The following is a 68,610-nucleotide window of genomic DNA, read 5'->3' as shown; positions in this document are numbered from 1 at the left end:
TAATCTATACATGTAAGTGTGAATTAAGAAACCGCCTACCTTTGGAATAGGTCTCTCCTCAACCTCTTCATCAGTCTTTAGGCCTACGGTAACAGCACCAGGCTGAGGTTTCCTTACAGTAATGGGTAATCTATACAAGTGTGAATCAAGAAACTGCCTACCTTTGGAATAGGTCTCTCCTCAACCTCTTCATCAGTCTTTAGGCCTACGGTAACAGCACCAGGCTGAGGTTTCCTTACAGTAATGGGTAATCTATACATGTAAGTGTGAATCAAGAAACTGCCTACCTTTGGAATAGGTCTCTCCTCAACCTCTTCATCAGTCTTTGGGCCTACGGTAACAGCACCAGGCTGAGGTTTCCTTACAGTAATGGGTAATCTATACATGTAAGTGTGAATCAAGAAACCGTTTACCTTTGGAATAGGTCTCTCCTCAACCTCTTCATCAGTCTTTGGGCCTATGGTAACAGCACCAGGCTGAGGTTTCCTTACAGTAATGAGTAATCTATACATGTAAGTGTGAATCAAGAAACCGCCTACCTTTGGAATAGGTCTCTCCTCAACCTCTTCATCAGTCTTTGGGCCTACAGTAACAGCACCAGACTGAGGTTTCCTGACTGTGATGGGTAATCTATACATGTAAGTGTGAATCAAGAAACCACCTACCTTTGGAATAGGTCTCTCCTCAACCTCTTCATCAGTCTTTGGGCCTACGGTAACAGCACCAGGCTGAGGTTTCCTTACAGTAATGAGTAATCTATACATGTAAGTGTGAATCAAGAAACCACCTACCTTTGGAATAGGTCTCTCCTCAACCTCTTCATCAGTCTTTGGGCCTACGGTAACAGCACCAGGCTGAGGCTTCCTTACATTAATGGGTAATCTATACATGTAAGTGTGAATCAAGAAACCGCCTACCTTTGGAATAGGTCTCTCCTCAACCTCTTCATCAGTCTTTGGGCCTACGGTAACAGCACCAGGCTGAGGCTTCCTTACATTAATGGGGACTCCCCCAACCAACACCTTCTTCGGCAACACCTACTTGAATCAATGGACTTGTTACATGTTAAATATCCGGACATTAGTTTCGCCATTTTAGGTGATTTCAATAGAATGAACATTAATCTGATAACAAGATCTTACAATCTAAAACAAATTGTAAATTTTCCTACTCGTGAACAAGCTATACTGGACTTGATTATGACTGACTTTAGTAAATTTTATTCAGATCCATTACCTATGTCACCTGTGGGTAAGAGTGACCACATATGCATTGTTTGGAAACCCAATCCTTCCACCACTCGCAAGCATAAAAATGCTGTTAGAGTTGTCCGCACCTTTAAAGATTCCCAAATCAGGGAGTTCGCACTTGGATTCAAGATCAAAACTGGTCTAATGTGTTTGAAGCCAACAATACTCAGGAAAAGGTGGATGCTTTTTATGAACATCTTAACAGTGCAATGGAGTCATTCTTCCCACATGTCAAAGTAAAGAACCATGACAATGATAAAAGTGGATTACCCCCGAATTAAAAAAATTGATTCGAACGCCAGGCAGCCTTTCTGGCTGAAGACAAAACTCAGTGGCGCTAACTTCGCAATAAAGTTCAACGTGAAATTGCTAAAGCTAAAATTAATTATCATGCCAACTCTGTCCGAATTTACAACATAAGGACCCACGTAAATGGCACCAACAAATTAAAGTCATGACTAATGACACAAAGGCTGAGCACAACATACATGTCCCTGGTATTCAGAATTCTGATCATGTCAGTATTGCTAACAGCATCAATGAGCTATTTGTGAATGTGTCTTCCAACATCAATCCTCTGGATAACACAAAGCTTCCATCTTATTTACCAGCTTACAAATCACCACCTCAATTATATCCTTGGGACGTGTATGCTGAGCTCAGCAAGGTAAATCGAGGTAAAGCATGTGGGCCTGATGGCATCCCTCCAAGGTTAGTTAAAGAATTTGCCTATGAACTGAGTGTTTCCTTAACAGAGGTTTTGAACACCTCCCTCATTGAGGGAGTAGTCCCTTCTCAATGGAAGAAGGCCATCGTAGTCCCAATACCAAAAACAAACCCACCAAGCATTGAGAAGCTACGTCCTGTCTCACTTACTGACTGCTTTGCAAAAATCGGGAGGGTTTTATATCCAAGTGGGTTTTAGAAGATGTAAGTCATAAAATTGACCACCAACAGTTTGGTAATGTCAAAGGTGTGTCAACGCACATTATTTAATTAGCATGCTTCACTTTCTTCATCAAGGCGCTGACAAGGCTGGCAACGTTGGCACAGTGGTACTCACGGATTTCTCAAAAGCATTTGACTTGATCGACCATACTCTGCTTATGGAGAAATTTATCCATATGGGAGTCTGTGAGTCTATTGTGCCATGGTTGTCTGACTTTGTCAGCAATAGACAACAGTGTGTTCGTTATAAACATGTTCTTTCTGACTACAAAACTGTAAATGGAGGTCTCCCACAAGGTACAAAACTAGGCCCAATAGGCTTTCAGATTATAATCAATGATGCTGTTTCAAGTAGTGTGCCTAAAACAAAATGTTGGAAGTATGTCGACGATCTGACAATTGTTGAGAACTGCATCCACCCCAATTCAAGATGTTTTGGATGAATTCAGTGAATGGTCTGCCAATAATAATCTGAAACTTAATCCTTTGAAATGTCAAGCCCTACAGGTCTGCTTTAAGAGGAATCCACCCAATAATGTTATCAAAATCAATGACATTCCTCTCAACTTTGTTTCTGAGGCAAAAATTTTGGGTATTTGGATGCAGGACAACCTCAAATGGGATAGAAACATTGCTGAAATTGTGTCCAAAACCAATCGTCGGTTGTATATGCTTAGGATTTTAAAAGGTTTGGTTTTAATACCCAGGAATTATGTTCAGTTTATAAAGGATATGTTAGACCATTACTTGAATACGCCGATGTAGTTTGGCATTCCTCACTCACCACAACTCAAGATTATACTTTGGAGCAGCTGCAAAAAGAGCTTGCAAAATAGTTCTGGGCAAATTGTATGATGGTTATGACAACGCTCTTAATCTGTGCCAGCTAGACTCTCTAGCTGATAGGAGGGAGGACCATTGTCGTAAGTTGGGCGAAGGGCTTTCTACTTCTATCCGAACAAAAGATCTCATCCCTCCTACCAGACTGGAGAGTCATGGCAGGGTCCTTCGCAATGCAAATCATATCTCTCAACTTTATGCAAGGACCGATCGTTTCAAAAACATCGCTATTCCATACTTGATCAATTTATTGAATAACTAAGTGCCCTGAACTGTTTTGCATATTCTGACCTTTTTAAAATATGTAATATTGAGCCAATTTTAGCCTTTTAATGGTGTGTATTTATAATGTTGTTGAATGATGTCTTGAATAAGTGCAATATTTTATTTTCTATCAACAGCAGTTGCTGTATTTTTCCTTGTTAATATTTATATACTGTATCTTTTAATGTTTAATTGTTTTTAATATTGTAAACCACTTGTAATTTGGCCTGAGGGCCACGATTTGTGTGTGAATAAAATATACTATACTATACTATACTATACATGTAAGTGTGAATCAAGAAACCGCCTACCTTTGGAATAGGTCTCTCCTCAACCTCTTCATCAGTCTTTGGGCCTACAGTAACAGCACCAGGCTGAGGTTTCATTACAGTAATGGGTAATCTATACATGGAAGTGTGAATCAAGAAACCGACTACCTTTGGAATAGGTCTCTCCTCAACCTCTTCATCAGTCTTTGGGCCTACGGTAACAGCACCAAACTGAGGTTTCCTGACTGTGATGGGTAATCTATACATGTAAGTGTGAATCAAGAAACCGCCTACCTTTGGAATAGGTCTCTCCTCAACCTCTTCATCAGTCTTTGGGCCTACAGTAACAGCACCCGGCTGAGGTTTCCTGACTGTGATGGGTAATCTGTACATGTAAGTGCTCCTTTTGGCTCTGATTACACCCTTGCCATAAACCCCAACCATCACTGTAATAATAACGACAATATTGGTCAAAGAAATAAGCAAAACGTTAGGACCAAACAACAATAACTAACTGTTGAAGCGTTGTTTTTTTTTGCACACAATTTCTACACTGAAGTTGATTCCATTTGTGTCATTTTGTTGATTGGTCATTTTCAGTGCTTGTCAACCACACTACGGACCACAATAACCTCATTCCAGTTGCATAGTTCAAAAATAAACAATCATAGCGCAAAATTGGACCTCGAGTTGCAGGGTATGAGTTTTTGTATCCAAATTTTCAAAGGTCATTCTATTATTGTGCAAATGTATTGAGGTTAAAGAACTGTGCCCTGATAGATGAGCATGTTGTGGTTCCTAGTGCAAGTAACTTAATCTTTGATGTCAAATATGACATTTGATTCATCAGAGTATCAAACTTCAAAAGTAAAGTACAAGCGGCATGATGAAGCGTCACGCTGCTCAGCAGCAAACAGCAGAAAGTATGAAACCAGCATTACTTACCCTTTCTTAACCTGAAGTCTAGCATCTGATACTGTTTTCCAACGGGTGATTTCCTTGGATCATATCCTAGTTGACACCATATAGCCCTCCATGGCCCAGTAGTGAAATAGCATGCCACTAACGGCAGAAGTACTTTGAAATGATGATCACTTAAGTCTATGTTACACTTCAGGGCATTTTTGGACCACAATTGTCTTTTGACAAAAAGCTGTGGAACAACAGATTAGAATTCTTAAAAATTCTTGCTCATCTTCATTTTGTAACTATTGTCCAACTATAAATTTGTACAATAAAACAGGGTTGTAAAACGGTGGCTTAAAACGGGAATAAGCAAACTATGATGAAATTTTATCAGTTTCGCCATCGAGCCATGATTAAAGGAGGAAATAGGAAAAGTGATCCCGCCGGGGATTGAACCCAGGACCTCTGGTTTACGACACCAGCACCCATTTGGCCACGGGAGCTTCATGATTAGTAGGCAGACTGGGGATTCAAGAATTATAGTTCACATTTGCCCAATGGGATACAAAATCACAGGTTTTACATCCCTATGATGAAATTTTATCAGTTTCGTGAAACTGATAAAATTTCATCATAGGGATGTAAAACCTGTGATTTGGTAGCCCATTGGGCAAAGTTGAACTATAATCCTGCAACTTGAAAGTGGATTCTGCAGTTTTATTGACATTTTGGTGACTTTGGAGATGTAGCAAAACAAAATTAATTCTAGTTCATTTTCAGTGAATTTTGCTACAATAACAACAAACCATGATATATCCGAGGATGAGAGAAAAATACAATTAGACCAATTTGTCTTGCTTGTCTAGCCAGGAGACTCGGTAATCACTTTTCTGTATGTATGTACGTGTGAAACAGGGATTTTATGCGTTTATACTATACTATACATATTTTGAATATTTTGACCCAAAATAAGACCATGTAGTCAAATTTCAAACAAGAGCACCAATGGCGCTGTGGCTCTACGCTTTTTTGTGGGAAAGCAATTGCTCTTGGAGTCGAATGCGCAACAGGTTGGTAGTTTTATGGAAAGGTTGGGTAGGTCGGTCAATTTTTTAAACCTTCAGTTTGAAAAAAATCCCCACAAATATTCAATACGGTCCTTGAAACTTCGATCAAGCGGGGTCAATCTTCCTCCGCCGCATTATTATTTTTTGCCGCATTAGAGTTTCATTATTGTGGAAATTACTACTGAACCAGCAAGAATAATTTGTTCTGCAAAATTTTAAAATCCCCTTTTTTTAGTGTTTGAAGCTTTCAACAACTATAGGAAGCCTTGACAACTATTAGAATTCATCTAAATTGACCTCAGACGACCCTGAAATGACCTCCTAAAATTTGGCTCTAAATGGTGATCTCAGATGACCCCGAAATGACCTTCCAAAAATTTGGCTTCAAATGTTGACTGTACCAACCAAGTTTCAGGCACATACAACAGCTTTTAGTAACTTGACCTCAAATGACCCATGAGTGACATTGGATGACCCCAAAATGACCTACCGAAAATTTGGCTCCAAATGTTGACTGTACCCACCAAGTTTCATGCCGATACGGCAGTTTGAATTTGACCTCAGATGACCCCCTGGGTGACCCTGGATAACTCCAGAATGCCTTTCCAACAAATATTTGGCTCCAAATGTTGACTGTTCCGACCTTGTTTCATGCCCATACAACAGTTTGAATTTATTTGACCTCAGATGACCCATGGGTGACCCCGTGAGCCCAAAATGCCTTTCCAAAAATTTGGCTCCAAATGTTGACTGTACCCACCAAGTTTCATGCACATATGAGTTTTTAGTAATTTGACCTCAGATGACCCCTGGATGACCCCAAAATGACCTTCCAAAAATTTGGTTCTAAATGTTGACTGTACCCACCAAGTTTCATGCCCATACAACAGTTTTTGCTAATTTGACTTCAGATGACCCCTGGATGACCTCTGGTGACCGTGACCCACTAACCAATACAAACTTGTTCTGTGCGACCCCACAAAATTAGGCTCCAAATGTTGGCCGTACCCACCAATGCCCATACAACATTTTTAGCAATTTTACCTCAGATGACCCCTGGGTGACACCGGTTGACCCTGAAATGACCTTCCAAAAATTTGACTCCAGATGTTGACTGTACCCACCAAGTTTCATGCCCATATGACAGTTTTTGCTAATTTGACCTCAGATGACCCTGGATGACCTCAGGTGACCTTGGCCCACTAACCAATACAAAGTTGGTCTCCCTGGGGTCAAGATGCACCCACCAAGTTCAAGGAACATGCGACCCACAAAATTTGGCTCCAAATGTTGACTGTATCCAGTTTCATGTCCATACAACAGTTTTTAGTAATCTGACCTCAGATGACCCCTGGGTGACCCCAAAATGACCGTCCCAAAATTTGATTCCAAATGTTGACTGTACCCACCAAGTTTCATGTCCATACAACAGTTTTAAGTAATTTGACCTCAGATGACCCCTGATGACCCCAAAATGACCTTCCCAAAATTTTTACTCCAAATGTTGACTGTACCCACCAAGTTTCATGCCCATACAACAGTTTTAGTAATTTGACCTCAGACGACCTCTAGGTGACCCCGGATGACCTCAAAATGACCTTCCCAAAATTTGACTCCAAATGTTGACTGTACCCACCAAGTTTCATGCCCATACAACAGTTTTAGTAATTTGACCTCAGATGACCTCTAGGTGACCCCGGATGACCTCAAAATGACCTTCCCAAAATTTGACTTCAAAGGTTGACTGTACCCACCAAGTTTCATGCCCATACGACAATTTTTAGTACATTCCCACAATTTGACTTTAAATGTTGACTGTACCCACCAAGTTTCATGCTCATACGAGTTTTTAGTAATTTGACCTCAGATGACCCCTGGGTGCCCCCGGATGACCTTCCTAAAATTTGACTCCAAATGTTGACTGTATACCCACCAAGTTTCATGCCCCTACAACAGTTTTTGCAAATTTGACCTCAGATGACCCCTGGATGACCTCAGGTGACCTTGACCCACTAACCAATACAAACTTATGCTGGGGTCAAGATGCACCTAGTACAGGGATTTTGGGTGGATCACCGCATCAGTAGGCATTTTACACATAAAATACACGTAACCCACACACAATGCAATTGAATAACAGGCCGGTACTGCACAGTGCCGCTGGTTACCAGTTGTTCTGCATTTATGTAATCAGCAATTGGAGCCTACAAAATGTGGTGCATTTATAGTGTACGGTACTAATATGTGATATCGGGAATTGACACAAATTTTACGGTAACAAAATCAGTCATACCCAGAAAGGATAAAATTCGAATTGAGAAAATAATGTATGTGTGACTTGTACTAAAAATGCATCCACCCACCAAGTTTGAGGAACATGCTTCCCCTACTATGCTAGTCAGTGGTGCTCTGACGATATTAACACTCGATCGCCATGCAATCTCGTTTAGTAGGCCAGTGGGACAACATAATCACTACTTGAACGAGCTACTACTACACTAGTCTCTGAGAAAAGAGGCAGACACAGACAAACATATTCTAGTGAATAAAATAGTATGATGATCAGTTGTAGCAACTACAAATTTCGAACGTTTGTCAGGGGGTCAAACCCCCACCATTTATATTTCCCCACCCCCACACTTTTTAGACAGACACCCTTTTGATCAAAAATTGAACCCCCACACTTATGCAGTGTTTGTGACCAAAGCTTTATACAGCATTACTTTATCAAATTCGGAAGACTGAACATCGGTAGCGACCGCCGTTCATACAGTCACTTCGGGTCCATTTTATCCACTACATGTATCTGCGCCATCAATCCATTTCAGAATCCGAATTGATGCAGAATTTATCCTCATCTATGAAACACTCATGATTTTCTTATTCATCTGAAACATTTGCGACATAATATTGGCAAAACTGCATCACTGCAATCATCTTTTCGAAAAGATCCGACTTTAGATTGTTTATCATAAACACATGGGCATTTGGCAAAGGGCTGAGATCCTGATCTCTACTCTCTACACAGCCGCTGTGGTTCAGATCGCTCCACTTCTAGTGTGAGCGAGCGGCCAAAGCGGCTGGTGTAGAGACTGAAAATTATATTCATTCATAAAACTCCCGGCGCGTCGATTCTACTACGGGTGACGCTGCATTTAATTGAAAACATCAGCAAATTAATTTTTGACATTTTCTTTCCAGATTTATAAAGAAAATATGAATGTTTTTCAACAGATCATCAAATTACTTTATTATATTTTTTTTTTTTTTTTTACACGCTTTATATATTGCTCCCACGCTTTGTAGAAACCCACCCTTTATTCCGCAAAATTTATTTCCCACCTTTTTACAGATTTTCAGAATTCCCAACCCACACTGTAGAAAGCGTGCCAGACAAACAATGATAATGAATAGCCATGTGACCTTCGCTGTCGAGACGTTGTTTTCAGGGTTGTCAAACCCGCGATTTGGTAACCCAATTAGGCGACTTTTGAAGATTTTCCCCGGGACAATTTCCTGCCCCATAGAATACAAAGGGTAAAGAAAAAAATTGGGCGACTTTTCGATTATTTGACCTGCGATTCGGGCTGAATTTTTTTGGCAACCCTGGTTATTTAACTAAATTACTACGCCGCTGGTCTCTAAATATTTGAAGTGTTGTCCCATGGTAACAAAACTCCCGAGAACTCAATAAACAATCTGGACAAAGGAATCATCCAATCACGTTTCTATCCATGTGAGATCACCGCAAAAATTCATGATAAAAGGTCACTTTCCCAAAGAAAAATAGTGCAATCCGTCAATTCCGCCATGATCTCACAACATAAATTACTCAGACCAAAATAATCTCTAGCGCATACAGGGAACCAAGCAAAACGATAGAAATGACTTGTTTCTCAAGACGACTTTTGACTTTTCTCACTTCAAAATAGTACTTTCCCCACCCCAAATTCACTTCTAAAGGAGTGCAATCGATTGCTAAATAACTAAGCAAACCTTGGAACGTAAATTCAAAGCCAAATATCATAAACAAAAGAAACCTTAGCATAAAAAGCAAGAACACAAGTGGCCAAAATATGTAGCAAAAATTTAGTTCTCACTGAGTGCAATGAGTAAGGCTCACCTAGCTACGCTAAGAGCCAAAAACAAACAAAACGCAAACGTGTTTTTTTCAGGTTTTGGGGTCCGTTGATGAGGGCAAGTCAACTTGATTTCTCTCTAGTCTGAAGGGTCGCTAGTCCGAATATAGAAAGGGTTAGGGTTTAGGGTCAGTGTTAGGATTTAGGGTTAGGATTAGCGAGCCTTATTCTATATTCGGACAAGAGAACCTTATTTATTATTCAAACTAGCCAACCCTTGGACTAGAGAACCCGATATTCGGACTAGCTAACCTTTTTCATAATTTGGACTAGAGAATGGTAAATTACGTGTTCGGACAAGTGAACCTTCGGACTAAGGTGCCTATGGACTAGGGAACCTTAGGACTGTAGAGTTGTCTCCGAAAAAAACAGTGTTATACTTCAACAGTACATCTCTTACCGCTCTAAGTTCTGCCAATTTCTCGTCAATATTCTTGTATCTCTCTGCCACTTTCAATGCATTAGGGTGAGGCTCTGTCGGCACGCTTTGTTTGATCATAAGCCACAATGTACGTAGTGAGGGCGCCTTGCCCTACTGCGTCCAATCAAATTACTTTCTAATGTGTCGGCAACAAGTGCAGGATAGTTTGGCCGGTGCTGAATTTGGTCTGGCTTGTAATGGTAATCTGTTGGTATGTCTGTTCTTGAGAAAGACGGTGGTTGCAAGTGAATTGGAATTTTCTGCTCAAGGTACTTGTGGTTGTCCTCTATGTTTGAAGGAATAATTTTTTCAATGAGAGATTCCATGTTTCCATCGTTATTTTTGAAGATCGGTAAATACTGGAAGTCACACATTCCTGCGGAAAAACAAATTTCAACAGCTCAGTGGCAGAAGTGGGTAAGTGCAGTAGCTGCCCTGTGAACATTTGGTACCGGGGGGCACTCAACTTTAGAAGTCACGGTATGTGCCTGTCAATAAGGCCCCCTCTTTTGAAGTGGACTATACCCGATGACCCCCCTTTTTTTTAAACGTCATACCCGATGACCCCCCTTTTTTTTTAGGTGCGGCTACCCAATGACCCCTTTTTAGTTGCTGCTACCCAATGACCCCCTTTTTTTGGAATGGTATCATCAAAATGCCACAAAATAATGCAGAAACTTTCAAATTCTCTTATTTCAGCAAATTAGTACTGGAAATTTGGAAAATTTGGAATAAGAAATAGAATTTTGCTCCATTTTTTCAAAATTTTCTGCCCAATGACCCTTTTTAGAAATCTTATACCCAATGGCTCCCCTTTTCCCCAATATAATACCTAAGGACCCCTTTTTCATTTTGTTTGTACCCAATGACCCCCTTTTTTTTAAACAATGTTTTGTACCATCACCTCCCACTGCACAAACATACAAACCTACCTGTAAACCTATAGGTGTTTTCTACTACACAAGAACTTCAGATTTATACTGCACATCTGTCAACACATCACATGCTGTATCTCCTGATGAAGCCTCAGCTCCCTGCATCCTCTCTCCTCCTCCCTCTGTGTGTGTTGCCTTTGGTCCTGATGAAGCCTCAGCTCCCTGCATTCTCTCTCCTCCTTCTCCACCAGTTGTCTTTGGTCTTCTGTATCTTCTTTTGACCCTGACAAGCAGATTATTTGTTGGGTACAGATTTCCACACACTGGTTTGCAGTAGGGGTCATCTGGCCTAAAACGCAACTCAATTCTTTTGTTGGTTTCAGATATGGTCTGCAAACAAACAAACACACATACAAACAAAAAGATAACATAATTTGCTTTATCAGTTTGACGTGCAGCTGACACAGAAGTATTATTAACTAATTCAGCCGGGGAGACACTCCAATATGACAGTGTAACAGGACTCAGCCGGGATGGTACCCTGGTTCCTGCATTATAGGGGTCCAGAGTCTAACCACTGCACTGCCTGAGTTCACATTCGGTACTCGGGCAATCTCAACTGAAGTCCATTTAATAACTCTCATTGTGTTTCAGTGGCCAATATTTAATTTAATAAAGGCGACGGCCTATTTGCTTCACCATAGCAGGGCGTAAGACAATGCGAGACACAAATTAATTCATACATGTACATGTATGTCAGTTTGCTCGAGCCCCAAACATGTCATAAATCATAATTTCTCGGGCTTGCATCGTTTATTTCCGATCCTTGCGCGTCTCTCATTGTCTTACACCCTGCTAGGGTGAAGCTTATATGCCACCTCCTTCATCATTGTTTTTATTAAAAAAATACAATTCTTTTTCTTATGGAAATGTTACAATATCATTTATCAATTATCATGGCTTACACTTGGTTTGAGAGAAAAACGGCAGTCCCTTGCTCAAATTGACACAAGTCGCAAGCGTCCTGTTAATGAGTGACATACGCAGAGCTTTGTTTGCGCAAACCAACGTTTTGACGCGTATCAGATTAACGCGTAGACCTGTTGTTATGATTGTCAGACGATTGAATCAGCCAATCAGAACCCCACTTCCGTGTTTACGCTGTGCACGCTCTCAAAATGTAAACAAGTGCCGTTCTTCTTTGGCAGAATTTGAGAAACTGTATTAAATAGTTATAGTTATGGTCTTGATGGTTATACATGTAATTATAATGTCATGTATATGTATACTGCACCAAAAAGTATCTTTACACTTGAAAATATATTCACAATTACAAAACTGAACCATATTGGAATAAATTTGTTTTTCTAATACATGTATGCATATATAAATCATCTTTATTCAACATAAAGAAAAACACATATAAAGCCCAGATCTACTGCAACCCATTCCGTTTGCAGGCAAGGCAGGACAAAAATACAAACATTTAAATAAATAAACAAAGATGGAAATACTCATGGCGGGAAGAAAAAGTTAAATAATTTCATTTACATTCCAAGATGTTTCATAAATGGAATAAGATGACATTAGCGCCGATTTAATCAACTGGGTCTTGAGATCAGAATACTTTGTGGGAAGATTGAGATCTTTTGACAGACGAGTCAGACTATTCTTGTTGTCGGCGTCAATGAAGCCTCTTGAGCCTACTTCAACAGCAACAAGTGAGCAACAGTACCCGGCGTTAGTGATGTCGGCAACCAGGGAAGAATAGCGATCAAGTTTGGTGTAATGAGCTTTACTGATGTTTGGTTCAAATGGTACCGACAACTCAAAGAGAATGACTCGCTTGTCAGAAGGCCAGTATAACACAATGTCCGGTTTTTGAGACGTGGAAATGATATTGGGTGGTATGGTCCCCCCTCCTGCACATTATGACACCCCATTGAATCCAATGTGACCTCAATAAGCAAAGTTACAAGCAAATGAATAGACGAAGGTCCAGTTTTAAAAGTGACAAACTGGCCTATACAAGGCGCAAAAAGATTCCAACAAACGCAACAAAGAGACAACACACTTTCTTCAATGAAGCTTTATTTAGATTTTTAAAGCAGTTTTTATTTCAGGTTTTACTTCTCTGTACTTTTCATAACTCTCATTTTATTTGTCAGTTCTTTTGTTTCAGTTTTCTTTCGTTCTTTTTGTTTTAAATTAAAGGTACACATAAATTAGCCATTCACCACTCTCAAACCAGATGTCTAGTCCATGGAGTTTTGAATAGGCCAGTTTGTCACTTTTAAAACTGGACCTTGCTCTTTTAGCTCTAATCAAATCCTTGTAACTTTGGTTCTTGAAGTCACATTGGATTCAATGGGGTGTCATAATGTGCCAGATTGCATCTATTTAAACAAATAAATCTGGGGCACTATAGTGTCAAGAGGGGGTATCAGGCGTGTCCGAGGATTAACGGCCAGCATTAATTATCATACTGGATTTAGTGGTAAACCCAACCAAAATCCTGAAACTCATTGATTTATATTTTAAGAAAGCCAAAATAGTTCCAAATTATTCAATCGTTGTGTTTGTAAATACCCGGTAAAATTTCACACATGTCAAAAAGTTCATTGACACAGCTTGTTTACAAACCTAGAAGTTTGTGGTTCCTTTGTTGCTCCTTTAGACCATGTCACGATCAACCAAATTTTCTGGGCTGGAAGCCACCAAGACTATGAATATTAATGAGTTTAAAGAGGTTCGGCCAATCGGAAATCCTCTTATATTTTTCCTCATAATTTATTGACTCCACAGTTAAGAAAAAGCATGCTGATTGGTTGTATATTCTGAACAAGTTGTGACCTCGTCCGGGGACCTTGTGTTTAGTATGCCAGCTGGGCCAGTATAGGGATCTGTCATCTCTGACACAGTCTCTGACAGCTAAAAGATGGCTTTTAACTGCTTTTGGGGTGTAGGAAGAAGACACTTTCCTTTCACTTTTCATGAATGAAGGAGAAAGCACAAAATCCCAAACTTGGCAAAACTACCTTAAGTACGTAAGAGCTCCAAAAACATACCCTTTTACACCAATTTTACATGAATTTGATACCCTATTCACGTTACACTCTTTTTTTACGTGAATTTACGGACGCCTGATACCCCCCTTCACCATTACAGTGCCCACCCCGAAATAAATTTACCCGAAATATGGTTACTTTAGTTTTAAATTTGGGATTTTTTTTTCAAGTGTATACAATGTAGGAATTTGCTCACCGATAGCTCCGTGAACATTCTAGAGACCATTGCATTCAAAATTTAGTAGAATTCGCTGAAGCATGACACCGTGTAAAGCAATGGAAATTCAGAAGTAAACACAGCCGATCACGACAGGCGATTGCATCAAAAATGTTGCTAAAATTACACTTTTCAGCAAAATTTTAGACGGTCCAAAGTAGGCAAATCTTGCTCAAAAGATACAGTTGACTCATCGAAATAACTTTCATCCAAATTTCAACATTCAGAATAAATAGCCTCCGGTGCAAAAAATTGCACCGCTGTCTGACCGACCAAAAAACGATACTAGCGCACTCTAGCATCGAATGCATAACTATAATAATAGACTAATAGTTAATAATAGTTTATACATTCAATGAATTTACCTAAATTGAACAGTGCATGTAGACGCGCATATCTTTTGTTATTACTGTGAGTATTGTTATCATTATATTATTACCTTACGGACGGCCAATATGCGTGAGAGTTGACAGCCCTGTTAGGCATGCATGTATAGTATAAATACAAAAAATGAATAAGCTTACTAAGTTATTACTTTCTAATTAAAATCTAGACAATGCTAGACGTTTTAGTATATTCTAGATCACCTTTGATATGGTTTCTTCATCTCCAAGCGTGGCTAGCATTTTATCTACATTCTCAACACGTCCTGGGTATTCTATACACACAAATTTATCTCGTTGAATTGGGACATCATTATCCACGCTTCCACTTGTACTCGCCGCCATGATCAAAATAAACCTGGTCAGTTGCACTGTTTTATAAATATTAAAAATTACATTATAAATATTGATAATCTAATCAATTTCTAACTAAAATTATTTTACATATTAATTAGGTTTTATATTTGTATATTTTTTCCTCATTTTGTCTTGAAAAGAATTTATTTTTACTGTAAATGTAATCTTTTCTAGTTTTATCACCCACAATGCACTATACAAAATGTCAGCGCCCATGGAGTGAAAAATAAAGTGAGAAATTCTCGCGAAATGAAATGTGTTTTTATTAAAGATCCAGTGAAAAATATAAAACATCATCAACATGGACGAAGAAAGCTTACAATCATCGATTGATACGTATAAACAACAGGTTAGTGTAAGCCCAATTTCATGTAAAAAAATGATTGAGATGAGTAACAAAAGTCAAAGTTTGACAATGACAAAGTGAAAGTAAGCTTACTCAGCCTTACAATAGTACCCGGTACAAGGAACTTATACGATGTCCTCATTCACAAACTGATACTATCTGTCCATCGTTAATGGCGAGCGGTCCGAATTTTGAGCCATACAAGTTTACGTGGTGAACTAGCCTTACAAGTTACATTGTTTATGATTGTAAAGCCGCCAGCATACTTTCCTGCCGCTTGCCGCAGCGGCAAGCGGCAGGGCGTTTCAACCAATGACAAGCCTTTATTGTGTCCGTTTGTCTGCAATGCGCGTGCGCCACGCCGCTCAGCGGCAAGCGGCAGGGTAGTATGAAACCAGCATAACTTTAATGTAAAGCCAAGGCTAAAGGCTTTAATATACAACAAATGCAGTAAACCTTTGACGAGCGTGACTACTGTGATTGTGCATATTCGGAACTAACAACGCACACAGCGCACAGTTCATTCATAAATTTCCACTCGGCAACCAGACATAGACCGTAAGGTACTAATTTCGAGGAGCATAACAAACACCAAATTAGTGTTGTATGACCTTTGACATGCATGCATTCTTTTTGTCGAGAGTTGACATGGTCTTTCAATTTGTGCCGAGTGTCCTTGACCTTGGCAGACTTGACTTAATCAGTGGTCATGAAAGGATTCAATAGATAACCTCTGCCCCACTAATCCCCAGCTATTGTCTGAAATTGCTCCTCGGAAAATATATTATAACAACTCAGTCCTCAAATGATAGTCATATAACGACCAAAAGATAAATGACTGACTATCATTGAGGACTGAGTTCCGCAGTCTACTCGGCAACAGCAGATTGCCTCTGCAGCCATTCGGAGACAAGTGCATCCAACGCAGTAAATATGTGATGCCGATGTACATGTATGCTTAAAATACGCGCTCGTCAAAGGTTTCCTGCAAAAGATTATACATGTAGCACAATGAGCAGGGCAGTACGCATATTCAGCTGCAGCCGGTCATCTGCATGGTCATGCAGTGCTGTTTTGCAGATTTCCTTTTATCAATTTAAAATTAAATTATGCTTTGAAAGGAGGCATACTACCAACTAGTCGGTGTTATGCACTTTCAGTTTCCCATGCATTTAAATGGGAATTATTTCGACGATAATTTTGCCTTTTTGGACACTAAAATGCATTCGATCCTTAAGTTTGTTTCAACCGAGTCTTGATTTAGCAAGCACAATAAGGTGGGTACCAATTTTATATACCTTTGATGAAATTTTGAAGAAATTTTTAGAATATCTGACCTGCGCAAACCGTTAAGTGTGTATTTTCCATAGACAGCTAGACAAAATGGCATGAGCCAGTCCTTTATAGGTACGGTATGTATCATAGGACTGGCGAGCGAGTCTACTACCAACTGTCCGGCATGTATTATTTCCATGTTTTATTTGCACTAAAAAGGTCCTACATGTACGCTGCCGTAGTGCATGTTACTGACGTTAGTAACCATTGGTTACTGGTTCAAGCCTGGGCTATACACTCGTTCCGAATTATATGCCATAGGCTTTGTGTTGTGATTGTTTCGATCAGTGGTTCGTAACAAAGCCAGTTGACCTAGCAATGGTCATATTCTAATATGCACTACGGTGACTATGCCAGTGAATATCCAGCTACTACCAGCAGGCTAGCGGCACTCTGTACAAATTGCCTATACCGATTCCGCAGACAAAACCTGTGGCACAGTCGCATCCTCTGCTTGTACGTGTTTATCTAGGTCAACGTGACAAACAGTCAGGGTCAGAGGACAGCGCAATCTGTCTGCTGCCAAGATCCGTAATATATTTCTATTAGTCACCTTTTTGTACCGTTCGCAGAGAGCGTGACGTCTGCCCAACAACAACAATATGGGCATATTTTATTTTAATTATTTATTTGAACGGACACTTTTAGGCCTATATCAGTGACACACGCCTTAATTGGCGGTGCGTTCATATAAAAGACAAAAAAATTAACATTTAAAACAATAACTCATAGGAAAATGAACCACATACATCCAATGACAGCGCCTTTTCGTAGCTACGTCACATTATAGCTCATTCATATCATTACATATTCAAAATCACCTTTCAGGATTTGTGGCGTGACGAACAGACTCTTATACAGGTATCGAGCTCACGCTGTCCTCACTTGAGCGATCGATGTAGCGCCTCTCTTAATTCTACTGTACGAGCGCATTAGTTTTAAAATGTCTAAAAGTGGGTCATTCATATTTCTATAGATTCAAGATTGGATGCACATTCATGAGATGCTAATTTCTATAATTTCATTAATTTCTATTGTGAAGTACATGCAGCTATAGAGGTAGTCATTGTGACGTCAACGCCGTCATCTTGTGGGTACGGAGTGACTTGTTGCTAAGATCACCGCGTTGATGCTTGACTGAAAAGGTGCGTCACGCGGTGATCTTAGCGTAATGTATAACGCATGACATGCAGAACGGCAGTACCCACAAGATGGCAGATCCCGAGGAAAAGGCTGACGGCCTCTATTGAATTCTCACTCGCTTCAATGGACATAGTGAATAGAAATGAAGGTCGCGCCACTGAAGTCATGAATAGATTATGTACGGACAGTACGGTATTTGTATTGTTCTCTAAAAAAAACAGTTTTACTACTAGTATGGCGCCCTACAAATGTAGCTGAAATACAGCAAGATAATGCGCTAGTGTAGTAAATGTAGACCTGTATTTTAGGGTATCTCTATCTCAACAAATTGAGGATTAACAATTTTAAATATTATTGTTTGTATCTTGATGATGTTTCTTGTAGCTTCAGCAAGTAGAAACTGTTCTACAAAGTGCTGGCACTGAAGGACAATCAGATTTATTACAACTTCAAAAAGATCTGCAGGAAGTTATTGCTCTTACAGAAGGTAAGAGACCGTTCACAAACACTTGTAACCGGGGGGGCCTGATGCCAAAAAATCTTTCATCGCAAAAATTTTTCGGGGCCCCCTTTACAGACCTCAAAAATTTCAGGGCCCCTCCTTTTTGACCTGAAAATTATGGGTCAACCCCATAGAAAAGCATATAAACTTAATTTTTCCAGGAAAATTTGTGGTCATTTTTTCAGGCCTCCCCCATAGGAGGGTCAAAAAATTTCAGGGCCCCCCTAACAAGTGTTTGTGAACGGTCCCTAAGTGTTGACAGAAAAGTTCTGATAATTATACTGTACAACAGGAAATTTTTGTAGGGGCTTAATTTTCACACTTTTCACGGTCGAACAGACAGCTGTGAATTATTAACCCCGTGAAAATATTTATTACACATAGTACTTAACGTGAATATATTTGGAAACACAAATTAAACACCCACTGAATTGATCAAATCGCGAAAAAATTTACCCAGCAAAAATTAATATCCCAGTACACAGGGCACAGCATCATCATTCCTATATCTTGGTGTCAGAAATTGCCATGGTAGTAGGGAGTATGAACAGCACGGTATTGCGATTTTGTTCCGCCGTGACTTTAGGGTTTCGAGATAAAGGCCGAGGACTTCAGGCAAAGTATAACACTCCACCTGTACCTTTACGAACACCACCTGTGTACGATAGATACGTAACGTTTCTATTCCACGCATGCTCCGCTGCTGAAATCACGATCTGGGCATGCTTATAACCCTGTTTAACATTTTTAACTCATGGGAATTCGATTTTATTTTGGTCCGTTTTTGTTTTCAAGACGCAAACAAGCAGTTTAATATTAAGGTTGTCACACTCTATATTCATGTGCAAGCCTCAAAATATGGTTTATTCAAACAAAAATTACAACGAAATATTTTCAAGGAATAGAGATTTTATTATATACACCGCCATACATGTAGGCATATCTAGCGTGGAAGTAATAGTTGGTCACACCAGAGAAGATGATGGTCACACAATTCATTTCAGTTCAAAGGAATGCGATTCGATTCTATAGAAACTGTGTCAATTGAAGTTTTATTGTCCGACATTCAGTAATAGAATAATCAAATAGCCTTGATATTTTGAAAGACAACTCATACATAATCGCTGAGCTACGGCGATTAGTTTTTAGCCGGGTTTTTAGCCAATGAGATAACCAATATCAATCGCTTCCCATGTGCAGAGTTATATTTGTAACCTCGGCGGCTGGTGGAGCATTTATAGACCGATCATTTCACTGTAATTTATTACCTGGGGTAGTCAGTGTGCAGGGGTGCAATAAAAATTCAGTTGTTTAGGAGACCCCAATATTTGGATGAATATTTGTTTTTTTTACTGAACATGCAAACTGCTCCTTATTTACATGTCAGGGGTCGATTTAGCCGCTGGCCCTGTCCAGTAGTTTTCATGTTGGGCCAGGAGATTTTCCGTTTGGATGGCCCAGTGGGCCAGTTGGGATTTTTGCAAAATTGTGAATTTATGACACATATTACAATATTAGTCACGGTACCACAATGAAGTAGAATCTAGGCCAGTGGATTTGCCATTGGGCCAGCTGGAAATCTTCCCAGCCTGAAGGCCAGCTAATTATTGCTCCTTGCATGTATGTCTACCCCTGCATGTGCAATGTACCTGTTTATACAAAAAATGTAGTCCCCCCGCAAGTTGTATAATTTTTTTTTAATTTTATGATATGAAATAACATTTTATTAACCAACTACATGTAGGTTGAAAACTTAAATTTATCCCCTCTGCAGAAATAGTGGTCCTGTGGTTGGTTGCAATGTTTTGTATTCCTTGAGAAGCTGGCTTTAGCCAATCAGAGGTCATATTATTTTGTTGTATGGCAGCACTTCATCAGACTGGCAACATAGCGCTTGCTTCTTCTTTCCTGAAGTTGCTGCCGTTGGTGAAGTCTGATGAAGTGCTGCCAGGAACCTGTGACAAGGTGTGTTACCAAAAAAATGGATTTGATCATATGAATTCCCATCAGACAGTTGTTATTGTCAATCCAGATGAACTGAATACAATATAACCTAATAATAACATTTGCTTTACTGAATGTTTTCCTTCATTTGTAATGTCCGTATAACAATGTATATTGTTATTACCATATTCATCCGAGTCCCACCCGTTTTTTAGGTGAAAAATTGGGGGTGGGATTATACTTGAATTTCAACAAAAAAATGTATTTATTTTTTCGGTTTTGAAGTGTCCCTGGACCTACATGTAGACCTAAATGCTAGGATCATTCATGGTTGACCTAAAAAAATTGCATGATGTTTTGTGTTTTTAATATGAAAATTGATAATTTGTATTCATGTCATACTCTATTAATGATTTCAAAATGCGTTCAAATTCAGTGCATTTTGAAATCATTAATAGAGTGGGGGTGGGATTATACTCGAATGTGGGACTATACTTGGACAAATACGGTATATATTAAAAACAAGTACATGTTTATCAACATTTTATTAATAATGTGTGCATTACAGAGAGCTTATTATCCTTGAAGAAGAGCAAGCTACTGAGCTTTGTTGATGATGTATCGCAGTCAGGGAGTCATTCAGTGCCACCATCATCTAATGTGTCTGCTGCCATGGAAACCAGGCAAACTGAATCATCAACACCAAATATGGATGATGAATTTGCTGCCTTTCAGGTACTCATACCACTACAAATTTATTAATTACAGTAAAAATAATAACAATGGAACTTGGAATACGGACAGAAACCCTTCTTGACAATTATTACTAGTATTATTTCAACAAATTTAAAATTTTAAGGAAATAGTACATTATGGCTTTAAGTGCATTTTGTCAAACAAGGCCAGCGTACATGTTACAATTGAATACCTGAGTGGAAGAAGGACCCAACTCCATCAAAACTGTTTTTGAGATATAAGAAAAAACTTAATATTTGGAAAAGTTTTATAGACAGAATGGGAGCTTTAATACATGAACATACAGTATTACTTACTTTCAAAATTATATATAATGTTTCTATGGCAACGGTACGGGTCTTAATACGAGCTGGAGTTGGGCCCTTCTTCCAATAATATACTGCAAATGCCAGTTTCATAATCAGATGTGTTATAACTAGCTACAGAAATTTGGTAATTATCCATTAATTGCACAAGTAGAAGCATGTAATATGTTAGCAAGAAAGATTATTGTAGTGAAAAGCAGATTTCGTGGATAAACAAAATTCCTCTTTAACCCAATATTTGTGGAAGAAGGGTGGAGTTGGGCCTTTCTTCAATGAAAACCATAATTAAGTTTACGTGGAAGACTATTTAGAGAGTGGATTTTGGCTCATCTTTCACACACAAGGAAGAATAATCTGCTGGCAATAAAATGTTGGGTCTAACTCATTTTTGTGAAAAAATGGAGTTGGGCCCTTCTTCCACTAAGGTATTCAATTAATAGTCTCTTATTACATCAATCATCTCAGAATGTTGCAGGAACACATCTCAGTGGCCTTGCTTGATTCTAATCACCACAAGCAGGGACCATATATTAGGATGTAACTTACTGAGCTTACAGTCCAGTCCAGTGGTGTAGCCAGGGGGCAGCTGCCCCCTAGGAGAAGTCTTGTCCCCTCTTGCCCCCCCCCCTTTTTTTGTAATTTTTAGCTCATTTTTGACCAATTTTAATATGGGGGATTTACTATACCGTCAGCCTCATCACATACAGAGCTACAAGTTTCATACCATGTTAAACAAAATTTTAATACAATGGTGAACAATGTTACTCGACAGATTAACATGTAATTTTCAAACTTTCAATAAAACTGTCAAGTTTCATCTTCATAAAAATACCCTGTTGAGGAAAATTAATCTTTCGAGTAACATTGTTTAGCTCTCTATGTGAAACGATCGTGTTGCATCAAATAGATCAGTATGTGAGCTTTGACTCTCTAGTCTTACATGTAACTTGTCTTATCTGTTGTAGTTCTGTTATTTTCTTTTTCTTATTTTTTTTTTATTCATTTATTTAGGCTGCCCTAGCAGACGACCTTTCAGGTGATTCATCAAACAACCAAATTACAGAAAATACTTCCACCAAATCATCTCATTATAATAGTAGACAAATAACTAACAGATCCGATGCTGAAGATGACGACAGACCTTCTGATGTAGACGAAGGTTATAAAGATGATATAGCAGGGACTCAGTGTAGTGTGTTTGTAACACAGGAATGGGGGACAAGGCAATGCCACAATGCTATAGTACTTAGTGTGGAACCAGCAGAAGCTGACAGTGAGGAAGAAGATGAGGTAGGATTCAACATTTATGTAAAGATCAATGAGATACATGGAGTACCAACTCCGCTATGTTTGCATGTCGCTCATGGAGAACAAATAGTGTACCTCCCAATGAGGTAGAACCAAAGAGTACCAACTCCACCATACTTGTGTGTCGCTCATGGAGAGCAAGCTGGGCATAGTGTACCAGGGTGTCAGTGGTTAGGACCTGTCGTTAAGACATTTGATTGATTGATGATTGATTAGTTGATTGAAAATGTGCTTGATTAGTTGCATGATCATTTATCAATTAAAAGATTAATTGAAAGTTGATTTATTTTTTGAAAAGCAAGGTTGATTTGTTGCATGACAGGCTGCTTGATGGATTGATTGACTGAATTAAGACAATAAGTGATGTGTTAGTAATTGATTGAATGTGAAAAAGTACAGTTTTTTTTTTAACTAATCACTTGGTTTTTTTTGCTTGTCAGATCAAAGTACGGGTTTTATTCTGTAATCCAACCACCAAAGCAATGTTACCATGCCCATATTTCCTGGAAGACAAGTGTAGATTTTCCCAAGATGAATGCAAGTAAGTAAAATCATCTTATTGACATTGACGGTAATTCTTGTACATTATCATCATCATCATCAGTCGGCTGCGGAGCAGGCGACTACAAGTTTTCTCCAACTATTTCGATCTTGGGCAAGCGAAACAATTTTGTTTGGTTGCAGCATCCCTTCAGTATCTCCCAGGAGGTGCTGGACATACTGTAAGTACAGTGTGCGCGGCTGTCCCGGTTTCCTTTTCCCATGTGGTGGAATATAAAGGGCATATCCTTTCACAGGCTTGTTGTCTTCTAGATGCGGTATATGGCCGAGAATTGTACACAGATTCTTGGCCAAGAAATTCTTGTACATGTACACAGGAAAAATTTCATTTGAATGAACTAAGCCTGTGATTTTTGGGCAATTTTGTGCCTGAGTCAGTGGTGGCGCCAGCAATTTTTCCACTAAAAAAGTGGAAATTTACGTGATTTTTGCCTCAAAAGTGGTGGGCAAACCCTTTACTGTATTTAAGGTTACACGAAGAAACGTATAAAAACGTATAAAAGACGTATAAAGTTGTTCTCTAAAACCGCGTTTTCTCAGCAATCAAATATCGCAGTGAGTCAAATGTTGGTGCATGGATGTATCTTTACATTGTTTTTGTTTGTTTATACAAATTTTTAGAATCCGTTTGAAAATCCTTTGTTTAAATCATTTTTACGCACCATGTTCAAAACATGTTCCATGCAGTTTTTTTCAAATGTTCGCTCCGTATAAAACCACGCCGAGTGATTATTTTCTCTTTTTTTGTATTGTACTACAAATCGACCAAAGAAATAATGTTGCCATGGGGAAGAACAAAATACAGTACCGATTAAATTTTATTAGCCCGTTTTTGGGAACAATTTTCGAGAATCTTGTACCACAAAACACTGTTTTGTTACATTATCGATATCTGGATTACGGGACGTTAATTCAGGCATCTGAATACCTACATTATTTCTCAACATTCTGCCAATTGCTATCCCATTTGATTTTCACTCCAAATTGAAGCTAGTATTGCAAAAAACAAGGTTTTTCCTCCATCAGTTCGTTCAAAATTTCAGCGCCGACATGCGTGTTTATTCTAAGAGCCATTGTGCGGACGCCGATTGTAATCAATCAATTGCATCCAATTATAGTTATATATCCGCTTCGGGAACAAGCAATTGCGTAAGCTGATGTATGGCCAAGTGGATAGAGCGTTGGACTGGGGATCTGTTATGAAACATTTTTGTTGGTTCGAGTCCGTGTGTGGCTGAATTTTCTTTCTTTTTTCTCTTTTCTCATTTTTACTTTCTTTCTTTCCTCTTTTCTTTCTCCTTTTCTTTTTTTCATTTCTTTTTTTTTTTTCATTTCTTTCTTTCTTTTTCTTTTTTTTTTTTTTTCTTTCTCTCTCTCTCTCTCTCTCTCTCTTTCTTTCTCTCTCTGTCTTTCTCTTTTTCACTATTTCTTTATTCTTTCTTGCTCCTTTCTTTTTAGTTTTATTTGATTGATTCGCTGACTGCAGTGAATCGTGATTGATTGTTTTTCACATAGGCCTATATAATTCAGAAATTTGTAGGCCTGCTAAGTCTGTCTTGTTGAATATTCTTCCCAAATTCGATTTGCAAATAATTGCTTTTTGATATTGTTGTTGATGTTATTGTTGCACCCTATTACATTGTAATCAGGGGAATAGCAGCATTGATTTATCAAGGCTATAAATTCAAAATCAACTAATTTTCCATGGCGTAGCTTGACGAAGTGCCCCAAATCAATTTTAAAATTAATAAAATCCTTATGAAAATTGCCGAAAACGGCTTGTGCCCCCGGCATCCGACCCGCATGCCGCCCTCATGACACCCCGACTCACGAGCTCCGGGCATCGTACGAGCTAAGCCAAGTTTCATAGCCTTTTCATGTCTTGACCGTGGATCGATGTTCTATTGTAAGTAGGCCTACGTTCCGGTACGCTTGTGCATTTTCTGCATGGCTGTTTCTGTTATGAACTTACGCCCCTCTGAAATCAAGCGCATGAAAAACTCTCGGCTAACCTTAATTAAATTGAAGGTTAGTTTTGTGGGGTTCATTTTCGAACCCCAATGGTTTTAGCTTTTATTTATATTATTTATTAACATACAGGCTGAGTCAAAAAGAAGTAAACTCATGTTTGAGGGGCTGTAACTCGGGATTTGTAAGGAATCTGCTAAAAATGAAAATACCACTGGAAAGAGCAAAACCTACACGTCGAAATAAAAGAAGGAATTGTTGCAATTGCTCACAGCAAACACAAGTTATACTCATTTGAATACTGCCACCCATTTTTGTCGCTGCACACGGTTTTACTTCCCAAGTAGGGGCCTACCTATTATATTGATTGGTAAGGCGCGATATTCAAATGCAAATAAAGTTCTGTGGCAGGTATGGTTTCGATCAATAATGTTAAAAGGCTCTTTTCAATATGAATTTTACCTCATTGCACTACATTATAATAAAACGGGCCAAATGACAACATGGCACCACAATTCACCGCACGGAAGCGTGCGTTTCTGTCGACGAAGTATGATGAAACTAAGAGTCCCACTGAAGTTCAGCGTCTTTTTCGTCTCCAATTTCCTACAGCTACCCTGAATTCATGTAAGGGAGCAGTATATAAGAATGTGAACAAGCTCAACGTGCATGGGACACTAAGGAACAGACAGCCGGAAGCTTCAGGCAGACCACGAACTGCTAGATCACAAGTGAACATTGCTACATGCGTTACAGCAAGACCAAAGATCAGCTCAATCCTTTACTCAACATTCCCCAATCAAGCTTCTGCCGGCCCCTTTCGTAAAGACTTGAATTGGTATCCCTACAAACTATAGTACCATCATGGACTTTGTTGAATATTAATTAAAAGCAAAAGTTGTCTTTTCAACATTAACAATAAATCCTGTTAGCACTTTGCCGATTCGTAGAAATTGAAATGGATGAAAAGCAATCAGCCGTGTGCAGCTACAAAAATGGGTGGTTGTATTCAAATGAGTATAACTTTAGTTTGCTGTGAGCAATTGCAACAATTCCTTTTTTATTTAGACGTGTAGAATTTGCTCTTTCCAGTGGTATTTTTATTTTTAGCAGATTCCTTGCAGATCTCGAGTTACAGCCCCTCAAACATGAGTTTACTTCTTTTTGACTCAACCTGTAGGCCTACTTGTTTGTGATATTTTAAGCATTTTAATATTTCAAAATAATCCCATTCAATTACACGGCTGGCAAAGGAAATTTACTGAATTTAGAGAATGCACGTCGTTCACCACCTGGATGATATTTGATTTCTTCATTTCTTTCAGGTGGTCCCATGGGCATGTAGTATCTCTTTCTGATCTCAATGAGTTTAAAGAACATGACTATAGGTGAGTATGAGATAATTCCAGGGCAGTGACACTCGTATTCAATCCCTGTATAAAATTGAAGTCACTTCACAGCAGTTTGAGTGACAGTTGGTAAAGGAGTTTGGTACACCTAGTAACGCTTACTAGTCGCTTAGCCTAAAATTTACGTACATGTGCATGACAACATTGTGCGTACTACTTCAATAGTGAAACAGACTATCCCGTAGTTTGATTGACAGTTGCTGGGGAGTTTGGTACACCAAATTTGTCCAAGATGGCACATAGGAGCACCGGTTTGAATATTTTCCTAGCATATTGAGCTAACTCCTCAGCTACTTGGCTTTTCACAATATGATAGGAATAGAAAAAAACGACCAAATGTTTGCCGTTTTTAATATTATAATATTTTTTTGAAGCGACAACATAAACATGCATCACCTCTTCCACAGGTCAAACTCTTACACAGCACAGGCCGTCACATGCATGAATGCGCATTGAGTGTGTGACTGACATCATTTATGCAAATGTGTGGCTCATCCTATAGTATATTATTACTCGATAATCCATGATAATACCAGAAATGGGCTATTCCACTTGAAATCCACACTACCACTGTGGAAGATGTTTGGAAATATCTTCCACAGGGGGAGTATGTTTTTCAAATGTAATTGGTCAGAGGTAATCACTTTGAAACTCATACTCCCACTGTATATATTTGCATATGGTTTTACCTGTATCTTCCACGATTAACTGGAGTGAGTATTTCAAATGGAAGTTACCCAATTGTCTATTCTATTTGAAACTCATACTCCCTCTGTGGAAGACTAGCTAAATCTTGGATTTGAAATGGTTGAGCCCAATGCAACAGTTGAAATGAAAAACACTGCAAATTACAATTTGAATATCAGCCCTAATTTTCTAATTATTGACAAAATAGAGCCAAAAGTACAATTTGTTGACCAAAAAATAAAGTAATTTTGGTTAAAAATTTACCTTCCTTGGTCAATAATTGAATAAAATTAAGGCCCAAATCCTAAAAATAACAAATAAGACCCTAGAATGGAGTTTATGGACTATGTTTGAATGAATAAACAACAACAAAATGGCCATCAAAATGTGGGGTTTTTTTGTGTGATTTTCTTCAAAATAGTTGATTTTACACCAAATCTGTGGTTTAGAGTCTTTAACTCTTGTCAAAAATGTATGCTTTTGTCAGGTAAATCTAACTGAAGGAATTAAAATGATATGCAGTTTGTTTTAGGTTTCTCAAAATCACTTTCCATGGACTTGGGTGGGTTTTGTATTCATGTATTCATTTTCACATACTATGTACGTGAGACTATTCACCATAATACTCTTAATGCTTGATTTGTTTCAGTTTATTAACAATAGAATCCCAATGCCTGGCAAGATACAGTGATAATATCTGGTACCCAGCCGTCATAGAATTTATAGAAGAAGATCATCAATATCTGGTTAGATTCCAGTCCTATGGGACTTCAGAGACTGTAGGATTGGATCGAATTATTCCTGTAGGTATGTCATTATTATGTGGTGGGTCAGTTTACTGCTAGTTTTATATTAGAAATTCTATTACCCCCATGACCCATTATTCAAAATCGCGCACTGTGATTTGTTGAAACGCGTCATGTGAAAGACCATTAATTAGCAATAAAGTGGCCAGGGCAACAAACTTTATGTTCTTCTCACATCACAGCGCACAACAAAGCGCGATGCAGTATATTAGCGTCGTTACGCATTCTACGCGAAGCATTACGCTTGGTTACGCATTCTGCAATACTCGTTATCACTTGCGCTTTGGCTACGCGTAGGCGCTCCACCTTGAGGTAAACAACTTGAAATAATTATCACACTATTTTGTGGTAATAGAATAGAAATAAAGGGTGCAGCATTATCTTTACACGCAAATAATGTCCTCGGCAGAAAAAACGTTCAAATAATGGGTTCGGCTGCGCCTCACCCATTATTTACGTTTTTACTCCCTCGGACACATTATTTCCGTGTAAAGGATAATGCATTACCCTTTATTTCTTAAATATGCAATGCAATTTGATCAGACTAAAGTATGATAAATAGAGATTTTAAACTTGAGATACGAATAAAGTAGAAAATTGGCATTGGCAACCAAGTGTTTTCAGCAATAGCACTCACTTGGTGGTCACTGGGCAAGCTGATAATATGATATAATAATGCAATTTGCAAATTGCCCTCTGTGACCTGATTGGAACAGTCTATGTCGCATGTGAAATGAAAGATGATATTAATGTTGGGGGATACCCTGCTATTTTTTGTCCTTGTATTTTCTATTAAAGCAAACTTTGTTCACTCCTTGTGTGAATGTAGGATACATGATTAAAAATGGGAGATATGCGATCTATCTTTTTGTTGTTGTTGTCTGTGTGACATGAGGTGATCCATTCAGTCTAAAGTTGGAAATTTTGAAAATTGAGTTATTACCATTTCTACACTTACACTTTCTGCTATGTACGCTAATTGGTGTTAAGGGGGTACTACACCCCTGTGGTAAATTCGTGACTATTTTTGCATTTTTCTCAAAAAATAATAACACACTGGTAACAAAAGTTATGTATATTATTGGGGCAAGCAATCCAATTACTACACTGAAATTTCAGTGACTAAAGATAAGCGGTTCAGTTTATATGATAGAAAATGAGGTACATTCTAGCGGTACCTCTTTTTTAATCATAAATAACGAACCGCTTGTCTTGGGTCACTGAAATTCCAGTGTAGTAGTTGGATTCCTTGCCCCTATAATATACGTAGCTTTTGTTGCCACTGTGTTATTAGTTTTTGAGAAAAATGCAAAAATAGACACAAATTTATCAAGGGGTGTAGTACCCCCTTAAAAACAAGAAATGTTCTGAATTTGGAACTTGTTAGCAAGCAGGTTGGATGGAATTAGCTCTGGCCGTAATTTGTAGATTTTCGTATCATTTGAGTGTAAAAAGAAATCATCATCGTTGCTGAATAAATGTTTAAAAAGGAACTGAATGTGGATTGCCTATTTTTGATGCGGTGGTTGTTTCTATTACCGCTTGTAGAACAAGGAAATAAATCCTTCTCCAGGCTACTTGAGTTAATAGAAAAAACAAAAAATGTGTGATGAGTCGTATATCGTCACTGGGCGGGGAAAACCTCGTATGTACTTTTTGCCCTTGAACATGGATGAAGCAAACCCTTCAATATAAAGTCTACACCTACAAGGCTTTATCCATGTTCAAGGGCCAAAAGTAAATAATGAGGTGTTGTCTGCATGTACTTTTGGCCCTTGAACATGGATGAAGCAACCTCTTCAATATAAAGTCTACCCCTACAAGGCTTTATCCATGTTCAAGGGCCAAAAGTACATAATGAGGTTTTTCCCGACCAGTGACGATATGTGGGCCAAGTCCAATTAATTACCACCACAATTAATACTTGTTTCCACAGCTCAGAGAAATGATGACGATGATGAATCATCTGATGATAGTGAAAGTGATAGCGCCCCCTCTGGCAGTGTATCAAGACATGACTCTGAGAATGAGACCAATGAGGAAGATGGGAAGGCAGCACCTAGTGTTGCCTGGCAACCCACAGGTGCATCATCAGCTTTGGGTGAATGGGAAGCACATACCAGGGGTATCGGGTCAAAGATCATGGCCAAAATGGGCTATGAGTTTGGGTAAGTTCATGTGTTAAAGCAAACAAGAGCAATCAAAGTTGCACTGTCTCACCTTAAATTTGACATTAATTTTTCGGCTCTGTTTGTAAGATACAATGTAGCTCTCAATTTGTGTCTCTATGGCTAGTGTTTCTAGGGCTTATTTTCTTGAAGTTTCATGGTTTTGTGTTGATAATTACTCTTCTATAAACACATATAAATACATCAAAATACATCAAAAGCAAACAAAAAGTTATGGAGGAGATGGTGAAGGCCAGTAAGACTAGATATGGCCATCCCCTACTTACAAAACAAACCAGCACCAAACGCTCACAAAGACCACAAGAAAGAAAGATGTCTAGAAATTAATTTCATCTTAAAATCATTCAAAAATGTTTTAAGGGAATTTCTAAATTTTCCATTTTTTTGTGTTTTTAGTAAGGTGAAGATTATTGTTACTTCTTGTCTGGTAGTTTTTAATATTAAGTTAATTTATTTAGGTCCAGCACTAGAGAAAAATGTGAATCCATTGCATATTTTCATTTTTATTTTGTGTGTGTATTATTTTCTGTAGAAAAGGGCTTGGTAAAGATGGACAGGGAAGGAGAGATATTGTAGAAGCTGTTGTTTATCCACAAGGTAAGCGCGGTAAAATATTTATCCTCATGTTCAGGCGGCGGATGACATGATCGAGCCGGCAACTTGTGAAACCGCCCGGCCGTATGGCATTTTCCAATATAGTCGGTTAGTTTTGTGGGGTTCATTATCGAACCCCAACGGTTTTAGCTTGTATTTATATTATTTATCAACATAGGCTATTTGTTTGTGATATTTCAAGCGTTTTAAAATTTCAAAATAATCCCATTCAATTACACGGTTGACGATGAAAATTTACTAAATTTAGAGAATGCAATGCGGCCACCACCTGCTCATGTTTAAGGAATCGGGTATTTACGTTTGCACAGTATTTTTTGTGGGAGCTGAGAGTACATCAGACATATCGAATTGCATTCTGAATACAAGGAATGTCCTTCTGATATCAAATACTTAAGATTTTTTTTAATGTGATACAAATTTTATGGCAAATTATTAAAATTTGATATTTTTAAACTTTTTAATATTTAACAGTCATCAAAGTAAACTTTATAGATCTCTTGTATCAACTTTTGAAATGGGCTTTTACTCATTCAATATAAGATCACTCATGTGTAAAAGCATGCACTTTTTGGGTTCCTATTCTCAGTCAGTCATTGTTGATATGATGTGTGCCAAGACCCATCAAGTGCAAGTTTTGCAGATATCAGGCTAATTTTAGAATGTCGAACTTACTTTTTGAAGTGTTTCAATTCTCGCTATTCGCAATAAGGGCGCCGCCAGGGTTTTGCGATGTAATCGTGATGTATCATGGGAAAATCGTGATGTATCATGGGAAAAGGTCGACATCAAATCCGGCTAATTACCATGCTATTACATAGGAACACGTGATTTTTTAGTTTGTCAATATAACGGTATTGCACGCAAATCGATAGAGAAAAAATTAATTGTGCACATTTCAAATCACATTATTAAGTATTATTGAGTATCGATTCGCGTGTAACACCTTTATTTTGACAAACTAAAAAAATATTGTCACGTGTTCCTATGTAATAGCATGGTAATATTCGTATTGCGCGGACTTGGATGTCGACCTTTTCCCATGATGACCTCACGCTTTTTACCATGTTACATCGCAAACTGCTGGCGGCGCCTTTATTAAGTAATAGCGAGAATTATGAATGATTGGGCTATTCCATTTGAAATCTGCACTACCCCTATGGAAGATTTTAGAAATATTTTCCACAGGGGGAACATAAATTCCAAATGGAATGACCATATTAGGCAGTTCCATTTGAATTTCATACACCCTCTGAGAAAGATTCAACCTCAATCTTCCACTGAAGGAAGGTGAGTTTCAAATAGAGCTGCTAATGTGCTAATTCCATTTGAAATTCATACTCCCCCTGTGGAAGATATTTCCCAAATCTTCTACAGGGGTAGTGTGTATTTTAAATGGAATAGCCCATTTTTTTGATTAACAGGTAGATCATTGGATAAATGTATGGAGTTACGAGAACAGCAAAAAGTTGCTATTGTTGGAAAGAAGAGGAAGAGGAAAGGCAAGGGTCATCAGGGCAAAGGTCATCAGGGCAAATCTGGGGAGCATAAAAAGAAAGGCTGGACCAACGTATTTGATATAATCAACAGGAAATTAGGGGGTAAGAAAGGTAAGTCATCATTTTGTCGTATGTGCTTGTGGCCCCTGAACATGTTTAAAACAAAACTGCCAACATGTTACATAGGAGGTTTTGCTTTAAACATGTGCAGGGGCCATGGACACGTGGGAGGTTAATCCTTTCCAAGGACGATTTGTGACATGAATCAGATCCAATAATCAAAAGGATGCAATTAGTTTTTGAAAACAATAATAAACAAAGATTTAATATAGCGCCCCCTATGCAAAAAGCCCCCAGGTGCTTACAGAGAAAACATGCGAAACAACTGAATAAATTTTATTTGATATTTTCTTCTAATGTTGTTATATACTTTGTTTTTTGAACAGTTTTCGCTTTCTGTAGAATTGTACTGCACCAAAATGACATATTTATTCCCAAAATAACCTGATTTTGACAAGAATGCACAAACCTCATTCTGCCTTGGGCATAAAGTCTAAAGATTATTTCACATTCGTATTTTGTAGAATGTATTCGTAGTTTGTAGAATTTTGATAAATACATGTCTGAAGCTCTGAAGCTGTTGAGCTCCAGCAAGTTCAAGTATCGGCAAGTCCAAATGGACGTTGGCATGCAGTAGAATACATTTGTAAAGCGCATAAACAAAAACAAAATTCTCTATGCAAACCATTGCGCATCATGTCATATTTTGCAGAAATTTTAAAAAAATCGACCAACCGACCCAGGTGTTGGCACCTCAAGGGCAAGTCAACAATTTTCTTAACCTTAGATAATGCATATATATATATATATATATATGTGAACAACTGATCATGACTTATTGTATTTACTATATTTTCCTCTATTTCAGTCAAAATGAATGAATTGATTCAGCACAGCATTGAATTAAGTAAACCAGGGCAGAAATCCAAAGATTTGTCAAAGAATACAACTAGAAATCTCAATGTACAGGTAGGTTTGCCATGAACCTTCTACTGTTTTTACTAATTTATTTATTTCCACATAGCGTCACTGGGCGGGAAATTCTCATAATGTAATTTTTGCCCTTGAACATGGATGAAGCAAACCATTCAATATAAAGTCTATACCTACAAGGCTTTATCCATTTCAAGGGCCAAAAGTAAATATAAGGTGTTTCCTGCATGTATTTTTGGCCCTTGAACATGGATGAAGCAACCTCTTCCATATAAATTCTACACCTACAAGGCTTTATCCATGTTCAAGAGCCAAAAGTACAAGGTTTTACCACTTTTTGTAATCTAAAATAAGAGAGTCTTTACAAGAACCTTTAAAAAAGTTCAGATTTCTGGAGTTTTTAACATGATTTGAGATATTGTTCCAAATCTTTACACCCTGGTTACAAATAGATTTGTTGCCAAATTATTTGGATATTCAAAGTTGAAAGCATATCTAGTGTTATTATAATGTTATTCAGATTTCCTTTTACAAATTACGCGTACTGCTAGCTGTCCAGCACATATTATTTTGCACAAGGTCCAATACACACGCCTGACATCGCGCACGTATATGTGATGGTTAATGCTGTCAAAGGAGCCTTGGAAAAAATTATATTATGATTCACTCCCCCCATGGAATGGCTTTCTGGACAATACCTTTTGGCAAAATTAAAAATGCATTTTTCTGGATATACATATTTTGTCAGAAACGCCATAACATAAAATGAACAAGGAAATGAGAGGCTGCACACTTTTATCTGAGTTTCATTTTCGATTATTTGCAGCTTGTGAAAGTACAAGAAGAAATTAGGAACACATCAAAGAAAGTTGTGAAATTAAAAGATACGCTAACAAGGAATCAAGGGTGAGTATCTCAAAATGGGCTATTCCATTTAAAATCCACACTACCCCTGTGGAAGATTTTGGAAATGTCTTCTACAGGGGGAGTGTGAATTTGAAATGGAATTAACCCATTAGGCAGCTCCATTTGAATTTCATACACCCTCTGAGAAAGATTCAACTTGAATCTTCCACAGAGGGAGGGTGAGTTTTAAATGGAACCAATACTGTGGGACAGTCTAGTCAGATGTTGGCATATTATGCAAATTTGCGACAGAAGCCAAAATATGAACAAGGAGGGGTTATTATCCGGATATCTTTTCTTTTATTTGCTCTGCTTGTGTCGTGCTTAAACTGGAAAGAAAGTCTGGAAAACACTTCTGCTGTTGAGATTGCTCTGAAAAGGGATGTGCTGCATGGGCTAATTCTGTTTATTGGTTCTGTGTAAGTGTTTCTACCTTACATTGTCCCCTTTTTAATTTTGAGTCGAACGACTGAGGCAAAGCAAAGAAAATTGGAATTTACTACCAGCGCAGATGACGCCAATGTGCATTTTATTCAAAATCTTGGATTTTGACAGAACTACAGCATCTAAAGTCTTGATTTTTACGATCGTGTAAAAAACAGAATTTTGAAAAATATTGAGGGTGTCCATCTCAGCAAATGTTACAATATGGCTTTAAATCAAATAATGTGTGTTTATATATTCTTACAGAGATGCAGTTACCAGCAATCAAGTTAGAGCCAAAATACTGGAAATGGAACACTATCTGCAGACTCTGCACAACTCAGAGAAGAGAATACAACAGCAACAGAACACTAGAGACCAACATAAGAAGCTTACCATATTTTGATGACATGGTGTTTAGGGGCAGTGGCATAGCCAGGACTTAATCAGAGGGGGAGGGGGGGCAAGGCAAATTTCCAGTGGGGTAAACTTTGATGAAAATAGGCTAAAAATTACAAAAAGGCCAAGTATGTCACGCGATGCTACACAGCTTGACCAGCGAATGAGGTGCAGATGTGATGATGACGTTATTATGTTAGCCATTTGTTTTGGAGAAAATACCCATCAGTATCAAACAATTTGGAATAAAACCCAGATGAGAATGTTAAATTGCATTTTCAAATATTCTGATGCCATTATTTGTTATTATTATTATTTACCATTATTTATTAATATTATATTAAATTAGACTTCAAATTGGCAACACAGAATGATATATAGATACATGCTTCAATTATTGATTTACAAATTGTAACTCACAGACAAAGATAAATATTCTTCATTTTTTGAAAGCCAACATAAATGATTTAAGTTGAATAATTTCCGGAATATGATCTTAAACTCTGTCAATCATCTATTCATAGTGGAGGTAAAAAGATTATAATTCCTTCAAGTATATTGCACCAAGAAAGTATCCTTATACTTGGAAAAATAATCACAATTTCAAAACTGAACCATATTGGGGTAAATTTGCTTTTGTGATAGATGCACTAGATGTCTAGTCCGTGATGTTTTTGAATAGGCCAGTGTGTCACTTTTAAAACTGGATCTTCGTCTAATCAAATTCTTGTAACTTTGCTTCTTGAAGTCACATTTGATTCAATGTGGTGTCATAATGTGCTGACTTAGATAGTGCATCTATTTAAAAAACAAAGTTACCCTAATATAGTTCAGTTTGGAAATTGTGATTATTTTTCGAAGTGCAAGGATACTTTCTTGGAGCAGTATATATGAATACAACATCATCGCCAAGTAACTAAGTATCAGTGCTGTCATCGGATCCAAAATTGCTTGGCAAATAGGGTAGTCAATCCACGGTGATGATTGCCTGTATTTGTCCACTGTAGGCTTGGCTTTGGTTTGCTCATTGTTTTCTCACATTGTAGTCACATAGTTTTATTACCTTTGCATCTTTTGTTGAATTAATTTTCCTCTTTGCATATGATTAGATGTTTGGTTTGCCACCAGCTCTGTAAGCACTTTTGTGGCACCACTGTAATGTTGCTCACATTGATCTTGTATTCCTACATTCTCGTGTGGTAGTCTATTGGGCTATTCCATTTAAAATCCACACTACCCCTGTGGAAGATTTTAGAAATATCTTCTACAGGGGGAGTATGAATTTCAAATGGAATTAACACATTTGGCAGCTCTATTTTAATTTCATACACCCTCTGAGAAAGATTCAACTTGAATCTTCCACAGAGGGAGGGTAAGTTTTAAATGGAGCTGCCTAATGTGATAATTCCATTTGAAATTCATACTCCCCCTGTAGAGGATATTTCCAAAATCTTCCACAGGGGCTGTGTGGATTTTAAATGGAATAGCCCATTTTGCAGATATCTAATAAAATATTGAAAGCTGTCTCTGTTGAATCTACGTCATAATAAAATATGTATATGTGCACAAAATGGCTTCTTTGTTGATTTAGGGATTCAATCATGTTTCATCGTTGTTCATCACAGTTTAACAACTCGCATCCCGCGCGTCTGCGTGGTTTACTTCGCGAGGGCAGCTTTAGCTGCCCGAGCGGTAAACTGACGCAGACGCTACCGGCGCGAAGTTGTTAAACGGTGATGAACAACGGTGAAACATGATTGAATCCTTTCAACAACGAAAAGAAGCTAAAGATCGTATAATTCACGATTATTTCACGTGGAAATGTCAGTTAATCATTGTCACTAAGCCTTACAAAAACTTCGATGATTTCTCTGTTAATATCATCAATAAAACTACAGAATAAAACGGCAAAATTTAGCCGCTATCTGAAAATACTGAATTCAACTTGTAAGCTTGCATACGCACAAAGGTTCCAGGCATGACGAATTTTACGCGACGTCACAGTAACGCCGTAGTCTCGCTTTCGCGTTCACAGATATGCGCTACAGTAAAAGTGTGGATTCATCACGAATTAACAACGGTTGGCTCCTGTACAAAGGTATAGGAAGAGTTGTTGAATTCTATCTACCACATGCGTTGAGGGATTTCAATGGGACTTGGACACAATGACCCTTGGGTGCATTGGCATAATATGTAATGTCAACAGGTGTGAGGTCAAAGGTTATCAAGGGGTCATTGACGTCATTTTACAAATATGTTTTTGTGTGTTTTGTTTTTTTATTATTTATTTGTTATAAACTGCAAAATCCTCTTAAAGGGATATTTTGAGTTTTCCCCCTTGATCCCTCCCCCTCTTGATCTAATATTAGTCAATTTATTTTCTTGCAATACCACTTGTTTAAAACGATATTCATAAAATGTTTGGATAATATTAATATCATCATACAGTTACCATCATCAATGTCATTAGAAACACAATTATTTATAACAAATTATTTTTCTCACAAAATAAACACATCGTGAAAAGCAGTGTGAGCTAGTTTATCAGCAGTAGATATTGAATGAAGTAGAGTGCTATCAGCAGTTGATAGTGGATGAAGTAGTCTGCTATCTGCAGAAGAGAGTGATAGAAGCAGTGTGTGCTAGTTTATCAGCAGTAGATATTGAATGAAGTAGTGTGCTATCAGCAGCACATAGTGGATGAATTAGTGTGCTATCAGTAGTAGATAGATGAAGTAGTGTGCTATCAGCAGTAGAAAGTGGATGAAGTAGTGCTATCAGCAGTAGATATTGGATGAAGTAGTGTGCTATTACAGGCATGAGAATTTTCAGTTTAAAAACTGAATCAGTTTTTTTTATAGTCAAAATTTCCGCAACTTTATTTAATTTCAGCCTGTTTTTGGTACTTTTTGCCCAATTTCACGCGCATTTTCAGTTTTTTCAGTTTTTTTTAGGAAAGTGCAGTCTGATGGTGAATGAAGTAGTGTACGTGCTATCACTGAGTATCAGCAGTAGAAAATGGATGAAGTAGTGCTATCAGCAGTAGCAAGTGGACGAAGTAGTGTGCTATCAGCAGTAGATGGTGAATCAAGTAGTGTGCTATCAGCAGTAGATATTGGATGAAGTAGTGTGCTATTAGCAGTAGATGGTGAATGAAGTAGTGTGCTATCACTGAGTAGCAGCAGTAGAAAATGGATGAAGTAGTGCTATCAGCAGTAGAAAGTGGATGAAGTAGTGTGCTATCAGCAGTAGATGGTGAATGAAGTAGTGTGCTATCAGCAGTAGAAAGTGGATGAAGTAGTGTGCTATCAGCAGTAGATAGTGGATGAAGTAGTGTGCTATCAGCAGTAGAAAGTGGATGAAGTAGTGTGCTATCAGCAGTAGAAAGTGGATGAAGTAGTGTGCTATCAGCAGTAGATAGTGGATGAAGTAGTGTGCTATCACCTGTAGATATTGGATGAAGTAGTGTGCTATCAGCAGTAGATAGTGGATGAAGTAGTGTGCTATCAGCAGTAGATAGTGGATGAAGTAGTGTGCTATCAGCTGTAGATATTGGATGAAGTAGTGTGCTATCAGCTGTAGATATTGGATGAAGCAGTGTGCTATATCAGCAGTAGATAGTGGATGAAGTAGTGAGCTATCAGTAGTAGATAGTGGATGAAGTAGTGTGCTATTAGCAGTAGATGGTGAATGAAGTAGTGTGCTATTAGCAGTAGATGATGAATGAAGTAGTGTGCTATTAGCAGTAGAAAGTGGATGAAGTAGTGTGCTATTAGCAGTAGAAAGTGGATGAAGTAGTGTGCTATTAGCAGTAGATGGTGAATGAAGTAGTGTGCTATCAGCAGTAGATGAAGTAGTGTGCTATTAGCAGTAGAAAGTGGATGAAATAGTGTGCTATCAGCAGTAGATAGTGGATGAAGTAGTGTGCTATCAGCAGTAGATAGTTAGATGAAGTAGTGTGCTATCAGCAGAAGATAGTGGATGAAGTAGTGTGCTATCAGCAGTAGTAGTGGATGAAGCAGTGTGCTATCAGCAGTAGATATTGGATGAAGTAGTGTGCTATTAGCAGGAGAGAGTGGATAAAGTAGTGTGTTTATATTAGCAGGAGATCGTGGATGAAGTAGCGTATTATCAGCAGTAGATAGACAGAAGCAGCGTGTTATCAGCAGTTGATTTGTAAATGAAATAGTATGCTATCAGCAGTAGATAGCGGATGAAGTAGTAAGGTATTTTCAGTAGATAGTGGATGAAGTATACTTTGATCAGCTCGTAATCGGCGGGCCTTTTAACATAGCGGATTAATATCTATATATTTTATCTCGAGAAATGTCTTGTGATATCTTGCCAGAAGCATCATAAATTATTCATCAAGTCCGATACGTTATCTATTTTCAAACTCAATAGAGATCAACCAGATAAACACAATAGAGATCAGACAGATCAACTTTAAATCTTTTAATGTGGGTCTTCTTTTCGGCGTAGTGATAAAAGCCTAACAATTTCCGCCGATTACGAGCTGATCAAAGTGTAGTATGCTATCAGCAGATAGCGGATGAAGTAGTAAGATATTATCAGTAGATAGTGGATGAAGTTGTGTGCTATTAGCAGTAGATAGTGGATGAAGTAGTGTGCTATCAGCAGTAGGCCTAGATATTGGATGAAGTAGTGTGCTATCAGCAGGATAAAGTGGATGAAGTAGTGTGCTATCAACAGTTACCATAGGGTATTAAATAAAAGGCACTAAATTTAATGCCCACGGGACCCATGGGCGCCGCCATACCAAAATTACCAAGTGATCAGTAGATGTGCTATAATGCTAAGAGATAGGAATGTTTTTTAAAATTGCTGAAAATTTTAAAGGCAACTTAATTATACATTGGGGGATTCTGTTTTTTAATGTTTTCAAGAACTAAATTTTGAAAGTTTTGATCGAAAATTTGAACATGCGTCCCGCGTTTCCAATTGAAATTTTTTTTATTTTTTTTATTTAATACATAGGAAGACCACCCGTTGTGCCATAGGTCACTTTTCCAGACATCGAGCATCATGTCCAGACGCTGTAATGCCAGCGCCCATCAGGTCACGTGGGCATTAAATTAAGTGCCTTTATTTAAATGCCCTTAGACGACTAATCAACAGTAGATAGTGGATGAAGTAGTGTGCCATCAGCAGTAGAAAGAGACAGAAACAATGTGTTGTCAACAGGAGATAGTGATCAGTAGATGTGCTATAATGCTAAGACAAATATCACTAAAATTGCTGAAAATTTAAAAGGCAACTTAATTATACAATGGGGGATTTTGAAAGTTTTGATTGACGGAAAAAAAGTTATCGACGGAAACTTACAATAATACTACAAAGTTGCAAAAAAATTATAAAAAAATGCTAGAAAATTCGGATATGCATCCCGCGTTTCCAATCGAAATACACAGGAAGACCTCCCGCTGTGCCAAAGGTCACTTTTCCAGACATCCTGTCTAGACGCTGTAATGTCAGCGCCCATCAGGTCACGTGGGCATTAAATTAAGTGCCCTAAGACGACTGATCAAAAGTAGATAGTGGATGAAGTAGTATGCAATCAGCAGTAGATAGAGACAGACGCAATGTGTTGTCAACAGGAGATACCGTAAAACCCCGTCTACAAGCATATAGAGTGCTTCTGATGAAAGCTTCATTAATCAAGGCGCCATTATGGAGTTTGAGCAAATAAATTACGGATCCAAGCATGTACAAACAGAGAGATCAAATCACTTTATTATCAATTATATTATTTTAAGACCAATCTTTTGTATTTGTATATTTACGCTTGCTTCGAATTAATATAGCTTTCATAAAAAAACACTATGCTTGTAGACGGGGTTTTACGGTAGTGGATGAAGCAGTGGCGTAGCCAATGGGGAGGGGTGGGGGCAGGGGGCCGGTGGGTTTAAAATTTGGGTAAACAATAGAGTAATTTTTTTAAACCATGTTGACAGAAAAAAAAGGGAGAATAATTGTAAAGTAATGATGAAAAATTGTGAATTTTACATACAAACTTTGTGTTTATATGAAGAGCTTATTTCCGAACCGTGTTTAAAAGTCCACTATCCCATGTTTCTGATTTCCCTGTGCGATATTGCAATGTGTTGTGATGCTAGGTATTACAATTTCAGTTGGATGCACCATTACAAAGCAAACACTGGATGGACGCACAGTGAGGCTTTTGTTTCCCAAATGATAACAATAGTATGCATATTGTTATGCAGCATTGTTATGGTAAATAATAGCTTGTTGATGGTACAACTCATTGTTGCTAATGTCCAACCAAATTAATTGTGATTGTATCTCACAAGTAAATGAGACACATGGGGTTGTGGACTTAACACAGTTTGGAAATAAGCTCTTCGTATATCAGTCCCAGAACAACGCCAAATATGGATTAAAAGACCTTTGACATTGGATGTACAACAGCATGTTATGATCTAATGGGAAACTGTGCACATCAACAAACACCATTTCTATCAAAAAGGCAACGGCCGATATAATTTGAAACCACATAAATTACTAGAGTTGGTTCTTCTCTTGGATTTGGACCAAGCTTTAGAATATCGACTGTTGCTTTTGAAATAAAACAAACCAGAAATTTATCACCCATTGTAAAAGATATGGCACATGTACCGAATACATGTACATACATTGGCTGACCTTGTGGATTTCCTGGCCCAGCCATGCTAACCACATAAGGAGATTATACGATTAACCTAGTGCAGCTATTGTCATAGCAGGGTATTATTATGTAATACTCCTGATCCATATTTGGCGCTCTCTTGGACTGTATATGTTGTTACCGCCTAGGCGCCTATTATCCTTTTTGGGTCAACAAATCACAACTTCCGTCGGAAAAAATATTTCCGTCGGTACATTTACAAGTTGTGCCCTCTCCCGGTTTCAAAATCCTGGCTACGCCACTGGGATGAAGTAGAGAGTGGATGAAGTAGTATGCTATCAGCAGTAGATAGTGGTTGAAGTAGTGTGTTATCAGCAGTAGATAATGGATGTAGTAGTGTGCCATTAGCAGGAGATGGTAGATGAAGTAGTATGCTATCAGCAGTAGATAGTGGGCACGGTGGTGGGCACGGTGGCTCAGTGGTTACGGCCTTGGACTCATAATCTGAGAGCTTGCTTGACGTGCGTGGGTTCGAGTCCCCGTCCCGCCACCGTGTTGCGCCCTTGGGCAAGGCGCTTTGTCACGCTTGCCTCACCCCACCCAGGTGAAATGGGAAGCTGTTAGGGGTAGTCACAGTCGTTGTACTGATGAACCCTGCGCCATTTGTAGGCAGCAAACGTGGTTCCGACATATTCTAATAACGGCGGAATAAATGTAAAGCGCTTTGAGGCTGTTTACGGCATAAAGCGTTATATAAATATCTACATATTTTTTTATAGTGGATGAAGTAATGTGCTATTAGCCCGGCTATTAGCAGTAGATAGTGATAGAAGCATGGTGCACAGTGTCATCGCCCCGATATCTTCATGGCAGAAATCGCCATGGTAGGTTGAATCCACAGCCGACCGACCTTTGAGACGCATAATTAGCCGAGGGACATGACTAAGGCTACTCACAGTAGCCGGGTAATTAATTTCTCTGTGCGTGAGTAAGCTTGTACTACGCCATTGAGGTCAATGGTCGCCGACTTTTATACTGCCTCCACGGGAGCAGTGAGTGTAGCTATATAGCCTACTACGCGCTGTAATCCATACAGGACTAACGCAATATAAAATCAGATTTTTGGTCAGTTTTTGAGTCAAGACGCAAGCTTCTTTCTCAAGACGCTAGCTAACGACCATCATATATGTTCAACACATATATTCAAGTGCAAGGAACCACATCAGGATTCTTCAGACGAAATCATTTACGGGAGATATTCATCATTTTCTACCCCGGTATCCAAAGATTTTCGTCTGAATATCAAAATCGTGCATAGCACATTCACGTGCATCGATCCCGGGTATTTATTTTAGTATCTCTGCTGCACCAAGTAATTATTAGCCAGGCGATGTCGGTGTGTTGTGTTATCAGCAGTGAATGAAGTAGTGTGTTATCAGCAGTAGATAGCGTATGAAGTAGTGTGCTATCAGTAGTAGATACGCGGTTGTTTGATGTCATGTAAAACTGCGTCATGTTAAACAAAAGTTCAACAATGATGGCGCTATTTATCTAAAATTATCTAAAAATCTTTACAAGGGGTAGACACTTGTAAAATAATATTAGAACATCGGCAAACAGACCAACAAATCACAAGGGAATTTTCAAAAAACGTTTTTTCATGAAATGTAAGGTATAACTCATAATTATTTAGCTAATTTAAATTTAAAATATATGTAAATAGCGCCCTCAATTTTCACACAAATGTACAGTTTATAGAATTAAAATTACCACAAAAAGCAGAAAAAGATGAATAATTTGATATAGAAACGAAAATCTATGTTTAAAATTGCTACAAAATAAATTGTATATACACAGTTTATTATTGTGATAGCTGTTGGTATTATTCAGTTTAGAATTGAACATTATAGTAATGTTCTGATTGAAAAAATAATAAATGATCGCATCAAACAACCGTGGATAGTGATACTTGTATATGGAAGCAGTGTGTTATATACGCAGTAGATCGTGGATGTGCTATCAGCGATAGGTAGTGGATAAAGTAGTGTGCTATCAGCAGTAGATAGTGATAGAAGCAGTGTGTTATTAGCAGGAGACAGTGGATGAAGTAGTGTGCTATCAGTAGTAGATACGCGGTTGTTTGATGTCATGTAAAACTGCGTCATGTTAAGCAAAAGTTCAACAACGAAGGCGCTACTTACTACTTGTAGGCTTATACACATCATTTTCTTAAAATGACTTGAAAATATCTTTCCATCGTGTTATTAACTTCTGATTGTATGAGTATGAGAAAATGTTGAATTCATGAGTATTATTAATAGAGAAGGCCCATTGAGCATAGAATCAATTTTGACAAAAGGAGTTGTCCTTGTCAATTTGTAGACATGTACTTTTGATGTACTTTTGATTATTTACATAGCTTCTTCTCCAAATCACTGTGTAAACATCCATCCCAAAATCTGATTGCTATTATTATATGGGTGAATGGACATATCACAAAAGGATTGGTTATCTCCATAGGGCATGTACTTAAGCATTTTTTTTAACTGGCCAGCGCGTCTTTATTGGGCGTTTTATCGTAGGTCAACGAGTAATGTGAAGTAGTGTGCTATCTGAAGAAGAGGGTGATAGAAGCGGTGTGTTATCAGCAGTAGATAGTGAATGAAGTAGTAAACTATCAGCAGTTGATAGTTGATGAAGTAATGTGCTACCAGCAATAACGGATGAAGTAGTGTGCTATCAGCAGTAGATAGTGGATGAAGTAGTGTGCTATCAGCAGTACTAGATAGTGACAGAAGTAGTGTGTTATCAGCAGGAGATAGTGGATGAAGTAGTGTGCTATCAGCAGTAGGTAGTGGATGGAAGTAGTGTGCTATCAGCAGTAGATAGTGGATGAAGTAGTGTGTTATCTGCAGAAGAGAGTGATAGAAGCGGTGTCTTATCAGCAGTAGATAATGAATGAAGTTGTAAACTATCAGCAGTTGATAGTTGATGAAGTAATGTGCTACCAGCAATAACGGATGAAGTAGTGTGCTATCAGCAATAGATAGTGGATGAAGTAGTGTGCTATCAGCAGTAGGTAGTGGATGAAGTAGTGTGCTATCAGCAGTACTAGATAGTGACAGAAGTAGTGTGTTATCAACTGGAGATAGTGGATGAAGTAGTGTTCTATCAGCAGTAGGTAGTGGATGGAAGTAGTGTGTTATCAGCAGTAAATAGTGAATGAAGTAGTAAACTATCAGCAGTTGATAGTTGATGAAGTAATGTGCTACCAGCAATAACGGATGCAGTAGTGTGCTATCAGCAGTAGATAGTGGATGAAGTAGTGTGCTATCTGCAGAGGAGAGTGGTAAAAGCAGTGTGTTATCAGCAGTAGATAGTGAATGAAGTAGTAAACTATCAACAGTAGATAGTTGATGAAGTAATGTGCTACCAGCAATAATGGATGAAGCAGTGTGCTATCAGCAGTAGATAGTGGATGAAGTAGTGTGCTATCAGCAGTAGGTAGTGGATGAAGTAGTGTGCTATCTGCAGAAGAGAGTGATAGAAGCAGTGTGTTATCAGCAGTAGATAGTGAATGAAGTAGTAAACTATCAACAGTAGATAGTTGATGAAGTAATGTGCTACCAGCAATAACGGATGAAGCAGTGTGCAATCAGCAGTAGATAGTGGATGAAGTAGTGTGCCATCAGCAGCAGATAGTGGATGAAGTAGTGTGCTATCAGCAGTAGATAGTGGATGAAGTAATGTGCTATCAGTAGTAGATAGCGACAGAAATAGTGTGTTATTAGCAGGAGATAGTGGATGAAGTAGTGTGCTATCAGCAGTAGATAGTGGATGGAAGTAGTGTGCTATCAGCAGTAGATAGTGGATGAAGTAGTGTGCTATCTGCAGAAGAGAGTGATAGAAGCAATGTGTTATCAGCAGTAAATATAAATGAAGTAGTAAACTATCAACAGTAGATATTTGATGAAGTAATGTGCTACCAGCAATAACGGATGCAGTAGTGTGCTATCAGCAGTAGATAGTGGATGCAGTAGTGTGCTATCAGCAGTAGATAGTGAATGAAGAAGTGTGTTAGGAGATAGTAGATTAAGTAGTGTGCTATCAGTAGTAGATACTGGATGAAGTAGTGTGCTATCAGCAGCAGCAGCAGTGTGGTATCAGCAGGATATAGTGGGTGAAGTAGTGTGCTACCAGCAGTAAGATAGTTGATGAAGGAGTGTGTTATCAACAGTAGATAGTGATATATAGAAGCAGTGTGTTATCAGCTGGAGATAGTGGATGAAGTTTTGTGCTATCAGCAGTATGAAGTAGAGTGCTATCAGGAGTCCCGTCAGGATAACTAGATAGCGACAGAAGTAGTGTGTTATCAGCAGGAGATAGTGGATGAAATTGTGTGCTATCAGCAGTAGATTGTGGATGAAGTAGTGTGCTATCAGCAGTAGATAGTGATAGAGGCAGTGTGTTATCAGCAGAAGTAGTGTAATATCAGCAGTAGAAAGTGAATGAAGCAGGGTGTTATCAGCAATAGATAGTGGGTGAAGTAGTGTGCTCTCAGCAGTAGATAACGACAGAAGCAGTGTGTTATCAGCAGGAGATAGTGAATAAAGAAATGTGTTATCAGTAGGAGATAGTAGATTAAGTAGTGTACTATAAGCAGTAGATAGTGGATGAAGTAGTGTTCTATCAGCGGCAGCAGCACTGTGGTATCAGCAGGAGATAGTGGATGAAGTATTGTGCTATCAGCAGGAGATAGTTGATGAAGCAGTGTGCTATCAACAGTAGATAGTTATATAATATAGAAGCAGTGTGTTATCAGCAAGAGATAGCGACAGAAACAGTGTGTTATTAGCAGGAGATGGTGGATGAAGTAGTGCTATCAGCAGTAGAGAGTGAATGAAGTAGTGTACGTGCTGTCAGCAGTAGTTACCACACACTCGCGAGTTTTAAGGTGTATTTGGGCGAAAATAATTCCCCGTTTCATATTTGGTACATAATCATATTGCCGGTTTTTGCGTGATTGCACAAACAAATATACCCCCCCCCCCTACATGCCTAAGGCCACCCAATACTTCCTGGCAACACTGATTACTATATTTCGTTGAATAGATTCATCAGGTTTGTTCAGTAAATAAACATTTGGATTTTTGTTTGCTAAAACCAAATGAATATTTTACTCACTACAATTGTTACTCCTGCCTACACTGTAAATATTGTACTCGTCAGCGGCCTTAGCTTTCGGAGTGTATCCAAAGAGTTATCAAAAGCACAAAGTTGACACGGCTATGACTCCTCCGCACCCTCAGACAAATCTTAGTCCATCCAAAAGATAAACGTGAAAAAGCAAAAACCGGCTACTGCATTTATGAAATCGGATGTAAAAATGTTGACCTCACTTATGTCGGTGAAACTTCACGTGTGTTTGGTACCAGGCTAGCTGAACATCAAGCAGAAGTGAAAAAGGCGAATGAGAAAAAGTATACTCGCTCTGAACGAAGGACATCAGAAGTGGAACAAACTAAATCAGCAATTTCAGATCACGTTGCACGGGCAAACCATGTTATAGATTAAGAAGAATCTAAGATCCTTGCACGGGAACACGATAAAAGGTCTAGAGAAGTTCGGGAAGCAATGGAAATAAGGAGACGGGGCACCAAGACCTTAAACAGAGAGGAGGGCACATACCTCTTAAGTCATGTTTACGATCCACTACTGAAGTCTGCAAAAGAGACTAAGGAACACCGGAAACCACTCAAACTTTTTGCTGGGAAAGTGGATCAGATGATATCAGTCATACCTGATGAAGTCCTCCTCCCGGGGTCCTCCTATGAGTAGGACGAAATATTGTAGTGAGTAAAATATTCACTTGGTTTTGGCAAACTAAAATCCAATATATTTATTTTCTGATTAGTATATATTTCAATGCTAGACTACTTTCGCGAGCATGTCACGCCTAGGCGTAAGTATACACAAGTAAATGAAGCCGTGCAATTTCTCGTAAATTTTGGACTATAAAATTTAGATACTTCTTTTGTATTAATGAGCACGTACCTACCCACTTACCTGGAGTTTTGAATATAGAAATTTACGAATATTCACTTGCTTCAAATTATCAGTAAGTGACAAAAGGCTAGAATAAAAGATTGGTCACACCTAGGAGTCTAACACTTCAGAATAACAATGACTTACAAAAACGAAAACCAAAACGGAAACAGAAAGTGAAAAGATAAAAAGACCGATAGTACTGTGTATCCGTCTTTCCACCATTCATTTTTATATAACTAATAATGAGGCATTTTACGTGTGGTGAAACAGTGGTGACCTCCGTATCCTTGTTCGAACATTGAACCCGTGTTAGCATCGTGTATCCATCTAGCTCCATCTTACAATTATTTATTGAAATTGTTATTCACTACATTGAATTTTTCTTGATTCAAAATAATATTACAACTAATTGTGGAAACTATTAGTATATGAACTTGTCAGTTAACTTGCCAAACTCTATTTTGGTATTTTCTCAGGGCATTGTCCTTATCATTTATCATCTACTGTTTTTAAATTACAAGGGTTCAATGGCTATCACCTGTTGTAAACATGGTTCGTTTTGAACAATTCCAGTGCAAAATGATGTTGATCTACTCACATTTTTAGTGAGGTTTCACCACTACACTAGTGGTTTCTTCAGACTGCAACTCATCACATCTTGACCGCTTCCTTTTATAGAAAACAGGAGCCGTAGAGGGCGTATTTTTTGCGAATTTATTAAATATGGCAAATTTTTTCGCTGAACCGTCGGGTTTTCTGGTGATAAGAGTATCAAGCAAGGGAATAGGGCCCTCTTGCTCGTGTTCGTAGATGAATTTGACACTGTTGGTGCGATCAATGGTGTTTAAATGATCTGTTAGATACTATTTCCAAGACATCGTCATCATATCTCTTCCAGAGACGGGGCGACAGCGAGTGGGATGAGGGGACTACACATGGCCATGCCGAAACGTTAGCGATATATTTGACCTGAGTAACTCAAATATGCGACCGTAGCAAGGCAAAATTTGGTAATGTCGTCGATGGTGAGGAGAGTTCTGTTTTTGAGATATTTATCCTCATTCAGTCTTTCTCTGAGCACATGAAGAGTGAGATCAATTGGGTCTATACTTTTCGGCGTAGTGGTAAAAGCCTAACAATTCCCACCGATTACATGGATTACGAGCTGATCAAAGTATAGCCTGATTACAGTCATGACGATTAAGTGCAGGATAATAACTCCATTCTTAAGCCTTTAACCCCAAATAAGTGTGGGGCACTTCATAGATAATATACTGCTAACTTGGGACTATAATTGCCTATTGTGAGTGCCCCTGTGGTGTGTGCATACATGTAGGCAACAATAACTGCATGATGGAGATCATTTCGTCGCTGTTTTGACATACTGGCGTATGACGATTTTTGGGCAAAATGAGTTATATAAACTTTCAAAATCTGTGAATGAAACTCTCAAATATTCTCAAAGTTTTGAGACCTAAATGTAATTAGTTAATGAGATGGCACTAATTAGTGTGATACGACATTTTTTTATAAATGTAAACCCCCTCCGAAAACGTCATTCTGTATATTTTGACATACAGTCGTGTCAATGATACGTCGCCATAGGCCACCGTGTAACTGTAGTTGCCTATTATTTTAGACGTACTGTCGTATCACAATGTCGTATCATTATCAATACATAGGTTTTGTGCATATTTTGGCATACTGTCGTATGAGTTTGCAGATTAATTACTACTAATTAGTGAATGAATAAACAGTTTGTATTATGTTGAGAACAAAGACATATATATTATTGATTATATTCTTTGATACTTTTATTCTTTTACTTTGGTGCTCTCCAGCGGGTCTTCAAAAATTAGAAAAACTTTAAATGCGATTTTCTCAAAACTGCATTTTTCGTCATACGACAGTATGTCAAAACAGCGACGATTTTATCCGTTTGCCTCCTCCATCTGCAATTATCTCTCTGAGGCTATTGTCAATGCATCTTCCCTCCAGGCCTTTAAATTGGCCATTCAATCCCACTTCCACTAACAAGTTTATAATATTATCTTGATATGTATTTTCTATTTAAATGTTTTAATTTTCAAGTAAGACCAATTTATTGTCTATTCAATATTGAATCTGTCTGGTTTTGTGGCAAAAATGTATGAATAAATAATAAATTAAATAAATAATAAATAAATAATCACTATCACAAACAGATTGCAAAATAAGGTTTGATGAACTTTAATACTAAGCCTACGTAGAAAGAACTTTAATACTGCGTAGAAAGACTTGCACTTGACACTTTACATAAATCTTATGAACTTTAAAACAGCCATGTACTTGACATTTTAATATCAACGTTATTATCGTTATTATCATAAGCCTTCATTTTCTATCGAGTCATCTGCAGGGCAATATCTTAGCTTATCTTGTAGAGAAGAAGACACCTAAAATGATGTTTTTGTATTGATAAAAGAACTATGACTGGTATTCTGAGGATTTTACCATTGCTTGCATTGCTCATTTGGAGCCAATGTGGTGCAAGTACCGGTAACCTTGGTAAGTAAGAAGATTCTTATAACTTTACAGTGCTGCACACGAGTTTTCTCTGGTGGAATTGGTTATGATTTGATGTTATTATTTAACCCCATGAGAATCACCTGCCGATTGGCCAAAAAGAAGATTTAATTATCAATTGGACCAATCTGTAACATTGTTAGAATAATTTCACCACCAAAATGGGGTGAATTACTTGCAAACCTCCATTCGGATTGGTGATTAAAGTGAAAATATTATCAATTAACCAATCAGAGGCATTGTTAGATCGCAATCTGTACAAAATGGCCAACATGTCTGTCACCTTTCATACTAATACAAAGAAATGTATCGCTGGTTGCTGACTTTTTCGCGTTACTAGACCTACTAGACTGTAATGTTTTCACTCCCAAGAAGCAGATTGCAGGTTGCGATGATGAAATATACTTGGCACAACATTCTCACATCTGTACGTCGGATATTACTTGTGTAATATTCAGTTATTCTATTCAGTCACATTAAAATCAACACCGATTGAGACGGTAGGTCTTTTCTTATTATGATTTCACTCTACAAAAATGTTCTTTAAAAGGGTATGCTAATTTATTAAAGTACATTACAATCACGTAAAAGCAAGAATTTTGAAAAACATTTGATCTTAACCCCGCTAAATACCGTGCAGTACCACAGACTGGGTGGGCGCGGGAAACGCACAGGGCATCTCCGACAAACCCCCTCAGTCAGAGTGCTAGGGTATAACATTTAAAGTCAGAGCTGCTTCATATTGATCCACACCACTGCATTTCAATAGACAATCTGCACGTACGAACCACAGATGAATAGAGTCAACTTTTTACATGTAAAGATTTCTTACAAAAACAAAATGTATCATATTAACAGCTAGATTTTATTTGTATTGTAAAAGGGACAAATTTTGCACATTTTCTGGTGTCTTTACGTTCATTTTGTAAGTGAAAAATATTAAACACTGGCTAAATAAGCAACCTCGAACCGTCACAGAAGAGTCGTTTTTGTCAGACCGTGTGAAAATCGCAACCTCCCTAACATTTGCCACAAATATTTGCTTTCTCCTAACTTCTGGACATGGGTGAGTCAACATCTATTTTACAATGACGTCATTTCTTGGTGACAGGAAATGATGAAATTAAACAATACCTTTTATATTTCGTTGGGGTTGGGTTCCTCAAAGCACAATCTTTGCCCTAATCACAATGTACACTTGTGAAATTGGTAACATTCTCCGGAAACATGACATCAATTATCATATGCATGCGGACGACGTCCAGGTATACTTGTCATTCGATCCTAAGATTGAAGGAGACGAAGTATCATCTTGCATCGACGAAATCAGTCCCTCCATACAAGGTCCCTGGTATAGATGAGTTGACTTCTGACGTCAATGTCTGGCACTTTGCTCTTGCACGCATCATCACAATTTCCATTATTATTATTTTTCGCCTCAGCTCAGGGCTCGTGTTTTTAAAACTCCCGCCACATCACAATAAGGCTATTGAACAGTGTTGTGGTTGCATAGGGTTAACTCAAGCATATCGATATACCAGTCCCTTGCCTTTGTTGATAAATATTGAGGTCAACTCATCTATACATGTCCGTGTTTGTCGGTGTGACTGCTCTAAAATTTAATTAGCTTTGATTTTGGAAAACAAATGATAAAACATTTTAATTGGAAATAAAATACAAATTTAGAAACCACCAAGAGGTAAAACATTCATAATTGTTTCTTTGATATTGGCTCAAAATGAGAAAGCAAATGAGTCTTTTTCCTTTTATCATAACAACTTTATGTATTAAAGGAATAATTTGATATATGTTATGTTTCGACGAAATTTAAACCTATTCACAATGCAAAATTGTTGTTTACCTAACGAATATTACTTTTCAAGATATTGATGGGTGCACTGCAGAACCGTGTCAAAATGGAGGGACTTGTAAAGATGGACTCACCTGTAATTGTCCTACAGGTTATATGGGAACCAAGTGTGAACAGAGTAGGTATCGAATGTAAGAAAAGAAGCACACAGAACGTTATATCTTGAAACGTCATACCCAGTTTTGGTCAATACAGAAACCACTACAAAAGATAAAAATTTCGTAGTTTTACACACCATTGATAACATCATTTTAGCGCATGCGCTCAATGTGTTTTGACCTATAACAAAGGTTATCTTTGCCAGTTGAAATATTGTTCCAGTTACATTCAATATTTGTTATATTGTACATATAGGTTATATCAGGGTTCTGTCAGTGGGTAGATTGGTGAAGAATAAGGCATTCTCAATTAAAATGTTTGTTTGAAGTTTATATTGTTTAATTGTGTATAAATCAATGGTGTGAATTTAACGTAGGTTTACAAAAACAATAAATACACGTAGTTTGTATGGAACATTGCATGCTTGACACGAACCAGCGATTCTTGACTAAAAAAAACTTATAATTTTGTTACAATTTCTAACTAAGAGGTCAAAGTGGGCTAAGTTTTACATACTTTACGTATTTTGATTTGATATTAAACACAGACTGTAGGAGTAACAACATAACGGTCATTGCTGTCAATGAGTCTTACGGCTTGGAATATTTGGATTATGATAATGAAGCATTTTGTCAATGGATATTCAGCACTCAGGCTACTGAAGCAACTACTCGGGGAATCTTTGTTCAATTTGAAATATTTAGAGTGGAGCAATGTTGTGACAGGTTATTGTTTGGCACCTTGGAGGATTTTGAGATATATGGTGCATACAATGGGTATAGCCTGCCACGAGACTTCGTTATTGCTGATGGCTTCGTAGTGGTGACATTTAGTAGTAGCAGATTTGATAATGATTTGGGATTTGCTATTACACTGTCAAATGTCAATTCAACAGGTAGTGTGTGTTTGGTGTGTAAACGCCTTTTGGGGACACATACATGAGAAATCGTTGGGTAGTGTGTACCCCGGGGCAGGGGCTATTTTAACGTGCCTCACTGTCACGTACGTGACGAGATAAAATATTCGTGCAGTGACAATTAACCATCCGTGTCGATATGCTTTAATAGTAGACAATGGTAGAGCCTTTCTTACGGTCACATTCAGGTAAAAATGTCATTTTTTTTATTTTGAAACGCACTCTACTTCATCAACACTTTTATCTCATTGCACGAACGTGACGGCGAGGCACGTTAAAATAGCCCCTGCCCCGGGGGCACTCGAATGTGACGTACCTGTGCCCACCAGCGTCATTCGGGGTCATTCGGTGTTGGCAATGTCCAAAATGGGGTGATTTTGTATGGGAGCATTACTCGTTGACTGCCGATAAAACCCCCAATAAAGACTTAGTCACCGGACCGCGCCGGCCAGTTAAAGTACATGCCCTATCACACCACTCCACACCATACATAAATTCTCCCAGTCACATTTCCCAGATATGAAATTAAAAAAAGTCAAATTTTAATTTACTTCTTTTAAAGTTTGGCAGAGGCGGGGTTCGAACTCACGGCGCAACGCTTAGTACTCTATGAGCCTAGCGCCTTAGATCACTCGGCCAGTCGGCCACTTGTCTTGTTGTTATTCATTTGAAACTTATTTAAAAATATAATCGCTACCACGTGACAAGCAAAGACAGAAAACGTATTATATTTTGGAATTTTATCATTAATGTGTATTATAATAGAGCTACCATTATTTATATTGTTGAATTCTCAAGCGCATCATTTCTGATTGGGTTTTATTCCTAAAGCCCGATACTGACTCCACCGGTACATTTTAATTTCATCGCGGGATGCTGAGATGTTTGAAAGCATCGCAGCATCGCATACCGCTGCGAAGTGGAGTCAGGATCGGGCTTAATTCGAACCACCAGCATCCATGGTTCGATGTAGAGAGTCTTTCCTATTCAGAGGAAATATTGCAATTACACACCTTATTGCCTTTTAACAATAACCAATGACACTAGCACGTAATTCCAGTCAAGCACCAATCTTTAATCCTATTGTTGAAGAGGATAATAAGCTTATACTTATGTATAGCATTCGTAAAAAAGCTTAAGTCTTTGTTTGCTTTGGTTAAGTCCTGTTCAAGTGGTGGATTAACCAACAATTAACAATGAGAGTACATTCCTGAACCTCGTTCAGTTGGCGATGATTTGAAGTGACCGCCAATTATGACCATTTGATATTTAATAGGGGCCTACCAGCAATGTGGAAAAAAGAAATAATGTAGTGCCAAAATAATGTACCCTTTTACGGAAGGAGCAAAGTTTAACAAGTTACAACTCCGCTTCTGCAGTACGAATGTCAGCGGCGAATGTCAGGTTATTATTTCCCAGTCTTGAAAAAAAATTGCAGGCAGAGGCGGGAATCGATCTCGGTACCTCCCGGTTAAAAAGCACTGTGCAAAACCACTAAGCCAACTAAATATCTGTCGTGAGATGCTTGGCATTAATCTTTGATATTGCTGAATGGAACAAATCGCGGAATTAAATCAGTAATAAAAGAAGTAGATTCTTATTTAGCGGCCAAATTGGATAAAAGGGGAAATATTTGTCCCTGCTCTAAAGAAAATATAGATTAGAAAATTATCAAATAAATTTAAATTAAAAATTGAGACTTTATATTTATTTATTTCACAAGGCGGCATTTTCACAGACAAACACTGTATACGCTAAAAACTTGACCCTCATTACTAGATGATGGCATAGCTCAGTGTTAGAGCATCAGACTGGTAATGTCAATATCGTTGGTTCGAATCCGCCTGCCAGCAATGGTTATTATGATTTTAATGCTACGCTACAATTTGTTCAATTTTTTTCATTTATTTATTTATTTATTCATTCATTCATTTATTCATTCATTCATTCATTCATTCATTCATTCATTCATTCATTCATTCATTCATTCATTCATTCATTTATTTAAATAATTTGATATATTTGAAAGGGGTATTTGAGCAATTTGAAATTTTTACCCCCGTATAATCCTATGGGGTCATTTTGAACCCACCCCTCCCAAATTGCCAAAACCTATGAGTTTAAATCATACATAATGATCCGTCAATCATGAGTGAACACCGGTTGGTCACTGCATTTATTTGGGAATGGGTAGGCACTGCAGCTTGATTCACCATCCACAACATGATAATGTGTGCACATGCTACATTATATACACTTGTAGGCCTATGTTGTTGTTGGTGTATAAGTAATGGGCCTTGCAATTGAAATGCCTCAAGCTTTTAATCCGATATGCAGATTATCTATTTGTTTTCATGAATTGGAAGACATTCTTTGATGTATTAATGTACTGAGCTCAATGATCTGAAATTACTGGAGTGTGAGGTCAGCATAGTATTTTATTAACAGAAAGTATAGAGGCCCTGCATGAAATTATCGATTGGCTCCAAACAAACGATTTGAGCCGGTGTCCTTCACCGTAGTTATGGCGGAGTGCAGTCCATTCAATCAAATGTTGTCATCAACCTATTTGATTGCAATCATGCTTTGTTGAATGCATTTGAGTAGTCCGCCATATTTACGGGATGATATGTCAGATCACATGCAAGGCCTCTATTCTCCAATTTCATTTCCTAATGTATGTGAGAATGATACAATAATGACATGATGAACATAGTCATTGATGCATCAGTTTTAAAATAGACTAGGCGGTTACCATATTTGGCGGTTCTCGGCTGGGCGCGATTACCAGGCTGATGGTGACATGTCCATATGACAGTTTTACTAATTTGACCTCAGATGATCCCTGGCGACCCCAAAATGACCTTCCAAAAATTTGGCTCTAAATGTTGACTGTACCCACCAAGTTTCATGCCCATACGACAGTTTTAGTAATTTGACCTCAGATGACCCTGGGTGACCTTGGATGACCCCAAAATGATCTAAACTTATAACTCTTAATGTTGACTGTACCCACCAAGTTTCATGCCCATATATGAGTTTTTACTAATTTGACTTCAGATGACCCGTGGTGACCTTGGATGACCCCAAAATGACCTTCAAAAAATGTTGTTTTAAATGTTGACTGTACCTACCAAGATTCATGCCCATACGACACTTTTTACTAATTTGACCTCAGATGACCCTGGGAGCGGACCCCGGTGTCAGATGACTTTAAAACGAACATAAACATCTTCTTGACAGGACAGAAGTACACCCACCCACCGAGTTTGAGCCCCGTACGACCTAGTTTCATGCCCATATGACAGTTTTTAGTCATTTTACCTCAAATGACCCCTGGGAGGGGGGCCCGGGGTCGGATGACTTAACGAACATGAACATCTTCTTGCCAGGACAGAACTACACCCACCCACCGAGTTTGAGTCCCGTAGTACCTAGTTTCATGCCCATATGGCAGTTTTTAGTCATTTGACCTCAAATGACCCCTTGGAGGGGGCCCCGGGGTCGGATGACTTAACGAACATAAACTGCTTCTTGCCAGGACAGAACTACACCCACCCACCGAGTTTGAGCCCCGTACGACCTACGACGGCCTCACATTGATTAGCAGTCACAGACAAAACCTAAATCTACAGAATATATCCATTACTCGTCTCGAAAGAGCTCAAAATAAATAACTTAGAAAATTTTCTTGATGTCCTTTAACATGTTTCCATAGTTAACCATCGTTAGCCATGGATATCTATGCTGTAGAACTGACCGGTGACTAAGTCCGATTTATTGGGACGTTTATCGACCATCAACGAGTAATGCGCCCAAAATTTCACAAATAGGTTTACCCAATTTACAGTACAAAATAGACAAAACTCATTTATTTTTTTCAATTAATTTCAATGTTGAGGACTAATTGTTCAAAAAAGGGGGTCATTCAGAGTAGGCTACTGAAATAAACACAGGGTCATTGGGGTCTTTTCATAGGCACATGACGTATGTCAATATATGGGAGTGCCCCCGGGGGTGGACGTACATGAAATATGGTCGACCATGCTTTCTGGATGTAGATATTTCATTAAATACATAACATGCATAATTTACAACAATAGTTGGGTGAAGGGTAAGTCCGCACTCAGCAGTACAAGAGTCAAAGATAAGGTCAATACAACTCAATGTGTGTGTCCACAAGATCATGGCGAATACAGAGTGTGTATATCTGTCCCTGTTCTTGTCGGTGTTACTGCTCCACAAATTGACCTTTTCGGTAAATCCCATAAGCCTCTGCGAATACACCCGAGATATCGTCATTTGACGTCACGCCGATTTGTAACGATGTTCGATAATAGTCTCGGTACCAGCCGGTTTGTGCTCCTCCGTCACTAAACAGTGACCGAGGAGCACAAACCGGCTGGTACCGAGACTAGTTCGATAAACGATGTGCGCATCGGCGCAGATCGGCGTGACGTCAAATGACGACATCTCAGCAAAGGCTTATGGGATTTACCGAAAAGGTCAAATTGACTAGTATCACTGGGTCAATTTGATAACAATAACCCATATTACATAAAAGCCAACAACAACAACAATACCAGCTTTCCCTACAATACAATCTGCCGTAATTTACCAATTTCATTAATCAGGGAGGGCGTGTTGGCGCAGCGGTTATTCCTACGTCTTGCACTAATAAGATCCCGGCTTCAAGCCCCGGCGCCGCCCAAAGACTCATGTGCACATGGTTTATCCCGATTCCATGCTCGCTCTCGCAGGTTTTCTCCGGAATCTCCGGTTTCCCCCTGCTTTCAAAAAATCGATGATTAGTTGTTAGGTTATAAAAAACTTCTTTCACCCAATGGAGTTTGGGGAGCTGCACAGATAATTGGTGGATGTTACAATCTAAGTGCGGATAGGTTTGCGCCAGGTTCGGCTGCAACCAGCCTAGTTGATGCGATCGGATTGTGATGATTCACCATAGCAGCAAAATTACAGCGCCTTGATCCCTCTGATATCTGGGAAAAGGCGCTATATAAAACATCTATTTTTTTAAATCAGATCTTGCTATTAAAATGGAAAACTTATTAGCTTTCAACACACGTAAAACAATACCTAAGAAGCGTTTACTTGCTACAGGATGATAAGTTGTAATGATATGAGATTAAATGTCGACTAAACTGCTGCACAGTCTGTAACCTTTGGTATCAATTAGGACTGAGTTGAAGATGATTTGTTTCCTGACATTTGGCTCAAAAGGAGCAAAAAGGTATTTTCTGTTTTATTGTATAACACCCTAATATCCACTTTAAATAATTTAACTAACTATTACTTTTCAAGATATTGACTGGTGTTCTGCAGAACCGTGTCAAAATGGAGGGACATGTAAAAATGAAATCAATGAATACACCTGTCAGTGCGATGCAGATTATACGGGAACTAATTGTGAACAGAGTAAGTATACCCAATTAAATAGCGCACACCGAAATCGCCTGGTAAATGATTACATTGTACAGCAGAGAAACTAAAATCAATACCCGGGATCGATACGCGTGTATGTGCTATGCACGATTTGATATTCAGACGATAAATCTTTGGATACCGGGGTAGAAAATGATGAATAGCTCCCGTAATTTTTTTATTCTAAAGAAGCCAACTTCAAGGCTTGCACTTGAATATATGTGTTGAAAGAATATGTGACCCGGCAGCACAAACGAGCCGTAAATTCCCTAAATTGTATTCTGAGTTATGGTGTAAAATGTGTACGAAGGTCGTATTCATCGGTCACTTAAGCTGGCGCGACATCTGTCTTATTTTGATAGTCACAACACCAGTCAATAATCCTATTATTAAAGTGGATAATAAGCTTCTACCTTAGATGGCTATAGAACTTTTAATAGCTCTGGTCTTTGTTTGCTTTTACTAAATCCTTTTCAAGTGGGGGGTTCTTTGTATATGTATGCATAATTAATAATGAGAGAACCTTCTTCAACCTCGTTGACTTGGGGATGATTTGAAATGACCGCCAATTATGACTGTTTGATATTTATTGCCAGCAATGTGGAAAAAGAGACACACATAGAAACGAAAAAGCTATAATTTTGTTGAAGGAGCAAAGTTTAACTAACCATAACTCCGCTTCTGGATATCGTTTGAAGTCAAATGATATACCATTTTAAAGTTTATGATGTTTATTTTTTAAACACGAAATAAAACAAAATTGACTGGGGGAGGAATTTACGGCTCATTCGCCGTGGACGGTCACATATGATAGTCGTTAGCTTGCGTATTGAGAAAGAATCGTGCGTTTTGAACTCAAAAACTGACAAAAATTCTGATTTTATATGTGCCGAACGAAAAAAAAAAAGACTGCCCTCATTCGTAAACACTCGGGTCACGGAAGATACACGGTACTATAGCGCAGCGTAGGCCAGGCAGTCTAAAAGCAGATAACGTCAGGACGTATGCCATGCTCATTGACATCTACAGAGGTCAGTCACTCGGCTATTGTCAATGGCCTTAGTCGGATGTCCGTCGGCCCATTATGCGTTTTAAAACTATTAAACAGGTCGGGACAAAATTGCCATGCGTGGCTGTGGATTCAACCTACCATCATTGCGATTTCTGCCATGAAGATATCGGGGCGATGACGATGACACTGTGTAGCTGTTCTCAGTGATGCTTACTTGCTGCATACCAAGCAAACACAAAAATTATATTTTGGGCTTTGGTTTAGGTAAAATGTCGGGTTATATAAAGGTCATGAAAACGTTTTGTATGAAAACACACTACAACAATGTTTAAAATGTTTTCAAAATGTTATTGTAAACTATTTTTTTGCAAACATATTTTGTCTTCAAGTCTTCAAGTCTTCAAGTCTTCAAGTGCTGTTCTCCTCTGTCAACACTTAAATAACATTATGTTAAAATATTATATTTGCAGTAGGTTATCACAAAATGTTTTTGAATGTTATGAAAAACGTTTTATATCTTTTATATACCCTCTACATAACCCGACATTTAAACGTTTTCTGACAACCTTTTATAACCTTTTGCGAATGATGTCGAAAACGTTTGGTGTTTGCTGGGTCAGTCGGTGTATTAAACATTAAAACAAGGTACTTCTTAGTAACCCTGTATTTGACATATTGTACTCACACAGGCTGTTGGAACACCAACAAAACGGTCATTAGTTTCAACGAGTCCTACACAGTGGAGTATTTGAATTATATTAACAATGCACTATGTCGATGGAGAGTCAGCATTACTCAAGAAAGACACATCTTAGTTCACTTTGATAAATTCAGACTTGAAGAATGCTGTGACTTCCTACAATTTGGCACTTCGGAGGAGAATCTTTATACATATGGTAGATACAGTGGGTATAGGATGCCACCAGACTTCATTATAGCTGATAGTTTCTGTACTGGTGACATTTACTAGTGACTCCATCGTAACTGACTTGGGATTTGCTATTACACTGTCAAATGTCAATCCAGGTATTTACGAGTGTTTGGATTGTAAACAACATCAACACACACATTCAATAATACGGCTGGGTAAAACATTGGCGGCGCCACGGGGACATGGAGGGGGCAAATACCCCAGGCAGAACTCTTTCCCCCTGTTTCCCCCAGCAAAAACCCAAAATTACGAAAAATTTCACTTTTTGCGGCCATTTTGCACAAAATTGGTTGATTTCCCCACACCCGGAAATTCACTTTGCTTTCCCCCAGTCCACGCCCATCGGGACACAAATCCAAGAGCGGTTAAGACAATACAACTCAAATGGGTGTAGCCTGGGTCCATTGCAACAAACGAGATGTCATAATGCGCAGAAATGTATTTTGCTTCGCATGCATATCCCAAATTTGGCATCAGATAAACCGTTTTTGAGTAATTTTGGCTCAAAAGGAGAGCAAAAATGTAATTATTTTTCTTTCTTATTTTGTATGACAAAATATTTTTAAAATTTACTTAAGGTATTGACCTGTGCTCTGCAGAACCGTGTCAAAATGGAGGGACATGTGAAAAATATTTCAATGGATACACTTGTTATTGTGATGGAGGTTACACGGGACCTCATTGTGAACAGAGTAAGTATAAATCCACAAACAAAAAGCATGTACGACTAAATTGTAGAGAGTACTGCATTAAAATGAAGTTAACCCAATTTTAATACCAAATCTATCCATTGCATGTTTTGTTCCACATCCTAGTGGACACTTCTTAGAAACTAAGCATAATGGACAATTCCATTTAAAATCACACTTTTCTGTGGAAGATTTTGGAAATATCTTCCACAGAGGGAGTATGAATTTCAATGAAATGAACACATTAGCAGCTCCATTTGAAACTCACCCTTCCTCAGGGAAAGATTCAGGCTCAATCTTTCTCAGAGAGCTTCAGAGGGTATATGGAATTCAAATGGAGCTGCCTATCGTGTTCATTCCATTTGAAATTCATACTCCCCAGTGGAAGATATTTCCAAAGTCTTCCACAGGGTAGTGTGGATTTTAAATGAATAGCCCAATAGACTACCACACGAGAATGTAGGAGATCAATGTGAGCAACCTCAAGTTTGTCTATAATGTTGACTTGTAATACTGATGATGATGGGTTACCGCTTTTTCAAATTTTCTATAAATTAAAGCTATCTTGGACGACGACTCTCTTATACGTCTTGTTGGGGCGCTAACAACAACGAAGGTCGAGTTGAAGTGTTTCATCATAACGTCTGGGGAACAGTTTGCGATGACTTCTGGACGATAGCTGATGCACAAGTAGTTTGCCGACATCTTGGACTTCCCACGGTGCTGCCCAAGCATTTCGTAACGGCGCCTTTGGACAGGGCTCTGGACAGATATGGCTGAATGGTATTGGGTGTAGAGGATCGGAAAGCAACCTGGATGATTGCAATCATAATGAATGGGGCATTCACGACTGTACACATGATGAAGATGCCGGTGTTCGCTGTGCCGATTGTAAATATTTATTTGAAAATAATCAATAAGGTTAAGTTTTTGATGCGCGGCGACATGCGCTTTGAGTTAATAGCATTTATTTCAATTTGATCGCAAAATATTGTCAAGAAAATGACAACCTAATGAAAGAAAAAAAATTACGACTAACATTGTTCTGGTGCTCTTAACCATGATATAAATTTGTAAAATAACATGCTAGGTTTTAAACTACCAATTATCTTGCAGCCATTATTAACTGTGCAAGAAACCCATGTGTCAACGGGCAATGTCAGAATGGCGCCAATCAATACATCTGCTTGTGTAATCCAGGGTGGACTGGTGAGAACTGTGACAAGAGCAGAGGTAAGTAGAGAATTCTCCTCCGCCGCCAGTGTGATCATCCACTCACTCCATATAGTGAGAGAAAAACCATCTGGCGTGTCGCGATGGCGGCGAAGACTAAAGCTATAATTGACGAACACGCATGCGTTAGTAATATGTTTCTGAAGTCCAGCATTTTTTAACGGATCGACCCGACGTTGCCCTTATGAACTCTCACCATCCTGACCTAGTACCCTAGTGGGTCATCAGTGTTCAAGTCTGAGAGAGCTTCGCCGCGTTTAGGGACGCACCATTAGATTCTCAGGGGGGGCATGGGAGTTTGGGTCATGCAGAATTTTTGTTTTCGCCGCCGAAGGCAGCGGAATTTTTTTTCGCCTCCAAGAGCACCAAATTTTTTTTTGCGCCTTCGCCGCCTTCGGCGGCGAAGTATTTTTTTTCAATTTTAATGTAAATTTTTATACAAAGTTTGATTTTTTTTAAATTTATCATCAATGTCATATCATGTATTTTAGTGATCCAAATGGAATTTATGGGACACTGCTACGAAAGTTACCCATCACCATTAAATTATTCGGATGCAAAGTCGAGGTGTGAAGAAATAGGAGCCTACCTAGTTAGTATCGGAACGCCGCTGGAAAATGTAAGAGAGACTCGTGTTTCAATTCGCTATTCGCAATAAGGGCGCCGCCAGCGGTTTGCGATGTAATCGTGATGTATCATAGGGAAAAGGTCGACATCAAGTCCAGCGCAATACGAATATTACCATGTTATTACATAGGAACACGTGACAATATTTTTTAGTTTGTCAAAATAAAGGTGTTACACGCGAATCGATACTCAATAATACTTAATAATGTGATTTGAAATATGCACAATTAATTTTTCTCGGTCGATTTGCGTGTAATACCGTTATATTGACAAACTAAAAAATATTGTCACGTGTTCCTATGTAATAGCATGGTAATATTCGTATTGGTGCGGACTTGATGTCGACCTTTTCCCATGATACATCACGATTTTCCCATGATACATCACGATTACATCGCAAACCGCTGGCGGCGCCTCTTATTGCGAATAGCGAGAATTATATAGGCCTACTCCCAGAATCAAATGAACTTACTAGACACTTTTTTTAAAACTAAATTATTTTAATTATATTATCATCTTATTGTACAAGCGTATAATTTACTCTTTTACGACAAGTTAATCTTTATTAAAATAATTTTAGTGATAGAAATATTACAAGAGACTTTAACAATTTAATGGCTAAGAACAAATTGTTCACTATGTCTTGATTTTTGTGAGTGGCCTTTCTTTTTTTTTTTTTTTTTTTTTTATAATTTTGCTTCTTTCGTTTGTCTCCTTCGGGCCAGTATGCTTATTATTAGATTTTAAAACGTGGGTTGAGCTCTTCGTTTTCGCCTAATCCTATCTGTGTGTCCACCTTAACCGGTTGGTTAAAGAAACAAACAAACGCATAATGTGGAACTATATTGTTTTTTTTAAAAAGTTTAAATTTCCCTGGTCATTTTATTAGAAATCACATCGATGTACCATAAGTTTTATTTTTGTACAAATATCGAAAATTACTTTTATAATCGTCGCTCTCATCATATAGTGGCGGCTATAATCATAGTGTCGTTTGTGCGCTGTATCGGGAAATATCCTTTTGACTGAAATCGTACATTAAGACTTTAATAATATGATTTCACAATATCTCAAATCTAACTTTTATGTGTCTACTTTATCATGACATTATCAATGATCCCAACAAGTGACTCGTTAACAATGCTATGCAATACAACTGTCTCCACGCGGGTGTCGACTGCAGACGACAAGCTTTTGTTTTTTTTAATTCAAAATTTCAAACATTTCAGAATTGTAAATTTTCATTACCATATTTGGAATCAACATGAAAAATGCATTAAAATGAGTACAAACAAGCCTAGCATTGGTTCAGTAAATCTTTATATAGCTCTTGATATTTTGAGAAAATATCTCAAAATTTGGACTTTTTATGTTGAAGCTTATCGCTAGCAAGCAGAGCTAGTGCATTTCTCGAAGTGATAAATTGCGACAAAAAATCACTATCTATCCGCCGCCGCGACTCATATCATCTATCTCCCAATTATGTTATGCGACCAACAAAATGATTTTGTAATTATGTTTTTTAGGATATAATAACTGATAATTTAGAAAATCAAACGGAGATAGCTTATTGGATAGGATTGAACGATATAGTGGCTAAAGATGAGTTCGTGTGGGGCGATGGTAATGGGACAAACATGACTTACAAGTAAGTTAAATTGATACATTGTAATGGGACAAATATGACATGGGACAAACAGGCCATTCAATGTGGTTGCATTGGCTACTATGGCACGCACAGCACGACCAAGCTGGTCCCACAAGTGTTCAATTGGTTTGAGGTCTGGGCTGATGGCAGGCCATTCCATTCTCTCTCTACTCCCATGTTCTGTAGGTAGTCGTTAACTACCATGGCTCTATGGGGCCAGCGTTGGCATCTTGGAAGATTGTATTAGGGTCCTAGATTGTAAAGATATGGGATTGCAGCTTGCTGCACAGAATAATGGTCAATTTGGCCCCACTTCATTCACAAGACATGTACTCAGGCGCGAAAAAGGTGATTGTTTCAAAAGTAGCGTCATATTGTAAAGGGGAATAAATAAATTAGTTGTCCATTGATATACAACCCCATATACAACACGATATGAACATGTCACAAAGAATTTGAGATATAAAGCTTGAAAAAACTTTCCAAACTTTGTTGAGGAGTTTATTTTGCAGTAAATACAATTGAAATAGGCTGACGGTTTCAGTCAATTATACTATACTGCGTATATCTCAAAACAACAAATCCAAATTATCAAATAAAGTAGGCATTAGATGAAAAGTTTGTTCTACGTACTTTGATACCTCATTCAGTACGGTGCGACTTTATTTTCCTAACTTAAACCAATCTGAATGAAAAACAAGAGTATTTCAAAATTGAAAAAAGTGTTTATCTGTACGCTGCATTAAGCCGTTACGAAAGCTAATAAACATCTCAAAAAAGTAACTAACCCCTTAAATAATGGTCATTATTGTATTGCAAATCTGTAAAATGCGTTGAAAGCAAAATTTATTTCTGCGCATTTTGACACCTCATTTGATACGATAGCCCAGAAAACAAAACACCTGTCAATTTAATGTAGTGAGGTCCAGATTTGAAAGTTGCACTTACAAACAAATTTTTACAATACAAAAACACTCAGATATCATTACACAGATTTCTTTCCATTACAGTGAATGCAAAATCAATAGAATTTACTGCAACTTTCAAAACTTGGGCTACATTGATTTAAATGTACGTTGTGACGTCAATATTTAGTCAATTGCTACAAATGAGGTGTCAAATGTGCAGAAATAAATTCTACTTCCAACGCATGTATTCAACAACTCTTCCTATACCTTTGTACAGGAGCCAACCGTTGTTAATCCGTGATGAATCAACACTTTTGCTGTAGCGTATACGCGAACGCGAGCGAGACTACGCGTTACGCGAGAGCGCGTAAAATTCGTCATGCCTGGAACCTTTGCGTATGCAAGCTTACAAGTTTAATTCAGTATTCTACAGGTAGCGGCTAAACATTGCCGTTTTATTCTGTAGTTTTATTGCTGAAATCAACAGAGAAATTATCGAAATTTTTGTAAGGCTGAGTGGCAATGACTAACTGACATTCCTCATAAAATAATCGTGAATTATATACGATCTTTAATTTCTTTTCGTTGTTGAAAGGGATTCAATCATGTTTCACAGTTGTTTATCACCGATTAACAATTCGCGTCCGGCGCGTCTGCGTGGTTTACTTTGCCTAAATCACCCATTTTTGAATAATGGTCTTATTTACAAGGGTTAGTTACTTTTTTGAGATGTTTATGAATCGCTCTGAAGGAGGAAATATCCCAAATTTTGAAATGTCTATCCTTTTTCATTCATATTGGTATAACATGAAGTCGCATCGAATGAGGTATCACAATACGCACTGTAAATTCACCCATAAATTGATTATTTGATTTGGTAATTTAAATTTAGTTTCTGTAAGATATTGCTTTTGTTTTAAGTGTATAGATACTTTTTGTGCGCAGTATAGTTACAATTGTATGATTGGGGACAATCGCAAGAGCATACAGAGCGTACCATACCGTGGAAACATGGCATGTTGCCCATGGGGATCGACGCTAATTCAGGTACCGCGTGTGCAAACTCAAAAATAGCACAAATAGCGCGAGCGTACACAAAGAAACTTCGCGCGATGTCGCCAGATCTGAACGCTGTACCGGCGTCAGTTGCATTCAGAGTGCGCTTAGAGGGCACAGGCATAGAAAATTCCAATCTATTTATTTATTAATCTGTGGAGCGTACAATTGAAGCAATGTCTTTTCTAAGAGAGTAAATCGTGACCGTTATAATTACCCCAGGTTTTTCTTTCCATGGCCTAAATGTGTATTGCAATGTCTAAAGTAACTATAACTTCGGTCACTAATTGAGATTTTAGCATATAAATACCAACTAGCAAAGTTAGAAATTTGTTAACATTCGTATGTTGCAATGGACCCCTTACCTGGGGTATGTGACAATTACCCTGCACCCTGAGAAAATTGTAACACTACACTCTCCAATATCTGTGTTTCCATTTTGAAAATGATCGTGGCCTCAAAATGGCTGGCTTTACTTACCTTTGATTCAATGTCGTGTTTCAAGAATAATGTAAATGGTCAATTTTGTTTGACCTATATCCAGGCCCTTGCAACTATATACTATATCAGCGCAATACAATCGGCTTCCCCCCGTGTATTATCCGCCGGTGCCATTATCACGTGACTGAAGAAAAATGCTGCTGCCACCACAGAATTAGACACAGAGAACCGGGACTCGACCGCCATCTTGATACATTATGAATATATGAATATATAAATAAAGAAAAAATACTGCTGCCACCAACGATACAGCCAGCGACATAGGCTACGTAAACAGCGTATTTATATCAAGACTTAGTTTTTGTCACTGAACGGAGTCTGAAGTCCATCGCACTACGTGCTCTATCTTCGTTCATGCTATATCCAGAGCAACGGCTGATTTTGATCAATTTCATGTATTGTTCTTCCACAAATTCTAGCAACATTGACGGCGACGTGGGATGGAATGAAACTCTCAACTGTTTGACAATCAAACGGTCAGACGGAACCTGGCAATTCGATGAATGTAGTAATCAACTTAAATTCATTTGCGAATGGGAAGGTAAATATGTTACAAACAAACTTGATTTGATAAGGTTTAGAAAGATAACATTTTGTTTCCCGTAGCTGTTCCCCACAAGTTCAACCACTTTTTTCGTCGTTTTTGCGATGTCTTCACATTACGCATATTTACCATTGTGTTGAATATTTGCAGTCGTTGTCTACCTTTTATACCCTTTATATAACCCAACATTTCAACGTTTATCTGACAACCTTTTCTAACCTTTTGCGAATGATGTCGAAAACGTTTTGTGCTTGTTGGGTATATTATATTTTGATCCATAGAACTATACTACAAACAATTATATAATTGCCACATATCTGCTTTTATTACAGATGATATATGTAATGAATTGAGACTTCTGCAACGGAACATCCTCAAATGAAGGTAGACTTGAAATAAAGCTACGCCGATTTGATGTCACATGGCATCCAATCTGTGGCTCATCACAGTCACTATTTGACCAAACGGTACCAGAGGCCATCAACTTTGACCCCGACTCTGCCAAGTATTATTGTCGGCTCTTAGGGCTACCGTAACGTTTGTCTTACTACATGCAGAGCTGTGGCGATTCGATTTGAGTTGGAAATGGACTCTGCACATTTTGTCTTTATTTCAAGATCAATTTTGGAATGTGATCCTAGAACAGCAGTAAGCTTACGTTGTCTTGGAGGTAAGTTTTCACCAAAATATCCCAAAAAATGACACTTGAAATGATTAGCTAAAAACCCACGTAACTGTGGTTATCATTCTTCTTCGATTTATTTATTCCCGGGTTGGGGT

At 38.2% G+C, this 68,610-nt stretch overlaps 1 protein-coding gene across 1 annotated transcript; it reads left to right on the top strand.

Annotated features, from left to right (window-relative positions):
* Positions 1 to 15,201: 15,201 nt before the first annotated feature.
* On the top strand, positions 15,202 to 36,668 carry LOC140136822 (zinc finger CCCH-type with G patch domain-containing protein-like). Its single transcript, XM_072158419.1, has 13 exons — positions 15,202 to 15,353; positions 18,213 to 18,315; positions 20,843 to 21,009; positions 22,347 to 22,625; positions 23,084 to 23,184; positions 26,498 to 26,560; positions 27,918 to 28,075; positions 30,011 to 30,242; positions 30,796 to 30,860; positions 32,300 to 32,485; positions 33,303 to 33,403; positions 34,194 to 34,273; positions 34,964 to 36,668. The coding sequence occupies exons 1-13, from the start codon at positions 15,306 to 15,308 to the stop codon at positions 35,100 to 35,102; spliced, it is 1,722 nt and encodes a 573-aa protein (XP_072014520.1). The 5' UTR covers positions 15,202 to 15,305; the 3' UTR covers positions 35,103 to 36,668.
* Positions 36,669 to 68,610: the final 31,942 nt, after the last annotated feature.

The sequence above is a fragment of the Amphiura filiformis genome, chromosome 17 (assembly GCF_039555335.1).
Source record: "Amphiura filiformis chromosome 17, Afil_fr2py, whole genome shotgun sequence".
NCBI lineage: Eukaryota > Metazoa > Echinodermata > Ophiuroidea > Amphilepidida > Amphiuridae > Amphiura > Amphiura filiformis.
Note: the sequence above shows the minus strand (reverse complement) of the source record. Positions and strands in the feature narration are given on the sequence as shown.

Excerpts from the sequence above, each read along its gene's own strand:
- LOC140136822 (XM_072158419.1), top strand. The coding sequence starts at position 15,306 with ATGGACGAAGAAAGCTTACAATCATCGATTGATACGTATAAACAACAG. Across the intron at positions 18,316-20,842 it reads AGTTATTGCTCTTACAGAAG|AGAGCTTATTATCCTTGAAG; the intron begins GTAAGAGACCGT and ends TGTGCATTACAG. Across the intron at positions 28,076-30,010 it reads GGATCGAATTATTCCTGTAG|CTCAGAGAAATGATGACGAT; the intron begins GTATGTCATTAT and ends TTGTTTCCACAG.